This window comes from Eleutherodactylus coqui, chromosome 13 (genome assembly GCF_035609145.1).
Source record: "Eleutherodactylus coqui strain aEleCoq1 chromosome 13, aEleCoq1.hap1, whole genome shotgun sequence".
Classification (NCBI taxonomy): Eukaryota; Metazoa; Chordata; class Amphibia; order Anura; family Eleutherodactylidae; genus Eleutherodactylus; species Eleutherodactylus coqui.
This window is the reverse complement of record NC_089849.1, coordinates 124,327,586-124,399,674: the sequence shown is the minus strand read 5'-3', so window position 1 is coordinate 124,399,674 and position 72,089 is coordinate 124,327,586. Positions and strand designations below refer to the sequence as shown.

The following is a 72,089-nucleotide window of genomic DNA, read 5'->3' as shown; positions in this document are numbered from 1 at the left end:
TACCAAGGGCCCAACTAGATCCATAGCGATCCGCTCAAACAGCACCTCTATGATGGGCAAGGGCACTAAGGGGCTTCGGTAATGGGGCATAGCAGCTGTAATTTGACACTCCGGGCACGATTCACAGTAACGTTTTACATCACCATGTACCCCAGGCCAAAAAAAGCGCTGAAGGATGCGTTCCCTAGTCTTTTCGCTCCTGAGATGACCTCCCAGCACATGCTTGTGTGCCAGGTCTAGAACCATCCTACGATAGGACTGAGGTACCACCAGCTGTTCCACAACCTCCCCACGGACCTTGTCAACCTGATACAACAATTCTTGGTTGACTGCCAGGTGTGGAAACACTGTATCAGCCCCTGGAAATTGAGGCTCCCCATTTAGTACTTTAACATTTTCCCTGGCTTTTACTAATGTGGGGTCTCGGAGCTGCTCAGTTCCGAAATTGGCACGGGAAACCTCTAAGTCAGGCATAGCAACCACTTCGTCCTGTACCTCTGTCTCACCCGCCAGTACTGTTAAGGGAAAGTTATCCCCATTCTCTTGGGTCACCCCTACTGCCGGAACCGTACCCTCAGGGTCAAACGGTTCTGGACACACATCATACACATTTGCATCATCATGAACCTTATTTGCAGATGACCCACGGTGTCACCACAAGTCCAAAAATAGGGGAAAGTCTCCCCCGAGGATCACGGTGTGCATTAAGGATTTTACGACGCCCACCTCATGGGTGGCAAGTCCACACGGAGTCTCAAGTCTTACAAGGGCAATAGGATACTCCTTGGTGTTCCCATGCACGCACACAACCCCCATGCGACGGCCGGTGACGGTTGTGGGATCGACCAAGCTGGAATGCACCAGCGTAACCAAGCTCCCTGAGTCCAGTAGAGCTGTCACCGCAAAGTCATTCACCTTTATGTGACATAATGGTCGATCAGTCTCTGACGCAGTCTCTGCAGAACATACTGGCCGTGCGAACATCGACCTCCGCCGGGCAGAGTCACAGTCCATTGGTTCCACGGTAAGTGGACAGTTGGCAGCAATATGCCCGGGCTCATGACAGCGCCAAAACAGTATGGGGCCCCGGTCCCCTTGGGGTTCTACCCGGGACCGGACTGTCCAGTTGGGACTCCTCTTCTATCCCAAACGATCCCCCTCTGAGCCGCCTCCCTTTGGGACACTTGACACCCCTTACATACGGAACAGTCTTACCAGGTGCTCCGGCCGACTTGCTGTTCCCGGGGTTGGAACGTCCAGGAGGCACGGCTTGCAATAAGTCCTCCATAGTATTATACCTCTCGACGAGGCTCACGAGTTGGTCCACGTCCTGGGGACCCCCTTGTCCCAGCCAGCACTGAATTGTGGGGGGCAACGAGCGAATGAACTTGTCCAGAACCACTTTTTGTACGATCTCCGCCGGGGACGACTCCTCTGGTTGCAGCCACTTTCTCACCAAGTGGAACAGGTCGTACATCTGGGATCGAGCTGGCAGGTCGTCAACGAAAGTCCAGGCGTGTACGCGTCGGGCCCGCACATTGGTGTCCACGCCCAAGCGTGCCAGGATCTCACCTTTCAGCTTAGTATAGTCCTTGGCATCCTGCTCACCAAGGTCAAAATAGGCCTTTTGGGGTTCTCCCGTCAGGAACGGCGCTACTACCTCAGCCTACTGAGGTGCCGGTAGTTTCTCCCTTTCTGCCACTCTTTCAAAGACCGCGAGATAGGCCTCAATGTTATCGGTGGGTGTCATCTTTTGTAAGGCCGCCTGCACCACGGTACGGGTGGTGGGGAGCGCACCAGCCGATCTCTGCACACTTTGCGCCACCGCCAGGAGTTGCTCTTGCAGCTGCTGGTTAACCCGCTGTTGCTCCTGGAAGGCTAAACGATTGGCTTCCACCAGTAGAGCATTAGTCTCGGCCTGAGCTCTCATGGCCTCCTCATGGACCTTTTGCTGGGTCGCCGTCATTAGCGTCAGCTGTTTCATCAGATCCTCCATCTTGGCCGTATCGGGTTGCCGCGCTGTTGCGGCCTTCACCCAGGACATAGGGATCACAGCACTCTCCAGTCAATCTCTCTTGGGCGATTGCCCTTAGCAACTGTTCTCCAGCTGCTGCAGCAAAATGTCCATTAATTGGTGTATGTCTCTAAGACCGCTGCCCGCATCTAAACACCATATGTGAGGGATTAGCGTTTAGGATGGGTAGCAACCTGGGCATAAGCAGTCAGAGACAGTGACACATGGGATAAAGTCTTTAGACCAGGCTTCGCCTGGGTTTATTTCCGTGCAAACAAAGCAAAATACAGGCCTTAACTTCAGGCCAACATAAAGTAAATCCTGCTCGTCTGAGCACTTACTAAACATGGAGCGTCCCTGTCTACACACTTGTAAACAAATGATATCTGTGCACAGCCAGCAAGGCTCTTAGACCTGCAAAGGTCTCAGCTCTCTTCCAGGCCCTGTAGGCCCAGGCTTTATAAGGCCTGGTACCAGCCTCACCTGGTACGTGGGAGTGGCCATCCCACCCTTCGCTTTGACCACTCCAGGAAAAGCCGGCCCGGATTATGTGGCTTGGAGCCACTTACACACTACAACGTGTCAGTAACTTAGTGTTACTGACACCATACTGCCGGCTTCCTCCACCCAGGCTGCTCAGTGGCACGTATCTGCCCAAGTGCTCCCTAAAGCCGCATAAGGTAATCTCTAAAACGTAACCTTTATTCAAAGTCCAGAATAAAAAAGGATTTGTTATCTCAAAATCCTAGCTTATAGACACACGAACAGAAAAAAAGTATAAAATCTAACCCCTATCAACTGATGGGGAAAGAACAACCAATGAGCCGCCTTTGAAAAAGTGTCTGGTAACAGTGGTACCGGGATATCAAAATTCCCAATTCTTTTCAAGTTCTAGTCTCAAAGAAACTTGAGATTGAGAATATAATAAAGTTTGGCTCAATGGAACTAAAAGTAATGTTCCCACCTTTGTGAACAAATACTACAGCTATTCAATATGTAGGTAATCAATCACGAGCTCCAGCACAGAGCGGGTGCATCATTCCTACTATTGATGAATGCTGTCTATTTCATCAACAGGCCGTGGCTGTGTATCAAGATTGTATATTGGCACGCTTTTTACGGCTAGTCGAAGAAAAAAATAATAAATATAGAGCTGACAATAGTCAATCACTATGGCTCAACACAGAGTCTTTATGAGCCTATGGCGAACAAAAGGCCAAAAAGTGCAGTAATTATTCTGGACTTTGAATAAAGGTTACGTTTTAGAGATTACCCTAGCACCCTCACTGTGACGAAATAATTATACATCCAGGTGTTCTTCCTGCTACTGTGAAACCTGTGTTACATTTGATTATGGCAGGCTTCCTCTCCACAGACAGAGATCATACAAATTGGCTGGCAGAGGCTAACTCAGTCTTCCCAGATAGGGAATTTAATCCGCAACACTCTTATACTAACCTAAGGATGTGTTTCAAACACCTTAATACGGTGTATAAAGAGTATACACGTAACTGGTGGGAGGTTCAGGGATTATCTAAATATTTGGAACACCAGATTGTGCCACGAGGTCTTCGATCCCCTCTGCTCCCGCCCCCCAAATGTCGCAATACTGAATTTATGCAGAAATGTGATAAGGCTAATACAGAATCATCTCTTAGGCTAATCCAAATTCTGCTAGAGGAAGAAAAAGTGAGCCTAGAAAAGAACTCCAAGATACTTAATGACGCCATCGACACGGCTAAAACATTTGCCAATGATCCTGAGTTCCCGACAAAAGAGAAACAACTGCAGGACAGTATTGATAAATACGTGACGTATCTCAAAGAGAAGAAACATAGATACTTTATGAGGGACCTTCAGGACTTTAGAGAAAATAGGATATATAGGGGCCCTGACTTGAAATCCGGTACGGACATCAGTTCATCGGAGGCGGAAGTATCAGAAGGTGAAAACAATTCATCACACTTCAACTGGAGTCATTTTGTAGGCGTAGGCAGAGGCCGTTCAAGGGGTCGGGTCCGAGGCAGAGGAAGGCAACCAGTAACAAGAAATACAAGCATTTTAGCACAACCAATAGGTCAATACTTCATGAGGGAAAGGAGGGATCCAAACAGCAATTGAATAATCCCGCTAATAATCATGAAGTATCTGACCCCTCATCCGACACATATGCTAATAAACCTGTCTTAAAAACAAATGAGTTCCTCCCCGTAGCTGAGTATCCGGTCCCCAGAATCACACAAGATACTGGGAATACAAACCCAGTGTCCCAAGGTGACCGAACAAATGAGATCAATCCATTGATACAAGTGGCTCTCCCGGCTCTCACCACTAAAGGGATCATAAGGGATGCGGGTTCCAGTTTCCCAGGTGACAAAACAAACATCAACAATCAGGCCCCCAGTGCACCTATGGTTGCGACAGTGACAGAAGATAAAATGAAGGTCATTAACCTCTCCACACATACTCTGACCACGAACCAGATTTCAGTGTTAGAAAGAGGCCTGTCCTTCGTCCCGGCAAGCCGATTTGATCGGTTTGCCTGGTCGAAGGACATAGCTCTCTTCCTTCGCAAGCTAAGGTGGCGAAAATTCTTTGCGGTACAGAACCAAGTAAAAGCCAATGAGCTGGGTCTAGAAGCTCAGGACCTTCTGGGTCATGATGCCCTGGTGGCTCTAGAAAGAGATCAAGATAAAGCTGAAGGAATAGGTCCATTTACTGAATTAAAGAAAAAAAGTGTCGAGAATCCACCCCCTAATACTTCTACATACATTGATATATTTGAAAAAATCATCCTCAATGAAATTAAAGAGATTCCTGTCCCAGAACGCATACGCAATAACCTCACAACTGAGGAACTAAGAGCTCTGGAGGCATTAGAAAAAAACGAGGACCTGATAATAAAACCCTCCGACAAAGGGGGAAACATTGTCGTATTAGATAGGGAACAGTATATCACTATGTGCGAAAACATTCTAAACGATAGGGCGACATACAGAAAACTAACATCAGACCCTACAGACCTTTTCTGCAAGGACCTTATTAAAATTCTGCAAACAGCTAAAACCTGGGGCTGTATCGACTCCACTGAATACGAATACTTGGCACCCATCCACCCTAAGATCTCCACCTTTTACAGCCTGCCTAAGGCTCACAAAGGCTTTCCTCCCCTTAAAGGCAGGCCTATTGTTTCTGGTCTAGAGAATATGACCCAGAATAGCGGGATCTACATTGACCGGATCTTACGTCCTTTTGTCACCGCATTACCCTCATACGTACGTGACACAACGGACGTTCTGAGACTGATTGACGGGATACACATCGAACCCGATACCCTACTTGCAAGTTTAGACGTAGAAGGCCTCTATAGTTCTATCCCTCATGAAATCGGGATTGAGGCAGTGGGCTATTTCCTGAAACAAAGAGGCACGGCCTTTAATCGCCATAATCAATTTGTGATTGATCTGTTGACATTTGTTCTTACAAAAAATTATTTTCTATTTAACAACCATCTCTTCCACCAGCTCAGGGGCACCGCGATGGGGAGCCCATGCGCCCCATCTTACGCAAATTTGTTCCTGGGCTGGTGGGAGGCTCACATGGTGTTCACAGATCAATTTTCACAATGGACCGAGAAAGCCATTATGTGGCTTAGATATATAGATGACATCCTCGTCCTGTGGTCTGGCACTAAGGATTCTTTTACCGAATTTGTTGATGCATTAAATCAGAACTCCATAAATTTGAAACTTACTATGGAAGTGCAATCTGAATCAATTACGTTTCTAGATATTCGGATAGTTAAGACCCCCAATGGATCCTTACAATCCACTCTATTCAGGAAGCCCACTGCCTCAAATAGCTTACTTGCATGGGAAAGCGCCCACCCCTACTCTTTAAGAAGTGCAATCCCTAAGGGCCAGTTCTTGAGACTTAGACGGAATTGTTCCGAAGAGAAAGATTTCCAATATCAAAGCAACGATCTAAAGAAAAGATTCGCGGACAGAGGTTATCCGAGTAACCCCATTGAGAGGGCATATCAGTTCTCGACTAAACAGAACAGATCATCCCTGTTGATACCGAAAAACAAAAAAACGGAAGATCAAATACGCATAATTTCCACGTTTGACACAGGAGTCCCGTATATGCGAGAACTACTTATGGAACATTGGGGTATTCTCCAGGATGATCCGGACCTAAAGGCTATCTTACCTGGTACACCCCAGTTAACATTCAGGAGGGGTAGAAACATTAGGGACAGGGTAGTGAAAAGTCACCTAAGAACTCCTCAACCCGAAACGTGGTTAAATGGTTTCAAACCCAAAGGAACCTTTCCGTGTTCCCATTGTCATGCTTGCTTAAATATTCAAAAAGGAGATAAAATTACCAGCGCGAGTACCAACAGATCCTACAATCTTAGAGAATTTTTCAACTGTCGAACTTCCTATCTAGTCTATATGGCGACATGTCCGTGTAAAAAGAACTATATCGGCAAAACAAAACAGGAGTTTAGACGTCGGATACTGGCCCATGTGGGAAACATCAGACGGGGGGAAAAAACCCCCGTCGCCATCCACATGAGGGATTTTCACCATGGAAATCCCGATTTATTAAAATTCCAGGGAGTTGAATCCATAAAGAGCTTTGGACGTCGCGGCGACTTAGATAAAAGATTATTACAAAAAGAGGCACAATGGACATTTCGTATAGATTGCGTACAGCCCAAAGGTCTCAATGAAATGCTATCTTTCTCCAGTTTCATTCAGTTAAAAAATTAACTCTAGTACCATCTTCTACCCTTTTGGGATTCCGTCATCCTTGATAGGAACAATCCCCTGCTAGCCCTCTAACATTTAGCCATTCGAATCTCTGTCTATCTCAAAATCTTTCTTTCCCCCTCCCCTTTTTCCATGCAGCCATTGCCTATATAATTGATGTATACTGAATATATACTTATATACGGACACAACAACCCCCTTTTTTGATGTCATTTATCTATTTGACATCATATACAGAAGATGTGGCGCTTACCACCATTGATCTTTATTTAAGCATCCAGTCCTAGAGACACGTCCTGCCATCATATCATCAATTACATTATCTACTATTCAATGGTATAAATTAGTTTTTTTATTTTGCCCTTTAAATCGTTGCATATTGAATGACGCGAATATTTGCGTTAGAGGCACCGAGTAGCTTAAGAGGATCAATGATTAATATATATGTTTAAGCACCCGGCTCAATATTGACAGCACGATCCTGCCCCTAGGCTCTACGTCATTGGAGGAGGGAACCTCTGTGGTGGAAAACGGTGCCCGATCATATGATTTGATACTCCAACACCGTTAGTCCTTGGAGCCGTAATAAGACATAAAAACTACAACAGTGCGTCCTGCACTGACGTCATCACGTATGGCAGTGACCTCCCATGGCTACCGGACAGAGGACGGCATCTTTGGATACCGCACCTCCCACTTTTCGGAGGATCGCACTGGCTCTTAGAATACAACTCAATAGGCAAAGAGATCACTCCTTTACCTTAGGGATCCTCTATTTGAGCACACAGACTTATTTCTGTGGCTCAGCCCTGCCGCCCGGGGAGACAGGACCTGGCACTACGTCATCACTGGGTCACATGACCGGGATGAGTCATGTGACCTCCAAGATACCTACAGAAACAGCGTTTAACACTCCGGGGGACATCGGAGGGAGCTTTAAAGGCTTCTAGGATATGCTTGGAGGAGCTTAATACGATTGAAAATAAAGATACGCCATAAATTCTTCATTAATGGCTCTATTAGATTGCTTTGCTCAGTCAGCGGTTTCTCCGCCCCAACTTGACCTCATTGGCTGTAAGGCTACATACCCCTAATTAAGGGAGGGTTTACACCACTATATGAACCCAACTTGACACAGAGCTCATTCATAGCTACCTGCCTACCACTGAGGCTGGTTGCTGCCATTTTTTATTTTGTTCCTGCAACTTTCTTCTGGGGGAAACTGGGCTTATTTGTCTTTACCTAGTGATAGGATCGTCTATCTCCTCCTAGTGGATGAAGGGTATCTCCCTACCTTGGGACTTACCTCTTCATCTTATTCCTGCAACTCTAGGTAATTTGGGGGAAACTGGGCTTATTTGTCCCTACCTAGTGATAGTATCGTCTATCTCCTCCTATTTAAAGAAGGGTACCTCCCGACTTTGGGATTTACCGGTGACTTTGTAGCTGACCTATTGAATTACAACTCTGGTGGTTCCTGATGAGGCTACGTTATCCGTAGCAGAAACGCGTTGAACCCAATTTAGAACCCATTTAGCAGCTTGATATACTGCACTTTTTGGCCTTTTGTTCGCCATAGGCTCACAAAGACTCTGTGTTGAGCCGTAGTGATTGACTATTGTCAGCTCTATATTTATTATTTTTTTCTTCGACTAGCCGTAAAAAGCGTGCCAATATACAATCTTGATACACAGCCACGGCCTGTTGATGAAATAGACAGCATTCATCAATAGTAGGAATGATGCACCCGCTCTGTGCTGGAGCTCGTGATTGATTACCTACATATTGAATAGCTGTAGTATTAGTTCACGAAGGTGGGAACATTACTTTTAGTTCCATTGAGCCAAACTTTATTATATTCTCAATCTCAAGTTTCTTTGAGACTAGAACTTGAAAAGAATTGGGAATTTTGATATCCCGGTACCACTGTTACCAGACACTTTTTCAAAGGCGGCTCATTGGTTGTTCTTTCCCCATCAGTTGATAGGGGTTAGATTTTATACTTTTTTTCTGTTCGTGTGTCTATAAGCTAGGATTTTGAGATAACAAATCCTTTTTTATTCTGGACTTTGAATAAAGGTTACGTTTTAGAGATTACCCTAGAACCCTCACTGTGACGAAATAATTATACATCCAGGTGTTCTTCCTGCTACTGTGAAACCTAAAGCCGCATAGGAGAGCATCCTAGGCGAAATGTAGCGGCCCTCCAGCACTTTTCCGGTCACTGTCTCACAACACTAAATGGGGTACTGCTAGGGAAAAGCGATATGGAAAAAGACCTGGAGGTACTAGTGGATTGTAGACTTAACTGGAGCAACCAATGCCAGTCAGCTGCTGCAAAAGCTAATAAAGTCTTGGGGTGCATTAAAAGAGGTATAGGGACGAGAACATTATCCTCCCACTATATAAGGCACTTGTCAGGCCTCACATGGAATACTGCGCACAGTTCTGGACACTGGTGCGCAAGAAAGATGTTGCAGTTCTTGAGGGGGTTCAAAGAAGGGCAACTAAATTAATAAATGGAATGAGAGGACTGGAATACCCAGAGAGGCTAACAAAATTGGGATTATTTACCCTGGAAAAAAGATGGCTAAGGGGCGATCAAATAACCATGATCTGTTTATACCCAGGACTGCGTCGGTAACAAGAGGGCATTCGCTACGTCTAGAAGAAAGCAGGTTTCATCACCAACACAGAAGGGGGTTCTTTAATGAAAGAGCATTGAGACTGTGGAACTCTCTGCCTGAGGACGTGGTGATGGCAAAATCGACAGAAGAGTTTAAGAGGGACTAGATGTCTTTTTAGAGTGCTACGCTATTACAGGATATAGACATTAGGTGACCAATGGGGTTGTTGATCCGGGTCTTGGAGTTGGGTAGGAACTCAAATGTTGATCCACTGATTATTCTGACTGCCATATGGAGTCCGGAAGGATTTTTTTTCCTCCAAATGAGCTAAATTGGCTTGTTGTTTTTTTTTTGCCTTCCTCTGGACCAACAAGGAAGGGGGGTGGGGATTGAAATAGGCTGAACTAGATTGATATTGTCTTTATTCAGCCTAGCATACTATGTTACCTCCTGTGGTCACCTGTTCCACTCATTTATCACCCTAACTGTCAGAAAGTTTTTTCTAATATCTATTCTGTGTCTCCTCCCTTTCAGTTTCATCCCATTGCGTCTAGTCTTTCCTTGCGCCTCATTTTCGGTTCTATATGACCTTATTTTTTAGAAACATATTAAATAAAAAAGTTTAATGTTTTAAAATAATTTTGCCCTGTGTGAGCTCGACTTCCTTTTCTTTTTTTTCAATCTTTGCAACGTCTGGTCAAGAGTATCCGTGCTTTCTTCCTTTGGCGAGATTGGTTGGTGAGCCCCCCCTTATGTCCCCACTCTCCTCCTCACCTCTCCACTTGGCATCACAAGCAACAGTCATAGAAGGTGCCCCATGCCCCCCACCTTAGTAGCTGCTGCCCTTTCCTCTCTAGTATTAAAAATTGTGCCCTCACGTCTCTAGCAGTTGCAGCAACTCTCCACCATTTCCCCAGTAGAGTGTCTTATCTATCAAGGAGGTAGACGTTGTTATATAATTTTATTTTTCTTTGCTTCATTGAATACAAAAAACCCTATTCCACATAAACTGTATATATATGTTTTTTTTAACATGGCAGCCCATGGATGACATTTGCCAGTCACAAAGCCTAAGAGCATTCTCATGCAAAATATTTAGCCCTCACCTCTCCAGTAAGCAGGTAGATAATTTCCAAGGTAAGTTTTAATATCTTGTTGGTCATTTTTTTCCTGTCCTTATCCATCCTTGGCATCAGTCAAACATAGGTCAATAATCTTATGCTGCTACCGTAGGATATCAGCTGGTAGGCACCTGAGCTGTAAGAACCTGAATGGCAAAAAGAGGTCATTCAAAAATCATGTACAGTTGTGGGCAACATTATTGGCTCCTTTGAATATTAAGTCCATCATATAAAATATCTGCTGAAATTAAGTGTTTAGTGGAACTGCTTGGATATATGAGTGATTCAAGACTCAGGGCCACCCAGAATGACTTCTAAACAAAGAGATGCATGTATGAAGCTATAGATGAGATCATCCTGATGGGCAGTAGCAGACGTTCACGTGAGCTAGCCGAGTCTTCCAATCAAGAACACCCTGGATGACGCCAGTGAGTTCACGAACTGTCAGAAAACTGATTCAGAGGTTCAGGGAAACTGATAATGTCAGAGCAACTGAGAACTGAGAACAGCTGTGCTAGTTGTTTTCACAAAAAGTCCACCGAAAAACACCAGGACGCTGGCATTGGGGCATGGTGCAAGTCAACCAACTGTCATAAGCATCCTTAAGACAAACAAATTGCACTCATACAAACTGCAATTGGTTGACAACTTTATTAATACTCAACACTTTCTATAACCCGAAAACAGTTGCAGGTATTGAAAAGTTACTTCACCTATCAGTTTCTGATGCAATTCTACCCTTACATTATGTATCCCATGACCCTCTTTCCATTGAAGTTTCTTAGGGTGAATGGCTGCCACCAAGATGATGGCAGACAGATACCACCATGTTAAAACGTTTTACTCCACCCATCGAAATGTTTTACAAAGTTTACTTCTGAATTCTGTCTTAATTTAGAAAATATTCAGGGTGGCCCTGACTTTTGAATCAAGCTGTATATATAAACTCGTATTTTTGATACAAAAAAACACAAGACACAAAAAGAATTAAATCTTTGCAAGGAAAAAGATACAATATTGAAAACAATGCCAGTACATGATTAATGTCACAAAGACCAAAATCAGATTAATCTGTGATTAAACAGAAACTAAACTAGTAAAATTCCGGCGCGGCCGTGGATAGGCGGCCTTATCCTCCAAGTTTCCCCTTTCTTAAGCCTCCCCCTCAGGTGCCTTGGACGCGTCTCTGGCTACCCTCCGGGTAGGAGACAGTAGCGCCTCCGTGACAAGGCCTGCAGCTCATCCCCGCTATCACCTAAAGCTAGAGCCCGCTCCTCGGTCGCTGCACAAGTACCATATATACTCGAGTATAAGCCTAGTTTTTCAGCACATTTTTTATGCTGAAAAATCCCCCCTCGGCTTATACTCGAGTGAGGTAAAAAAAACAACAACAAAAGACCTGCAATCCTCACCTCCCAGTCTGCGTCTGTGTACCCGGCACGATGGTCTCCCCGACAGTGCGGCAAGCTGCTTGAGAATTCTCCCCACTGTCATCTCCCTGCTCAGCTTTGAATTCCCCCGCCATCAGCGCTGTGTAGGTAAGCATTGTGATTGGATCGAGTGCCAGCCAATCACAGCCGGCGCTCGATCCTTCACAGCCGTTCGGTGGATGATATCGCTGAATGGCTGTGATTGGTTTATCGAACGTCGGCTGTGAATGGCTGGTGCTTGATCTAATCACAGCGCTTACTTACACAGCGCTGATGGCGGGGGAATTCAAAGCCGAGAAAGGAGATGACAGCGGGGAGAATTCTCAAGCAGCTTGCCGCACCGCCGGGGACACAGACGCCGGCTGGGAGGGGAGTATTGCATTTTTTCTTTACCTAGTATATACTTGAGTATAGCTAGGCTTATACTCGAGTTAATACGTTTTACCAGTTTCTTGTGGTAAAACTTATTGACTCGGCTTATACTCGGGTCAGCTAATACTCCAGTATATACAGTATATACATTGTTTATGTGAGATTTATAGTTGGCATAATGTATTTTAGAATGAACTATGATTGATCAACCTTTGGGCATAGCCTCATTTTTCTCTATGGCCCTGTGAGTCTTCATGGAGGCGTGTGGGCGGGTTGTCATGCCAGGGTGCCTGAGGTGAGGGCGGTGTGGGATGAGGTCGTCGCTGAGTACATGTTATCACATGCATCTTGATGTATGGAGTGCAGGTTAGACATTCTAAGTTGAAACGCAACTATGACATTATGAAGTCATTGGAGGGAGAAATCTCCGACCACCAGTGACGCCTGGCTCAAGGTGCATTCTCCGGAGACCTAGAATGAAGCGCTCACGCCCTGGGTATGAGTGGAACGCAGCACCACTGATGTGGTGACGTTGTGATGTCACCAAGAGGAGGAGACTATGAGAAAGTTTTTAAGCTATTTAAGAAACATCTGTACAGCATGGATAAGCTTGATAAAGGGGTGTCAGGACCCTGAAACGGGTCACACCCGTCTTTTGCATGCACTAACTTCCCCTATGCATGTTTGTAGTCTTGTTTTTTTGTGTTGAAATAACTAACGTTTATCCCACCCATATCCACGGTCTGGATCTCATTTGGACACCAACTGGAGTTATTAAGGCTTTTATCTGTGATCTGGGGGGTCTCCAGGGAGGGGACCTCATACACAAGTAAGTTACTTGCATTGAGACCTTTTGAAGTATTCATCTTTGCTCCTATAAGAAGTGCAGGACTCCCTTGTTTTTATGCATGTTTTTTCTATGCATGTTTCTCTATTGTCATCCCGGGAACCCATTTGGTTTCTGGTGAAAGGTCCAGCAGCTCACCACCACGTTGGTTTGAAGGACGCAAGGAAATTACATTTCTATTTGGCAGCAGGGGCATTGTTTGGGTGCAATGGTCGACCCATAACCTTGGGCTAAACCGTCTGCACCAGTTAAGTCCCTGTTTTTTAATTGGTATATGCACACACATATTGTTGCACCTAAAAGGTCCACCTGAGCGCTGTTCTTACAATATATTTCTGTTGGATACAAGATGTGATACCGGTGGGCATGGAGGCTCTAGTACCCTGTTGTACCGCCTCTAGCTTGGATACAAGATGTGATACAGGCAGGCATGGAGGCTCTAGTACCCTGTTGTACCGCCTCTAGCTTGGATACAAGATGTGATACAGGCAGGCATGGAGGCTTAGTACCCTGTTTTACCACCTCCAGCTTGGATACAAGATGTGATACAGACAGGCATGGAGGCTCTAGTACCCTGTTTTACCGCCTCTAGCTTGGTTCTATATGGTATCCTGCAGCATATCGCTGCAAACTTCCTTTAACTGAGCCTCTGGATCAAGCAAGCTCATAGGCTGTAGAAGTTGGCAGCCCATATTGTTTCATACATGTTCTATTGGTGATAAATCTGGCATCCGGGAAGCCACAGAAGTGTGACAATGTTATGGGAACATTCTTGTAACCCCTTAGTGTGTGCGGCTGAGCATTAGCCTGCTGGAAAATGCCTCTTGGAAGCCGCCACGAGAGGCAAAACATGTGGCTGCAGGATGGCCAGAACATATCGCTGAGCTGTCATTGTCCTGGTACCACTACTAGGGGGGACCGACTGTCGTATGTGATGGCCCCCAGACCATCACCCCAGCAGGGAATAGTGTGCAAACTAAACCTGGATTTGTTACTGAAGACAACTTGGTTCCACTCCATAGAAGTCCAGTTTCATCATTCATGACACTAAACGGAGGTGGCAGTGAGATTAAAAGGCTGTACACGTAATGGGCACGTGGGACAAAATACTCTTCAGCCAAGTGCTTGGAAATGGTTTCGGCAGACACAAGGGGCCTGTAACGATGGAGCAGTTGCAGCTGCCCATGCTTGTTGGATAATCAGACAATCCTCTGTACTGGTGGTCTGTAGGGGGCGTCCTGAGCCCGGTCACCTTGTGTGCACTCACACATCCACTGGTCCCACTACCTCCTAACAGTCTGGTCATACGCTGCTCTCTACTGGTGGTCTGTAGGGGGCGTCCTGAGCCCGGTCACCTTGTGTGCACTCACACATCCACTGGTCCCACCACCTCCTAACAGTCTGGTCAGACGCTCATCTCTACTAGTAGTCTGTAGGGGGCGTCCTGAGCCCGGTCACCTTGTGTGCCCTCATTCCACGGGTCCCAACACCTTCTAACAGTCTGGACAAAACGTCTGCAGGGGGACAATTCGTCGAAATGACCATCCAGCTTCTCACATCCCAATAATGCGCCCCTCTCAGACTCTGGTAACGGGGGAAAATCTCTTGCCGTAGAGGCATCTAGTGGCCAACAAGCTCTACACAAGTGGAAGAAGAGGTTACTAGTAGAGATGAGCGAACGTACTCGGTAAAGCACTACTCGTCCGAGTAATGTGCTTTATCGGAGTACCTCCCCGCTCGTCCTGAAAGATTCGGGGAGCGCCGCGGAGCGGGGAGCTGCAGGGGAGAGCGGGGAGGAACGGAGGGGAGATCTCTCTCTCCTCTCCCGCCCGCTCTCCCCTGCTCCCCGCCGCAACTCACCTGTCAGCAGCGGCGCTCCCCGAATCTTTCAGGACGAGCGGGGAGGTACTCGGATAAAGCACATTACTCGGACGAGTAGTGCTTTACCGAATACGTTCGCTCATCTCTAGTCACTACACACAAGGAGCCTCCGAGAGCCTCTTATAGGCCGGGGGTAACTACTTTTAAAGCCTCCAATGTCAAGACCGTTCATCTAATCACCACAACTCTCATCATTTACAGATCTTCCTGAGGTGGAACTGCAGGCCAGGTTTTGCAGTAAAATGACAACTCCTAAGTGTTTGATTTTTTTCTGACAAAGTGTATGTCTATATGTGAGTGTGGGTGTCACCCTGCATTGTAATCCTGCCTGTGGTGACAGGACTGCATCTGCACCCGCTCGTCTGACACATCGGGTGCAGCTGCACTCCTGCACTGGTCCTCATCGAGAACCCCCAAGGAGAAGGCAGAGAGGGTTTTTAACCCCTTCTGCCTTCTCCTTTACACATTACATAGCGCTCAATTAGCGCTACAGAATGCAGAGAGAATGCGGAAGTAACACCACATGACCGCCGGGAGCCTCCTGACCTCAGCTGTCACTCACATCCTAGGTCGGGAGGATGAAGAGAGAATGCGGAAGTGTTACTTCTGCATTCCGCCCGGCGATCCTCCTGATCTCGGCTGTCAAAGATCAGGAGGGTGAAGGGAGAATGCCGAATGGACATTCAAATAAATTGGAGCTGGGAAGAATTTAGGGGGGAAAAAAGGATTGGAAAGGGTTAAGGCCCATTTAGACACAAAGATTATCGCTCAAAGTTCGCTCAAAAGCCGTCTTTTAAGCGATAATCGTTGCGTGTAAATGTGCCATCTTTCAGTTTTCTGCCAAACAACAGATTTCAGTTCGGCTTGAAGTCCGTTGTTCAGCGGAACAGCTGATAAGCAGGACTGTAGGCTGTGTTCTGCCCGGGGACTGCTGAGAACAGCTGATTGCATTGTCTCAGCTGCTAGCCCCGCCGGCAAAACAAAAGGAATTTATTCAGAGAACAGCGGGCAGTCCGCTGAATAAATTCAGCTCCCGGTGGTTCACACACTACAAATTATTACTAATAGGCATTAGTACCAATTAGTAGTTTATGCAAAATGATTGCTCAAATGCCATCTTTTGAACGATCATCTTTCTGTCTAAACGCACCTTTAGACTTGCAGAGTTTGTACCAGAATTAAAGGGGTTGTCCCGCGGCAGCAAGTGGGTCTATACACTTCTGTATGGCCATATTAATGCACTTTGTAATATACATTGTGCATTAATTATGAGCCATACAGAAGTTATCAAAAGTTTTATACTTACCTGCTCCGTTGCTAGCGTCCTCGTCTCCATGGTGCCGACTAATTTTCGCCCTCCGATGGCCAAATTAGCCGCGCTTGCGCAGTCCAGGTCTTCTCCTGTTCTCTATGGGGCTCCGTGTAGCTCCGTGTAGCTCCGCCCCGTCACGTGCCGATTCCAGCCAATCAGGAGGCTGGAATCGGCAATGGACTGCACAGAAGAGCTGCGGTCCACGGAGGCAGAGGATCCCGGCGGCCATCTTCACAGGTAAGTATAGAAGTCACCGGAGCGCGGGGATTAAGGTAAGCGCTCCGGTGAGCTTTCTGTACGTCCCTGCATCGGGGTTGTCTCGCGCCGAACGGGGGGGGGGGGGTTGAAAAAAAAAAAAACCCGTTTCGGCGCGGGACAACCCCTTTAACTTTTATTACCTATCCATAGTATGGGTGATAAAAGTCTTATCAGTGCAGGTCTCACCCACCAATCCTGAGAATAAGGGTCCCAATTTTCCTCGTCCTCCTCACTGTAGGCATGCTGTAACCCTGCAGCAAGAAGATTGGATGGAGCAGCGGTCGGGCATGTACGACACTGCTCCATTCATTTCAATTAGACTGCTGGAGATAGCCCAGTAAAAGCTCTCGGCTACTTCCGTCAGCCCCGATGAAATGAATGGATTGACCGCCGCTTGCACATGGCACTGGAGGTGTGAGAAGCAATGGCATAGTGACAAGAAGAGGGGGACACGGGTCCCCCATTCTCAGATAGGTGGGGGTCTCAGTTGTCAGATTCCCACAGATCAGACTTTTATCACCTATCTATACAGGTGATAAAAGTTAATTCTGCTACAAACCCTTTAATGGTCAGAGAGAATGGTCACAGCCCTTGTCTCATCATTGTTCAGTGTTCCTCCTCTGCAGCGTCCACCAGTGATGAGGCAGGAGGTGTGCCTCCTCTGCAGCGTCCACCAGTGATGAGACCGGAGGTGTGCCTCCTCTGCAGCCTCCACCAGTGATGAGACCGGAGGTGTGCCTCCTCTGCAGCCTCCACCAGTGATGAGACCGGAGGTGTGCCTCCTCTGCAGCCTCCACCAGTGATGAGACCGGAGGTGTGCCTCCTCTGCAGCCTCCACCAGTGATGAGGCAGGAGGTGTGGCCCAGACTACTTCACATTAGGCACTATGGCTAAAGTATAGTGACACATGACAGCTAAAAGACCTGAGCAATAGTAACTAGCAGGTAATGTTCCCCTGCAGTAGTGACTTACATATCAGCTGCAAGCTCCTGGTGAGGGGTTGCTTCAACGGATCCTCCGCCCCCACAGTGACTGTACGAGAAGTGTTTTGGGGCTCTTCAGGATGGAAAAGGGTTTCCAGGAATTCTTGATTCTAAAAATCAGGGGAATCAATGGAATCACTGTGCACATTATACTTATTTATACAGAGACCATACATATAGCAGCCACAACATCAAACACATTGGCAGGTGCTGTGAAAAACAGAGCCAAGGGGTAGTGTGTGTGTGTGTGTGTATATATATATATATATATGACGCTGACGTGTTGGAAGCAGGGCAAATTAGCAATTACAAGAATCGGAGTGATTGACAATTCTGATAACTAGATGACTGGGTCAGAGCATCTCCAACACAGCAGGTCTTGTGGGGTGCTCCCATTATGCACCTACCAAAAGGGGTACAAAGAGACAACCAATTAACAGTAAGAAGGGGCATGGGTGATTGAAGGAGCACTAACTTATCAGACAACTTCTGCTCACCTACTAATCTGTGTTAGTCTCATCATTCCTGTAATATACTTGCATTCAAAATTGTGTTTATCCCTGTAAATCAAGTTTATAGTTGCTGCCACTAAGGGTCTCTTTTGCAGCTTCCCTCAATCCACACTCTGTCCTTAGGTACAGAGCTTCTGTAGTAACAAGGGCAGAGGGATATTTCCTTAACAGGAGGAAGAGCTAACTTCACAGGCAGCTCCCCTGCACTCGGGAGCTGCACACTGACAGATCTGCAGACACTGTGATAATGATCTCCACAATTGCTGCCTCTCCTGCTGTTACAGAATCTGTGTGTGTCTGTACACACATAACATACACACATTATAATGAGTTTACCATTTGGCCAAAATGTGTCTGCATGCCTGAATCATCCTGGGAAAGCAGAGGGGTGAGTTTTTTAGATACTGCCTCTCTGCTGAGTGGAACAGAGGCAGTACAATACAGCATGAGAAGTATGGGCAAGGAAGTGCAGTACAGTGCACTACTGGCAAAATGCTAGGCCTGCAAACAGCGGGACAGTAGAAAAATAGTGAAGACAACCAGAAAATCTGAATTTACAGGCATGAAACAAAGTGCAAAGCAGCAGCAAATGAGGGCAAGGAGAACTGAGTGTATTTTAGACTTGTTGAAAACTCAGACACGCTTTAAAGAGACTCTGTCCCATCTTTTTGCAGCCCTCACTGAGAGAACCACAAGGTAGCGTCTGTCACACTGATTACACGGATATTTCTGCTGTGTGGATCTGTGTTGCAGCTTTGGAGAATCTTGCACTTTATTAGTAGGACACAGTGTTGCATATTCACTAGTAGGAACTAGTCTTCATCCGGCGGTGCTCTGGGTGCGCTGACCGGCTGTGGAGAAAATCGAAGCAGCCCACAGACTTCCTCCACTTTAAATTCATGCTTAAGGCCTCCTTCACAGGGACGACAAAGTTGTGTGATTTTCTCGTGATGCGACAATGCTACAAATCCCCTGTATGTGAAACATATGCTTTCCTGTGGGTTCCTTCACAGTTGCGATGTTTTGTAGCATGCGACATTGCGAGTCAAAAACCTCACTGGTTTCGCGATATGCACGTGACAAGCGAGGTTTTGTAGCCCATGTTTTCCTATGGAGCCTTCCTCTCTGTTGCATCACATCACACAAAAGCATGATTTTTGTTCGATGTCATGACAGTAGGAAATCCTATTGTCAAGGCCATAACCTAAGCCCTGGCTGCAGGGGAAAAAATATATATACAGATAGTCGCCGACTTGTGAACGTTCGATTTACGAACTTTACAAGATGCGAACAATCTGTCCTGCACAGTATGATGTCAGGATATGGCATTACATCATACTGTGCAGGCAGTGGACAGGCTTCTATCAAGGCCCCAGGCTGCCTAGCAACCGCACAGCATCCCGCGATCTTATTGCGGGACACTGTACGGGCCCCCTGAATGTCAGGTGCCGACTGTTTCTTACAGCCGGCACCCGGCAGCAGCAGTTCCGACGAGCGGCGCGGCTCTTCCGAACTGCAGCCGTAAGAACAGCCTGCACCCGAGGTTCTATGGAGCGGGATCCACCCACGATCGGGCTCCATACAAACATTTGTTCGGACTTGCGAACAGTTTCCTGGAACAGAACCTGACCGCAAGTAGGGGAGCATCTCTATACATCACCTTAGAAACGCTGTCCGGCGCCGCTGCAGCCTCTTGCATATTCATGAGCTGCAGCCTTGCCACACCCTCCTCGCTCTTCAGCCAATGATTGACAGGTCTCCCTCTATGCAAAGTAATAAACAGAGTGCTTCCAATCATTGGCTGAAGGACAGGGTAGGTGGAGCTAGTCTGCAGCTAATGAATATCCAGGACTACTTTAAGTAGTCCTCTGTGTATGTGCTGCTACTAATAATATAGAAGTTTCTCCAAACTACTGCACAGATCCAGACAGCAGACATATTGCTGTGATCAGGGCGCCCGTCACTACCTGGTGGGGTGCAGAGAAATGGTCTCTTTAAGACTCATTGATGTACGTGGGAGATGAAGGCAGCCAACTGCTCTGATCCCACAGAATTACTGCTACCCGAGCTGCTGAAGACATTACTTCTGGCGATGGTAGGTGCCCGGACACACGGGGCATCGCAGGGTGCTGTATACAGGACTGTGCAGTCGCTCACCGCTGAGCGTTTCAACACCGTCCTCTCTGAAGGGCACATGCCCATCAGAATGGGAGCATGGAGCAGTGGAAGAAGACGATGGGGTCTGATAAATCACATCTTCTTATACATCATGAGGATGGCCAGGTGCGTCATTCACCTGGGGAACAGGTAGCGCCGGGATGCATTACAGGCAGCGGACCAGCCAGCGGAGGCGCTGTAGGGCCCCAAGTCCTGGCATAAGGATGCTTCTTCTACTGCAAACCCAGCTGTAATGGACCATAATGCATCCTGCCACACAGCAAACAGTGTTCAAGGAACATAACAGACCACTCCGGCCGCTCACCATGCATGACAGACCGCTCCTGCCCCTCGACACACGCATCAGACCGTTCCCTCCCCTCGACGCACACGACAGACCGCTCCCTGCCCCTGCCGCACACGACAGACTGCTCCCTCCCCCAGCTGCACACGACAGACCGCTCCCTCCCCCTGCCGCACACGACAGACTGCTCCCTCCCCTAGCTGCACACGACAGACCGCTCCCTCCCCCTGCCGCACACGACAGACCGCTCCCTCCCCCTGCCGCACACGACAGACCGCTCCCTCCCCCTGCCACACACGACAGACCGCTCCCTCCCCCTGCCGCACACGACAGACCGCTCCCTCCCCCTGCCGCACACGACAGACCGCTCCCTCCCCCTGCCGCACATGACAGACCGCTCTCTCCCCTACCCGCGCACGACAGACTATTCCTGCCCCCCGTTGTGCACAACAGACTGCTCGCTCCCCTTGCCAAACACGACACGTTGCTCCTGTCTCTTGCTGCACACAACAGACTGCTCCCTCCCCTCGATGCACATGACAGACAGCTCCCTCCCCCCACTGCACATAACAAACCGCTCCATCCGCCTGCCGCACACGACATACCGCTCCCTTCCCTCCCTGCACACTACAGACCGTTCACGCCCCCCGCTGTGCACAACAGACCGCTCGCTTCCCTCGCCGCACACGACAGGTTGCTCCTGTCCCTCGCTGCACACGACATACCGCTCCCTCCCCTCCCTGCACACTATAGACCGTTCACGCCCCCCGCTGTGCACAACAGACCGCTCGCTTCCCTCGCCGCACACGACAGACCGCTTCCGCCCTTGCCCCACTGCTCCCTCCCCCTGCCGCACATGACAGACCGCTCCCTCCCCTCCCTGCGCAAGGCAGACCCCCCCCCCCACTGTGCACGACAGACTGCTCGCTCCCCTCGCCGCACACGACAAGTCACTCCCTCCCCCCGCCACACATGACAGACTGCTCCCTCCCTGTGCATGACAGACCCTTCCCGCCCCCCCAGGCTGTGCACAACAGACCGATCCCTCCCCACGCATGACAGACCATTTCCGCCCCCCGCTGTGCACGACAGACTGCTCCCTTCTCTCCCTGCATATGACAGACTGTTCTCACTCCCCGCTGTGCACGACAGACTGCTCCCTTCTCTCCCTGCACATGACAGACTGTTCTCACTCCCCGCTGTGCACGACAGACCACTCCAGCCCCCCGCTGTGCACGACAGACTGCTCCCTTCTCTCCCTGCACATGACAGACTGTTCTCACTCCCCGCTGTGCACGACAGACTGCTTGCTCCCCTCACTGCACACCACAGGACAATTCAACAAGTCTGCGCTGTTTGGGGTTTTAATGTTATGGCTATATGTATACATGTACCTGGGATAGACACACCCATTATATATATTATATACACACTGACATCTGTGATACCAAAGAAATACAAATCATGCTAACTTATCTGCAGCCGCTCTATCCTACTGACTGCAGGACCTGGGATGTTGTCATGGTCATGTGATCAATCACATGAGGGGCGGAGTAAAGCAGGGGATGTGACCGCACTGACGGTCCAGTCTGTCATGTTGTTGTTAGCCGGTTAGTCATTCCCGACCCTCGGCCACCCTACAGGCGAGCTCCCTCATTTTGCTTCTGGGTCATTCCGTGTCCGTTCAACCAACGCTCCCGGTCGACCATCTCAGATTTCTATGAAACTTTGCACAAAGATAGACCCTGACCCTAAACTAAGATAGCCAGAATATTAGGCTTCAAAGTGCTTTGGTTCACGAGCTACAGGTCTTAATCTAGGGGGTTGTCATGTGATTACAGCCTACAGGTCTTAATCTAGGGGGTTGTCATGTGATTACAGCCTACAGGTCTTAATCTAGGGGGTTGTCATGTGATTACAGCCTACAGGTCTTAATCTAGGGGGTTGTCATGTGATTACAGCCTACAGGTCTTAATCTAGGAGGTTGTCATGTGATTACAGCCTACAGGTCTTAATCTAGGGGGTTGTCTTGTGGTTACAGCCTACAGGTCTTAATCTAGGAGGTTGTCTTGTGGTTACAGCCTACAGGTCTTAATCTAGGAGGTTGTCATGTGATTACAGCCTACAGGTCTTAATCTAGGGGGTTGTCATGTGATTACAGCCTACAGGTCTTAATCTAGGGGGTTGTCTTGTGGTTACAGCCTACAGGTCTTAATCTAGGGGGTTGTCATGTGATTACAGCCTACAGGTCTTAATCTAGGGGGTTGTCATGTGATTACAGCCTACAGGTCTTAATCTAGGGGGTTGTCATGTGATTACAGCCTACAGGTCTTAATCTAGGGGGTTGTCATGTGATTACAGCCTACAGGTCTTAATCTAGGGGGTTGTCTTGTGGTTACAGCCTACAGGTCTTAATCTAGGGGGTTGTCATGTGATTACAGCCTACAGGTCTTAATCTAGGGGGTTGTCATGTGATTACAGCCTACAGGTCTTAATCTAGGGGGTTGTCATGTGATTACAGCCTACAGGTCTTAATCTAGGGGGTTGTCATGTGATTACAGCGCGCAACCTGAAAAACGTGGCGATTTCAATCCATTGCCAAGCCAGTTCCAATGACTCTAGAGCAATGAAACTTCACACACTAGTAGACCTTTTGGTGCTGAATCCAGCTAAGCTACTCAGACTGCCCCTCTTATCATCATTCTGCCCCTCTTATCATCATTCTGCCACCATTGCATGTCAAAGGAGCTGAAAAATTCTATCGCGCAAAATAAAACTCATATTTTAAGCAGTAATAACTCAATCAATGCAATCCAATTCAGCTATGAATTTATCAATGTGTACTCCATAGAAATGGTCCTCATTATTCACATTATGGACCCAAAAGGATGCAGAGCTCTTAAGATACAATGTGTCAAAAATGGCAAAAAACACTTTTTTGCTAATTTTTCCCTTTTTCAAAGGCGAAAATCGGAATGTACTCCATTTTTTTTTTTCATTTTTGTTCTATTTGGAAGAGAATTTTTTGCTCTACAAGATTCGATGTTTTTCATTTTGTTCCCAGACCTTCTAGATGGGAAAATATCAATGTCAGTGAAAGTCCTATGCACTCGCGGAGGTCAAATAATAAAAGAAGTGTAAGTTTTGCATGGATGTATAATTAGTTTAGAAATCATGAGAAGGTAAATTATTTTTGGAATGAGACAACTTTTTGTGCTCAAGAAACTTATGTGATCAAAAATTGCCTGGCGAGTTCAGGTGAGCCACAAGCTTTGGCCTAAGATGGTCAGAATATCATTGAGTGTTGCATAATGATTGTGGTATATTACAGTGATCACTGGGCTTATTTAGCACTCTATCCATATTGGATACTAAGATTATCTAAGGCTAGCATTTGTGGAATAAATAACTAGTTATGTGATCAAAAATTGCCTGGCGAGTTCAGGTGAGCCACAAGCTTTGGCCTAAGATGGACAGAATATCATTGAGTGTTGCATAATGATTGTGGTATATTACAGTGTTACTAGTTATTTATTACACAAATGCTAGCCTTAGATAATCTTAGTATCCAATATGGATAGAGTGCTAAATAAGCCCAGTGATCACTGTAATATACCACAATCATTATGCAACACTCAATGATATTCTGACCATCTTAGGCCAAAGCTTGTGGCTCACCTGAACTCGCCAGGCAATTTTTGATCACATAAGTTTCTTGAGCACAAAAAGTTGTCTCATTCCAAAAATAATTTACCTTCTCATGATTTCTAAACTAATTATACATCCATGCAAAACTTACACTTATTTTATTATTTTACCTCCGCGAGTGCATAGGACCTTCACAGGCATTGATATTTTCCCATCTAGAAGGTCTGGGAACAAAATGAAAAACATCGAATCTTGTAGAGCAAAAAATTCTCTTCCAAATAGAACAAAAATGAAAAAAAATAAAAATGGAGTACATTCCGATTTTCGCCCTTGAAAAAGGGAAAAATTAGCGAAAAAGTGTTTTTTGCCATTTTTGACTCATTGTATCTTAAGAGCTATGCATCCTTTTGGGTCCATAATGGGAATAATGAGAAACATTTCTATGGAGTACACATTGATACATTCAGAGCTGAGTTGGATTGCATTGATTATGAGTTATTACTGCTTAAAATATGAGTTTTATTTTGCGCGATAAAATTTTTCAGCTACTTTGACATGCAATGGTGGCAGAATGATGATAAGAGGGGCAGTCTGAGGAGCTTAGCTGGATTCAGCACCAAAAGGTCTACTAGTGTGTGAAGTTTCATTGCTCTAGAGTCATTGGAACTGGCTTGGCAATGGATTGAAATCGCCACTTTTTTCAGGTTGCGCGCTGTAATCACATGACAACCTCCTAGATTAAGACCTGTAGCTCATGAACCAAAGCACTTTGAAGTCTAATATTCTGGCTATCTTAGTTTAGGGTCAGGGTCTATCTTTGTGCAAAGTTTCATAGAAATCTGAGATGGTCGACCGGGAGCGTTGGTTGAACTGACACGGAATGACCCTTCTTTCAGTTGTGTGATATCCATGCCAGTATCCTCTCTGACAGTATCGGCCATCATGTTCTTCTGCAGCCGGGTCTTCTTTTGCTGCTGATTTGTCCAAGCATTGTAGATTTTTCTAGCGACTCTTCTTGCATTACATGGCCAACATCCATGAGCCTGAGCCGGCCACCTTGTCCTCCGTGAGCCTCAGCTAGTTCACCTTGTCCTCCGTGAGCCTGAGCCGGCCACCTTGGCCCCCGTGAGCCTGAGCCGGCCACCTTGGCCTCCGTGAGCCTGAGCCGGCCACCTTGGCCTCCGTGAGCCTAAGCCGGCCACCTTGGCCTCCGTGAGCCTGAGCCGGCCACCTTGGCCTCCGTGAGCCTGAGCCGGCCACCTTGGCCTCCGTGAGCCTGAGCCGGCCACCTTGGCCTCCGTGAGCCTGAGCCGGCCACCTTGGCCTCCGTGAGCCTGAGCCGGCCACCTTGGCCTCCGTGAGCCTGAGCCGGCCACCTTGGCCCCCGTGAGCCTGAGCCGGCCACCTTGGCCCCCGTGAGCCTGAGCCGGCCACCTTGGCCTCCGTGAGCCTGAGCCGGCCACCTTGGCCCCCGTGAGCCTGAGCCGGCCACCTTGGCCCCCGTGAGCCTGAGCCGGCCACCTTGGCCCCCGTGAGCCTGAGTCGGCCACCTTGGCCTCCGTGAGCCTGAGCCGGCCACCTTGGCCTCCGTGAGTCTGAGCTGGCCACCTTGGCCTCCAAGAGCCTGAGCCGGTCACCTTCCCCTCCAGTGATATATCGGGTCTTATACGATTCAGGACTTCTGTTTGTTCCTCTCGCTGTCCAGGGCATACACAGCAGCCTTCACCAGCAGCTCAAACGCATCAATCCCCCTCCCATCGGCTTCCCTCGCAGTCCAGCTCTCACATCCATAAATGGCTCTGGGGTAAATGGTGGTTTGCACCATCCTGCGTTTAGTTGCCATGCCGATATCCCTACTTCTCCAGATTTCATCCACGTTTAGCTTCGCCGCAGTGCTCTCCTATGTTTTATCTCTGGCTTAGATTCTCCATCCTGGTCCATTTTTGAGCCAAGGAAGATAATTAGAAATAAATAATAACTTGCAAAAAAGGGTTTTTATTGCGGAAAAATGGAAAAACCTTTTTAAAAAAAAAGGCTTTTGGTCTTGTTGTAATCGTACCGGCCCGCAGAAAAAATGTATTGTGTCATTTATGCGGCATGATTAACGCTGTAAAAACAAACCACCAAAATCTATGGCAGAATTGATGCGTTTAACATAAAAAAATTAATACAAGTTCTGCAATATAGTCCACGTACCCAATCCGCGATTTGCTGCGATGAACTTATCATTAAGGCTGCCTGTCCGCGGGCGTTGCAGTATCCCGCGGCGGATCTCTACCGCAGGAGCCGCCACCCAGGAGCAGGAGCCGGCAGACGGATCTCCGCGGTCAGCCTGACAGATACAAGCAAAAAGAGAAAAAGTTCCTCACCTCTGCATCAGGTTGTGCTCGCTCCCGTCTTATGTTCCGTCCGTATCCTCTCTTTCAGCAGGGATTCTTTCCATCCTCTACCGCTCGATCGCAGCGGCTCTTTACATTGTAGACAAATACACGATAGGAGCTTGGATGTATGAAAGTGAAAAACTCTTCTGCTTTTATTTAGATTGTGCTCATTACAACAAAGTCACTATGTACGCCCGGACAGATAGGCATGCTGCGAATTGCTATGATTCTCCGATCGTGGACAGGTGGGCTGCGCTTTCCATAGCAACGTTCGCGATATTCCGTCCCGTCCATGGACAATCAGCCCAAGGTGTTAAATTCAGGTAGAGGCCCATTTTTTCACTTGCAGTTTTAGTCTTCTAGATCAGGGGTCCCCAACTCCAGTCCTCAGAGACCACCAACAGGTCATGTTTTCAGGATCTCCTATAGTAAGAACACCTGTGGCAATGTCTGAGGACCGACAATAATTACATCACCTGTGCAATACTAAGGAAATCCTGCGTCACTCTGCGCTCAGTAACCCATAATAACAAAGTTATTTCTTTTTTTAATGACAAAGATTTCTGACATTTTGTATTGACACAAATAGCCCTACTTTTTGGTATGACACTTGAAATGTAGCTCTGGCAGCCTCCCATTTCTCTTGATCATCTCTGAGATCTTTCCACACCTTAATTGGAGTCACTGATGGTAAATTTAATTCATTGGACATTATTTTAAGGTATGTTACCAAAAAGCACATAAAAGGACCCTCAGACTATAAGAAACAAAGAGTCTCTGGTCTGATGAAACTAAGATTGAACTTTTTGACCTCAGTTCTGTCTGGAGGAAAGCAGGCGCCGCTCATCACCTGCCCGATATCATCCGTACAGTGAAGCCTGGTGGTGACAGCATCAGGAGACTAGCCATAGTTGATGGTAAACTGAATGGAGCAAAGCCCAGAGATATTCTTAATGAAAACCTGATCCAGAGAGCACAACGGACCTCAGACTGAGCAGAAGGGTCACCTTCCAACAAGACTTTGACCCTACACACAGCTAAGACAACCCAGGAGTGGCTTAGGGACAACTCTGCAAATGTCTTAGAGTTGCCCTGCCAGAGCCCTGAACCCAATCCAACAGATTCAGAGAAAAACATGGGTGAAGCAAACCCAAGATACTAAACCCCGAAGTGTTATAGAGGTGCTGCCAATCAGATGAATGATCCACTATGTGGGTGTGGTCAAACCCAATGTATAAAGTGACAAAAATTTTGGTAATACAGTACCACCTTCTAAGATCAAACAAGTAGCGGGTTGAAATAAAATGTAACTTTTTTATTTATTAACACACAAGTAGTAAAAACACATTTCGGGGTTTAACCCCTTCAGTTACACTGGGATAGGTACTACAGTAGTCAAGGTGGACAAATAGAATATGGAGAGGGAAAGCGGAAAATAAAGGGATGAATGACAAAAAAGTGAAAAAACAAATAATGGAACATAAGCATAAATTTTGTAACATAGTATTTTGGGCTGAATGTACACAATGTCCATCTAGTTCAGCCTATTTCCACCCTCTAGTTGATCCAGAGGAAGGCAAGAACCCCAAGAGGCAAAAGCCAATTAGCCCATTTGGAGGAAAATTCCTTCCCGGCTCCATAATGGCAATCAGAATAATCCCTGGATCAAATGCATATAAAAGGATACAAGATCGAGAGACTAAGAAATCACAAGGTCAGGAGATTGTGAAAAATGTTGGAAATGTAATAAACAAGAGTGGGGTGCAGATAATCGGCATTAATAAAAATGTTTCAAACGGCATTCAATATAATAAGGTGAAATAAAATTAAATTACAATTAAAATAAAGGCTTGTACATAATGAAATAGCATGCGGGCAGGGCTCATGAGATAATGCCAATAAAAAGGGCATAAATACATCACATGGACACCAACGATGATGGTAGCATGTGGAAAGGGGGTGATGAGGGGACCATGTCTGCTCAAAGGAGAATCATATCATAAAATTAAAAGGAACTCAAAATTAAAAAGCAAAAAACTAAACCTCAAAGTATAAAAGGCCTACTGGAATGCCCCAGGGAACCAGGGTATATAAAGGACTGGATGACAGGAACATGACTCACAAGTAAAGCAGAGAAAACTTATGGCTCAGGAGGCTGAAAGGGAAGAGTTAAGGTTTAGGGGTTCATAATCAGCATATAAAATAAGGGCAAAATCTGGATGCAGATAAAACACACATGTGAACATATACACACATGCACATATGCAAATACACACACACATACAGAAAACACATAGATTGCATGCATGAGTTTATAGCTAGTTAAATAAAGTGATTTCTTCTATCCTTAATTTTGCCCTGGATAGCCCCCTCTATTTTCTGTAGGGATTTCTAGACCGCTAAAAGCTCTTCTGAGGCCAGATCCCTTGAAGGAAGAGATCCCCTATGTGTGCTCCCCAGCCCCTTGTGCTGGCACCTGTCATGATGCATAGTACTGAATCCTGTGACCAATGAATGCCTCTTGAGAGATTTTGGGTCAAAAGCCACCAGACCAGAGAGGCTTTCAATGTATTGCTTATATGCATCTTCTTGTCCAGGTATGATTGTTTTTTGTCCCATGTGGCTAAAATTGCTCCCTGTAAGATTCTTGCCCGAGCCTGGGTCCATGCTACTGCAGGGATACACCATGTGAGTTTCCCCAATAGTGCCATCACTGCCCTGATAGTACACATTTTGCGTTTTAGGAACTTCTTGAATAGGAGATGTAATTCTTGCATCTTTGTTGAGGGCAGGAAGGAACACTGGTTTTCTGAATCTAGCAAGACTCCTAGAAAGACTTTCTTCTGGCTGGGTGTCGTGTTTTTTTCGAATTGATTACCCTCCCTCCCCAGGTATCGGAGAAATTGGATTACTGTTGCTAGATGTTCTTCTAGACGTTCCTTGGAGTCTTCCACTACTTGTATATTGTCTAGATATGGTATGATCTGAATTGATTTCTGTCTCAGATGGGCCGCTAGTTCCCCCATAATTTTGGTAAAAATACAGGGGGGTGGGGGCGGAGGATATCCCAAACGGGAGACAGGTGAACTGGAATTGGCTTATACTTCCTTCCATACATAGCGCAAACCTCAAATACTTTTGAGAGTCCCCATAAATCATCACGTGAAAATATGCGTCTTTTAAGTCTATTGACACCATGAATTACCCCCTTCTTTATTAATGTTATTGACAAATTTATCGATTCCATCTTAAATTTTCTGTATTTTGTGTAGGTATTTAGAGGCTTTAAATTTATTATCATTTGTAATTTCCCATTTTTTTTAAATTAATAACAACCAAGAATAGTGGCCTTCTGGTCTTTGTTTTCGAGAAACCGGGATTACTGTCCTCATCTGCAGTAACTCCCTCACTGCCTGCTGGAGCTGTTCCATCTGGTTGACTGAGCCGGTCATTGTTAATAGATTCTGCTTTGGGCGAGACATTAACTATTTGATAACCCTGTTCTAGTATCTTGGGAATCCAAGTGCTCCCGCAGACATGGACCCACTGGCTCGCTCCTACAGGGGTGGCGTTAAGGCATGGGTCTACAGGCCTCCCCCTGGTGGGGGTTAAAGAGGATGCCTCTTCCTTTGCCCCTTTGGGGTAGCTCCAGTGACCCGTCTTTTTTTTGCCCCTGTAAGGCTCCCCCTATTGCACTACTGCACGAAAAAAAGGGTCTCTTTCTTGGTTGTTTCTCTTCAGGAAACTCCCTCTTTTTATCACCTGCTTTTTACAATATTTTGTCTAAATCTGGCCCAAGTAGGAATTGGCCATTGAAGGCCAGAGAACACAACTTGTTTTCAGATGCCAAGTTCCCTGTCCGTAACTTGAGCCATAATACTCTCCTTGTGGAATTGGAGAACGCCGCCATATGCGCAGATAACCTGACTCTTTCATCCGAAGAATCAACTAAAAAGCTATTTGCCATCTTTAGGACCGGGAGGGATTCCAAGATTTGATCCCTCAGGGCTTTAGTTGACTAAGTGTCCTGGCAACACACGTAGCTGCTACTCCTGGCCAGGGTAAATTGGAGCCTGCCTCCCAGGTCTTTTTTAGGAGACCTTCCGCCTTCTTATCCATCAGATCTCTTAATTGTGTGGCATCCTCAAAGGGCAGAGTTGTGCGTTTGGCTACTTTGGCTACTCCCTTGTTGTGGAGACGATAAAGGTAGATTAGACTTACCGGTAATCCTTTTTTTGGGGGAAGTCTCCACGACAACACCAGCAGAAAGTATCTTGCCCTGATATGACAGGAAGCACACCGAGAAGTTTAAAGCTCCCCCTCCCCCATCCTCAGTATTTATAACAAAAGCCTGTCAGGAGGTAGGAAACCAACTCAAAAAAATGAGCTTTTCTTAATTAATCATTGGTCTCTGACAACCGCCAGCGGAGTTAATTTTTCACCGTGCTTGTTATTACTGCTTTTTTTGTCCAAAGAGGTTTCTCTTTTGTCCCACATGGCCAGCACAAACCTTTGGAGCATTCTTGAATGGGGTTGGGCCCAGCCACTGCTGAAAAACAGTTGTCAGTTTTCCTAACAGTGACATGGCCGTCTTCAGAAACTGCGAGACTCACAGGATGAGTTCCTGTCTCTGTACTATGGGGAGAAATGAACGCGGTCATACTGAATCCAGTATGATGCCTAGGAACCTTTCCTGCTAACTGGGTTCTGTGTCAGACTTCTCCCAATTTATTGACCAGCCTAGACGGTGTAGCGGTTGGATAGTAATAATGACATGGGATAATAGTAGGTCCCTATTGTCGGCTACCATGCAGGATGTGGTCTAAATAAGGGAAGATTGAATAGACCTTTCTCTTAGCATAGCAACCAGCTCTGCCATCACTTTTGTGAGAAACCCAAGAAACCAGAGATATCTCGAAAGAAAAGGCACCTGCATTGAAAGCGCTTTACCTTTTTCTCCCCTAACGACCATGAATCTGAGACTCTTCTGGGTAAATAGGAACATGCAAGTATGCATCCTTCAGGTCTATGGTTGTTATGAAGGCACCCCCTTGATCAACCTCACCCTCTTTGCTGATCCCGGGTACTGGTATTATTGTACTGAGCTTTATTAAATTCCTAAGTCCCTTATGTAGACGGGACATCTGAGAAGGAGTGCCTGTAGTGGTCCGAAAAAACGGTGGGGTTCGAGACATCCGCACTATGTGGCATCTCTCTCTTACGATTCTTAAGATGTAGGCATTTTCCGCACAAGCCCCCATTCTGTGAAATGCCTGTAACCTCACCCACCAGATTGCATACTTCTGTACGCTCCTGGAAATCAGACCAACTGGGGAAAAAGGAGATAAAACTTTTTTTGGGGAGGGAAATCCTCTTTTTCAATCTGACGCTTTCTCCAGGATTTTGTCTAGGTCAGGGCCGAAGAGAAATGGATAATCTGCCCCTAGAGACCATGTCTTTAGGCAGGAGTACCCTCCTGGCCAAATTAGATAAAGCTGTAGATTTTGCTGACCACCAAAAAAAAACTAGCTTCCATTTTCAGAATCTAAAATGTTTACTTGGCGTCCTGTTTTGGACATGCATCTCCACTGAGCCAACCAAACACGCAGAGTTCTAGCTACACATGTGGCTACAACACTGGGTCTAAGCAGACCTGAAGCCGCTTGCCCCTGGACGGGGGCTTCAGACACGGGAGCACTCATCCCAGGTAAGGTAGTACTGCAGGCTTAAATAAAAACCAGCTGCAAGCCTTACGATCCACAGATCTTTTTAGATAAGCAGCATCATCAATAGAAAGCAGGCATGCTCAGCCACGTTTGCAGCCTGCAAAAAAATCTTTTGAAACGGCATCCCAATCTGTACATAAGTCATGTAGAGGAGGGAGTCACCCCTAATGAAAGGCAGGGCAGAGCGGACCTCATCCCTCACCAGCATCTTAACCCCTTAGTGACAGCCCTACAGTGTTTTTACGTCCTGCCGTTGCAGGACGTGTATGGAGGGAGATAGCGCCACTATCTCCCTCTATAAAGTGCGGGCTTCAGCTGTTTATTACAGCTGACACCCACGGCCAATAGCTGCAATCGGCTGCGCGGTCGATCGCGGCTATTAACCCTGTAAATGCTGCTGTCAAATCTGACAGCAGCATTTAAATCCCCCGACCAATGTTCGGGGGTCCCGCACGCCCCCCCATGGTGAGATCGGGGGAGCCGTGGAGGTGTCATGGCATTCAGGGGCCTTCTGAAAGGCCCCATGGCTGTCTTGACAGACTGCCCATCAAGCCATCCCTGTGGGGTGGCTTGGTAGGCTGCCTGTCAAAATGCAGTATGATGTAATGCTATGGCATTACATCATGCTGCAGGAGCGATCAAAGCATCGCTGGTTGTGGTCCCCCAGGGGGACTAAAAGAAAGAGTAAAAATAATAAAGTTTTACTAATTTTTAAAAAAAGTAATAAAAGTTAAAAAAACTTTCACTATATTTGCAATAAAAATCTAAATAATAAAGCAAAACTATGTATTGGGTATTGTTGTGTCCATAAAAGTCTGATCTATCAAAGTAATGCATTATTTACCCTGCATGGTGAACGTCGTCCGAAAAAAAACCCCCTAAAGAACGCCAGAAATACACTTTTTTGGTAAACTATGTCGACAGAAAAATAAAAGTTATTGTGCGCAGAAAATGGAGACAGAAAATAATTTTTAAAAATTAAATATCCTTATAAAAAAATACAAGTAGTACAGCAAAAAAAAAAAAAAACTATACAAGTTTGGTATCATAGTAATCAAACTGACCGATAGAATAAAGTTATCAGGTCATTTTTGTTGCAGTTTGTGTGCCGTAGAAACAGGACGCACCGAAAGATGGCGGAATGTTGTTTTTTTTCCATTTCTCTCCACTTTTAATTTTTTAAACGTTTTTCAGTACATTTTATGCAACAATAAATTGCACCATTGAAAAATACAACTCATCCTGCAAAAAACAACAACAAGCCCTCATACAGCGACGGCAATGGATAAAAAAAGGAGTTATGGTTTTTTAAAAGGTAGGGGGAAAAAAAGAAAAAAAAGCTCCGTCACTAAGGGGTTAATATGATCCATAACGCCCGTACCCAGCTGGGCTATACAGATCTTGTACAGTATCTTAGTATACTCCTGCAGTAAAAGCCTTCTACACCTTAAAGGATCCCGCTGTAGATTTATCCGCCTGGCATAAGGCAGTAAATCCATGCTGTATGTGTGGTGCCCCACTGGCTACTTACAACACCGCAGGTACTAGCCGGTACGGGGGGGTTTCTGACACTGGAGCACCCATCCTCTGTCAGGTAGCGCTGCTGGCTTACTTGTACAGACAGAAAATACTGCCCCAACCAGCTTCTGTACTTCTCTCGCGTTCCTTTTGAATCTGCCGCCAAATGGCGGCCCCCACACTTAGTCCCACATGGCTATGGACCGCGGTAGGAGGAAACCGGCCTAGGAGGGCTGCCCTACTGCATACAGCCGACCAAAAGAGACGTCAGGAAGGGGGGGATGATTCTCATTCCGTCCCTCCGATCCCCAGGAACCCTTCACCTGAGCTCCCAGCACCTCTCGGTTGTCCTTCCTCTGACAGGACAGGAAGAATACTGAGGGGGGGGAGCCTTTAAACCTCTTGGAGTGCTTCCTGTCCTATCAGGGGAAGATCATCTCAGCTGGTGCAGTCATGGAGACGAGAGGGGAAAAGAAAATGTCATATTTTTGCAAATATGTAATTTTAAAGACAGTTTCTTTTTCTATATTGCACATGAAAATGAGGATTTGCACCCCAAAGTGGATCCCCCTGTTTGTCCTGTATTCAGAAACATACCCATTGTGGCCCTAATCTTATGTCTGTATACGGGGCCCAAACCAAGAGGAGCAGGCGGTGGCTTTCAGAACAGACATTTTGCTTGAAGGTGATTTAGGCCCCATTGCCCACTTGTAGAGCCCTGGAGCGGCCAAAACAACAGAGAACCCCCACAAGTGACCTTATTTTGAAAATTAGACCCCTTAACGAGTTCATCTAGGGGTGTACTGCATAGCTTGACCCCACAGGTTTTAAATGAATCTAAACAAAGCAGAAGGAAAAAAATTACGATTTCATTTTTTGGCAATTGTGTCATTTTAAAGACAGTTTTTTTTTGTACAGCACACATAAGAATGAAGACTTTTACCCCAAAATGGATCCCACCGTTTGTCCCGTGTTCAGAAACATACTTATTGTGGCCCTGATAATGCTTACTGCACACATGGCAAGGCCTATAATGGAGGGAACAGCCGTTGGATTTCAGGGCACAACGGGATAAATTCCAGGCCCCATTGCTCACTTGTGCAGAAAAAAAGAATGACTCCCTAAAATTAATGCTCCCCCCCTCCCCACACACCCCCTTTTAGGCATTCACTAAATTTTAGATAAAAGTAATCTAAAGACGGGTAATTATGGAGGCCTGGTTGGGATCGGCACATGGGGCAATAAAACTGGGTATCCTTCCTCCTCAGTTGCACTTTTTGGGGTGTATTTCTTGACCTCAGCGGCAGGAATGGGGTGTAAAGTAACGCTCTGTGAGGCTTTGTAATCTTGCTGCGGTGCGGCGGTCTCGCACAGAAGGCGGTCAACAAGCTGCTCCTGGAACTGCAGGAAGGCGAGCGTTCCCGGGGCTTCTTGTAAATTATGTATTATAGGTAGCGGTCTGAATAACGCCGGGCTTACATGGCCGGATGTGGAATCTGCTTCCGGAGGCCCGTAGCGGCCGTGGCCCTGCGTACGGCCGCGTAATGTACTCACACATCATGCGCAGTACACCTTTTTTTGCTTATATTTCTCGCAGAGCCCTGCACAGAAACATCATTCACCCGCCGCCAGCTCCGGTCTGCGCATGTGCTGGCTGCCCGGTAGCCGGCACATGAAAGAGCCGGAGCTGCGGGGTGCAGGTGAGTATGCGCTGGTCCCTGCAGGCGCTCGGGTCAGGTCCCGCAGTGAGAATTCTCGTCGCTGGATCCGACCCGCCCGTCTGCAGGCAGCCTAACACCGATCATCTCATTGAGGGAAGATTAGACTTCAACTTGTTTAACTTTTACATGATCCCCATTATCCATTGGATAACAGCAATCACATGACTGGGGACCGCTCACTGGAGCCCACGGTCACTGCTCCAGACTCTCAGCTACCTTTAGTGCCAGAGATTTTAAATTTCCCAGGCCTTCCCCAGCTTCTGCGCTGGTGTCCGCTATCCTGCAGAGGTGCGCATGTGCAGAAGCTGGAGAAAGGTCGGGGAACATCGGCGGAGGCCTTAGGTAAGTAATTTCACCTCCACTTACAGATCTCATCTTTTACATTATCACTGTTATCCATTGGATAACGGCAATCACGTGACCAAGGACCGCATACCGCAGCCCCTCATAAAATCTCTAGGCTCTCGACTACGTTTGGTAATTCTCAGCTTTTGCGCATGCATCCGCTATTTTGCCGACGGGTGCATGCACAGAAGCCGGGGTAAGGTCCATGGATAAATACGGGGGCCTTAGATACGTAATTTCACCTCCCCTCACACATATGATCGGTGGGGGGAGATAAAACGTAAAACTTTACTTTACATGATGTATAATGGCGATCATGTGACCGGGGACCGCATACTGCGGCCCCCAGTGACATCTCCCTGCTCTTGGCTACTCATGCTAGCCGGTAGCAGGGAGATTTTAAATCTCCAAGGCTCCCCAACCTTCCGGCATCAGATCTTTCACCAGGAGATCTTTCTCCCTTGTTTGAAGAAATGAAATCCTCTGTGAAAATAGTAAATTAATATGCTATGGATTTAAAATCCCAAACCACGAGTTAATTTAGAATTTTTCTGTAGCCTTTGGATGAGATCCCCGTACCTGAATTATAAAATGCTGATTATGCTCAGCCAACAAATCGCACCTTTTTAAAAACTTATTCCAGCAAAATCTGTGCTCCAAAAGCCAAATAGTGCTCCGTCCTTCTGGGCCCTGCCATATGTGCAAACTGCAGATTGCCTCTACATCTGAGGCATCTGTACGCTGGAGAACAAAAAGAAGTTGTGCCTCTCAGGAATAGCTTCGGAGCTCCTGACAGTACTCTGTATCCGAAGTGGCAGGCCACACCCACTACAGGTACTAACAGTATACGATATGCTAATGTGATATTTGAGGTGCTAGGCCTGTTAGAGAGGATTTAGTTAGAGGCCAGACGGCCAGGCTTTGTTTTGGTTCTGGAGCACTGTTAATGTCAAGAGCTATGAACTTGCTCCACCTCCATTCTCCGACAGTCGTCCTGTGTAAAGGTACCTTTTAGTGACTCGCTTATACAACATGCAGAAGCGGAGGCTGAAAAATTCCACACCTATTGCTTCAAAAAATTGGATGTGATCAGACAGAATTCATAAGGGGATGCAAACAATATCTGGAACAAGCCAACTTTAAAGTCTGGTAGAATAGGATTAATGGTCTTGAGTGGGGTCTCAATTTTTCTGCTAGGCGCTTTAATTCTGTTAAATAGACCTTAGGCTGGGTTCACACAGGGCGGTTTGCCGATGCATATCCGCACTGCGGCAAAACTGCTGCGTATGCAGTGCAACGCAGACAAATAAGATTTGGCAAATAGCTGTTCTCACAGGGCGGATTTTTTCCGCAGAGCCGCAGTGTGGAAATGCAACTGCGGCGCGGTTTTTCAAGACGTAGCATGTCTATTCTTCTGTCTTTTCCGCGGCGCTTTTTTGTCCATAGACCTGTATTGACGCAGCAAAATCCGCACTAAAAAACGCTGTAAAAAGTAAAAAAGCGCGGCGGAAAAAAACTCTTGCAGATTTTTCCACAAGAAAATCTGCAAGCCAAAATTAACCTTTGAAGCGGTTTTGCCGCAGAAGCAGTTCTTCTGCGGCAAAACCGCAGCAAATCCGCCCTGTGTGAACCCAGCCTTACATTTGCATACGGTTCTTGTAAATCTGCACCAAACAAAACAAGCAGAACCTTAATGAACCTTTCGGCATGCTGACAATATTCATTCACCCTAACGGCTCATGTCCACGGGCAAAATAAGAATTAAAATCCGCAGTGGATTTTAACTCTTCTCCCGCCCGCGGATCCGCACCCCATAGGGATGCAATGACCACCCGCGGGGCAGATAAATACCCGCGGATGGTCAATAAAAGTGATTTTAAAAAAAATGGAGCATGAAAAAATCTGGACCATGCTCCATTTTCGTGCGGGTCTCCCGCGGGCTTCTATTGAAGCCTATGGAAGCCGTCCGGATCCGCGGGACACAAAAATCAGATTTTACTCACATGCTCCGGTTCTTCTCTTCGCAGCGGCGCCATCTTCTCTCAGTCGCGGCCGGATCATTTTGCTTCGGCCCGGCGCATGCGCGGGGCACGTCACCGACGTCATCATGCACATCCGCCGAGCCGAAGAAAGAAGATCCGGCCGCGACGAGAGAAGATGACGCCGCAGCGAAGGAAGTATCCGGAGCGTGTGGGAGGTAAGTTAATTCTGATTTATTCCTATTTTCAGCGCTCATGTCCGCGGGGCAGGAGGGACCCGCTGCAGATTCTACATGGAGAATCCGTAGCGGGCCTGATTTTCCCCGTGGACATGAGGCCTAAGGCTGCCTGTCCACGGGCGTTGCGATATCCCGCGGCAGATCTCCACTGCGGGAGCCGCTGCCGGGGAACAGGAGCCTGCAGATGGATCTCCGCGGTGAGCCTATTTGACAGATAGGCTGACTGTGGAGAATTGCGGCAATTCACAGCATGCTGCGATTTGCCGTCCGCGAGCGGAGAATCGCTATGATTCTGCGCTCGTGGATGGGGGGAGGGCTTCGCTTTCCATAGCAACATTATGGAAAGCATTCACTGCGTTCCCCCGCGGCCGGTTTATCGCCGCGGTGGAAAGCAATGCAAAAAATAGGCAGCCTTATATTATGGTAAGAGCAGGAATATGGAAGTGAACAAGAGGTTCTCACAAAACTCTAGAACTCCACCGGAAAAATCTCTTGACCGACAAGAAAAACCATTAGGAGGATCATTAATAAAGGTAATAATTTATTACACTTCTGCATATTCACACTACTAGATTAAATGAAACTCAGCCGCTCCCATGGCCCTCTACGTGGCCCCTGGGTTTTATGGGTAAGCAAGTGGGTTACTACTTTGTGTGTCTCCCAAGACCAACTCTGGTATTAGTGGCCAGTTTGCCATCTTTCTTTAGCAATCATGTTCTATATGGGATAGAAAGGAAGTAAAGGGTTATTACTGGCTCTACCTACTGAAATTCTAGAACTTTACTATAGTTACTTACTTTGCAATTAGTAGACTCCTCTGGATTAATTTGGTTAATAAAACACCGATTTTGAGTGGGGTTCAATATGTCAACTCTGCTACACAGCTTCTAAAGACAATGAGGCTTAATCCAGTTCTTCCTCTTCCCCTGGACTCCACAACCACCGGGGACACTCCATGCAGCTCCTTCCACATCTAATAGGACCCTCTTATGAATCAGATACTGTTCCAAGTGTGCCCACAACCGTCAATAGCCACAACTGTAACCCCACTAGAAAAAACAAGAAGTTGTGGCACAAAAGGAGACAAACAGCTTATATAGAGAAATCTATAGATATCGATGTCTAAACATAAAGCTCCGACATCTGTAGTGCTATATCCAATTCTAAAGATTTGGTCAGATTTAGGTGTAAATATTGTTTTCACATCCCACTGGGAGCCTATACACCATTCTGGTGGTTTCACATATGATCATGGAGGATAACAAGGCACTTCCTACTGCTCTTCCTCAACGACTCCTAAAGAAGAGATGTGGGATGCAGGTCTCTACGCCTTGTTGGAGGAAGATTACAAGAGTGTCTTAACTGATCTGCAAGCATTTAGTCAATGACCGTGATGAGGCCCACCTACAATCATACCTTTAAGGGGCTGTGTACAGACTGAACACCTATGATAAACTCTGCTTGATCCCCAGCTTTGGGCCAGTCTCACAAGACCAGATGTGAATTGCAAATTCTGAGATTGGGATCCACGGTAAACTGCTGGTATTGAAAGGCATGTATTTTCAAATTCCCCTTCACACACGCGGGTACGAATCACATATTCCGGGTGCAAAAAGGAAAAAAAAATTAATTAAAAAAAACAAAAAAAAAACAAAACACAGTATGCTTAATTTTACTGCGGAATCCGTGCGGACGGGCTCCATTGATGTCAATGGAGACGTCCGATCCGCAGCCCATGCACAATTAAAATTGCATATGGGCTGCCAGTACCTACGTCATCACTAAGCAATGGCGCGGGAAATACGAAAAAAAAAGACCTGTACTGTGCATGACCGCCTGCGAGCCTCCTCAGTCATATGCAATACAGTAAAGTGCAGTACGCAGGGTCACAGGCCGGCCTCACAGCTGGAATCCCACCCGCTCATCTGAGCCTGGCCTTAGTCTAATCTGCAACTACTAGTACCCAGCCCAGGAATATATACTGAAAAGCAAGCAAGGACGTATTGACACAGATATCTACATCGGATATGCTACAGGCTTTCTAGTAACAGATGAGAGAACATCTTCACGTGGCTCATTTGGCGCTGCAGTGCCATCTCCTCCTTTCTGTACGGTAAAACATTTCCTACAATTTGATCATCATGAAGAAGTCTGAACACAACGATGCTCAACAAGACCCGATTCCTGAATGAAACACTCTCCACGTTCAATACAATAAAATGCCCCCCCCCTAGGGTCCAGTCCCTGGTGGTTTTCGAGAGGACCTTTAATTGCACAAACCTTTCCAGATTCCAGCACTACAGACAGCTTCTCTCCTGTGTGGATTCTCAAATGTTCCACAAGATTTGATTTCCGAGTAAAACATCTCCTGCATTCTGAACATGAAAATGGTCTCTGTCCCGTGTGAATTTTTTGATGTTCAACTAGATTTGATCTTTGGGTGAAACATTTTGCACATTCTGAACATGAATATGGCTTTTTGCCCGTGTGAATTCTCTCATGTTTTACAAGATCCGATTTCCGGGTAAAGCATTTCCCACATTCTGAACATGAAAACGGCTTCTCTCCAGTGTGAATTCTTTGATGCTTAACCAGATCCGATTTCCAGGTAAAACATTTGCCACATTCCAAGCATGAAAATGGTTTCTCCCCTGTGTGAATTCTCTCATGTTTAACAAGATCTGATTTCGTGGTAAAACATTTCCCACATTCTGAACACACAAATTTTCTCTCATCTCTGTGAATTCTTTTATGAATAGAAAGATTAGATTTTTTTTTAAACCACTTCCCACATTCTGGACATGAAAATGGATTCTCGTCTCTGTGAATTCTTTCATGCTTAGAAAGATTAGATTTCTTTTTATAATATTTCTCACATTTATTACTCGGAAACAGTTTTCCCTTCTTATTTCCTTTACTTTGTTTAATCTGTGATTGATTAACAGAAGGTTCCTTGGGATCAGCAGACAGATCTCCGCAGTGAAGGACGGAGGGTATAGGTGAAGTAATGGAGTATTCTCCAGTATTATCTTGTCCGATGTTACTATATGCTAGGTCATATTCTGGAGATAAGCCAAAATCTGCCTTTGCTCCACCGGCCCAGTCATCTGTGGGAAGAAAGACAAAGATTTTGTTATTTTTCTTTCAATAACGCACAGTGGATATTTAGGATGCTTGTATGTAGACCTTCCAATAATCTTTATATTCCACAACGTTTCATATATCAGAGGGTAAAATCAGACATTACATACGGTATTAAACTAATAATGTGAACCGTAAGTGTGAAGGCCAGAGCTCACAGTCTATGAGGAATAGGGTTGACACAACAGGTACAAGTGCTCGTTCTGTACGATAGTCCACCTTCTTTGGGATACTATAGATAAAGCTGCATGCGCCGCTCACCAGCTAGTATCTGTGTATATACCAATAAGAAGTACATTGGGGTGCATGGAGTATGGGGGATACTGCTGGATGAAAAGATCAGGTCTTGAGGGAGAAAGTAGACTGAAGGAGAATACGAAAAAGTGTTACCTTAGGGAAAGTGATAAGCGTCCCAAAAGAAATGTGTTTTTACGACACACCTAAAACTGTGTGCATTGGTAATTAGCCTAGGGGTAGCGCATTCCAGAGAACTGGTGCAGCTTGGGAACTCTCGGCAACAGGTGTGGGAGGTTCCAATTATGGAGAACACTGGTGGGGTAGTAGATAGAGATAGATTGGAGACAGGAGAGTTTAGTGAGAAGACTGACTGATTAGTAATGCATCAATATATGGAGTGAAGGAAAAGATCGGGGTCAAATATTAACTCCAGAACAGCAGGCATGCTGCCTAGGAGGGTCTGCGGTACAACACACTGAGATGGAAACATCAGATCTAGGTAGGCTAGTAAGGCAGTTTTTGAACATTTTTTTTTTTTTAAACCTGTTTTATTGAAAACTCTGTTTTGTACAATAAATGAATAAAGAACTTTGGTTACATCATAGGCTCATTACAATCATATTATCAGTACTTTAGTATGTTACATCTACATATACAGTTGTTGTACACTTTATGACAATGCAGTTTCTCGTAGTGCCAGTGAGGGGTAGGGTTCTTGGTTGGTTTTACCGGGCATTTCCGGGCATAGATGTCCTCAGCAGGTTTTAGAACCGGTCCTGTGTGAACACTGTACTCGTCGACCCACACCACCTCTCCCATACCTTGTTAAATTTTTCAGGGCATTTTCTATTTTTGTAGACTATTTTTTCATATGGTAGCATGGCATTGATAATATTCTGCCATTTTGAGAGTGTCGGGGGGCGTCTGTCCATCCAGCGCAGGGCTATTGCTTTGTGGGCAAAAAATAATACTTTAGTAAGGAATATTCTGTCATGGTATTGCCATTGTTCTTCATCCAGAATACCCAGCAGGCATACTGCGGGGTCGTGCGGTACCGGTATCCCTAGTATTTGTGTTAAGAACTCTATGACCTCTCCCCAGTATGCTTGAATGTCTGCACAATTCCATATTAGGTGATTAAAGTTTGCATTGGGTGTTCTGCACCGGTGACAATGGTTAGTGGCTATCCTATTCATTTTGTGGAGTCTAGTTGGTGTTAGGTAGCACTGGTGTAGGATGTATGGTTGTGTTAGTTTGTTATTTGCCGCCGGTGATACTGTGGTGTATGTGGACATCGCGGTTTCCCAGTCCTCATTAGTGAGGGTGGGAATGAGTTCTCTCCATCTCTGCATTACTGTCATTGGTGTATCAGGGATTTTAGCTTGCAGTAGATGGGTGAACAGCACCGATATCAGGCCTTTAGGCCCTTGGGTTCGTAGTATGCCTATTAGTGGGTACTGGGAGAATGTTTGTCTAGGTCCTGGGAATTCGTGGTCCTGGGAATATCTTAAAAAGCCCGCTCTTGGGATTTGGTATAGTTGCTGTAGCTGCTCAAAGGAGACCAGTGTTTGGTCGGCATATACGTGCTCTAGTGTGGTGATTCCTAGGTTTATCCAGAATTGCTTATCCGGTAGGTTCATCAAGTGCGGTAATGCTCTGTTGTCCCATAAAGGAGTTTCCAGAGGGGTGTCATCCTGCCCAATTAGTGATTTGCATGTCTGCCACACATTTACTGCGAGTCTGTGGATAGGTAGCATTTGTTTAGTCATTAATCCTGGTTTTTCCAGGAGGATCCAGAGCGATGTTTCCATGAGAAAATACATCAGGTGGTGCTCGGAGTTAGGGAGAGGTGCGCCCGATAACCAATGGCGGAGATATCTCACCTGTCCCGCCAGGTAATAGAGTTTAAAATCTGGTAGCGCCATTCCCGCCATCTCCTTAGGGCGCTGTAGGGTGTCTAAGCGGAGCTTGGCTCTAGAGTTTCCCCATATGAATGATGTTATTAAGGAGTTAGTTTTTTTAAATAATTTCTGTGGTATAGTTATTTCTGCGTGTTCTAGACAGTATAGATACTTGGGGAGTATTATCATTTTTATGAGGTTTATCCTGCCCGTTACAGATAGTGGCAGGGAGCTCCAACTTTTTAATTTTTGCTGCAGAGTCGCCAGCAAGGGAGTAATGTTTAACTCGAAGCTCTGGGTATGGTCCCTGGTGATATGTATGCCAAGGTATTTAAATCCGGGGGTGATTTGTAGGTTACAGAATACTTCTCCCATCCGCCATCCCTCTGGTCTTAGAGGCATGAAAGCGGATTTCTGCCAATTGATGCATAGGCCTGAAAAATTCCCAAATTTGTCTATGAGAGAAATGGCTAACGGTAGGGTATTTTTAGGGTCTGACATATATAATATTATGTCATCTGCGTATAGTCCTATTCTGTCCTCTCTAGGTCCTATCTGGACGCCTTTGTATGAGGTCTGTTGTCGGATTCTCAAGGCTAGGGGTTCAATTGCAATTGCAAATAGGAGGGGGGGAAAGTGGGCACCCTTGTCGGGTCCCCCTGTGGAGTGGAAAGGAGGTAGAGGCCAGACCATTTACTACTACCCTAGCAGTCGGTGCTTTATATAGAATAGAGATTCATTTTATGAATGTGTCTCCGAATCCGAATTTCCGTAGAACTTCTATCAGATATAGCCACTCGACTGAGTCGAATGCCTTAGCTGCATCTAATGAGGCCAGGGCCCAGTCTGACCTCCACCTCCACCCCACCTGTGTGATTACCTGCGTCCTTCTGATATTGTCTGATGTTGATTTTCCAGGGATAAAGCCAGATTGGTCAGGGTGTATGATCTCCTTTACGATTTGGTTTAGGCGGAAGGCCAGTATTTTTGTAAGGATTTTGTAGTCTGTATTTAATAAGGAAATAGGCCTGTATGAGCCGCATTCCTCTGGATTTTTGTCCGGCTTTAGGGTTTTTGAAATATTTAGTTTCAGACGGAGGGCATGATGTTAGAGACAGCAGATACACAATCGTTGGTGCTTTGCAGTAGTGAAGGGATGTTTGTTGGAGAAACGAGACAAAAACTGAAAGCGACGATGAGGTCTCATCGCCACACAATTAAAGAGAGAAAGACAGAATTACCTGCGGCCGAGCACTTTCCTAGTCACAGACATAACATAGAACGCATGAAAGTCACCATATTAAAATGCAATTTCAAGTCACAAAGCCATAGAATTCGAGTGTACAAATTTATAACAATTTTTGACACTCAACAAAGGGTTAAATTCTTCAAGAGGATTCATGCATGACTGGGAAATATGAGAAATCTATAGCACAGATAACACGCTTGCCTGGTGACCCCCCAACACTAATTCAGAGACCATAAAACTTTGCCTCATCAGTGGACTAATTATTTATTTATTTCTCTACTCTACAAGATTACTTGGTTTCTCTTGCAGAAAACAATCACATTTTGAAACGAAATTGGTGTGTAATTGTGTGTTATCAATGTAGAGATGGTACTAAAAGCCAAATCTACTGATAGTTTGGCCAACAGAGGCGATGTAGAGAAAAAAAAAAAGAGGAAAGGACCTAGCACCAAATCCTGAGTAACCCCAACAGCAAAGGGAAGAAGAGAAGAAGCAGAAGCAAAAGAAACACCAAGTGGAGTCTACGGAGAGGAACCTGATGATATCTGGTGTCAAATGCTGCTGAGATATGGAGAATGTAGGAGTACGAAAACTAGATTGTAGGAAGTCAAGAGGAGAAGTAGAGAGCATTTTAGACTTATCAACCAACAGATGCGACAGAACAATAGTGGTTAAGGGTTGGGGCACCTGGGAAATAGTAACCATGATATAATACATTTCCACTTTTCCTTCAAATAGGGTGTTTTGCCAGGAAGTCACAAAAACAAACTAAATTAGATCAGCCTAGAGATGCCCTTAATTGTATTGACTAGGACAATGTCCTCACAAATAAAAGAACAGAAATGTTTAAAATAAAATGGGAAATGTTTAAAAGTATCTCAAAAGGGGTTTTCCAGAAAAATTCTATTGATGAATCAGCCTCCGGATAGGTCATCAACAGCTGATCTCTGAGGTTCACCACTAGGATCCTAGCCAGTCAACTGATTGGGCGCCTACTGTCAGTGCCACAACACACAGCGATACGGAGCAAAAGCTGTTAGCTCCGACCCGTGAAGTGACCGCTGCCATCATTGATTTAATAGAATAGGATTATGGGGTGCATCAGAAAAGCTCTGGTGTGTGTGTGTGTGTGTGGGGGGGGGGTGGGGGGGGGCATTTTTCCGTTTAATTTAAAAAAATGAACTCATATAAAAATTGTTGGCAGCAACGCATCTAACAAAATGTGTTCTAGGGCCACGTCTAACATTGTCTAACAACAGTCTACAAATGTGGGGGAAGAAAGAAGACTAACTGCTGGAGCTTGAATGATCCTGGGAACAGCGAGGACTCGGACACCTTTCTGGTGTATGTCTGTTACTAGATCCCTCTGTGGAGAACACAGACTGAATAGATTGTGATATGGAATCATCAGATAACAGGCATTTCTAGGTGACCCTCAATACTGATCTCTCCTTTACAGTCAATGAGTCTTTTCTTTTGGGAGAGGAATGTTGTCCCCCTCTTCTCTGATGGAGGAGCCTAGCTGCTCCGCAGTCCTCGGTCAGCTTTACCAGATTTTTTTATTTCATAATGCGCTAAATGTTTTCTATTGGTGGAAGGTCCAGACTTCAGGCAGTCGGTTCACCCCGGACTCTTCTTCTGTGAAACCATGCTGTTGTGGTGGATGAAGGATGCAGTTTAGCATTGTCTTACTGAAATATACAAGGCCTTCCCCGACAGAGACGTCGTCTGAATGGGGCATATGTTGTTCTACAACCTCTATATATTGCTAATAAGGCATTGCCAGTGTAAGCTGCTCATGCCATAGAAGGTCCTGGCGGCCTGAGACGGGAGTACCCATTTTAGTCTTGCCAAGTTAGTGGATCCCCGGGCCAGAATGTTTTAGCAGCATTTTCCAATGAGTTAAATCAGGTCAATATTCAAGGTCTGCTCATATTATGGCAGGCTCTCCGGCTATAGGCTGCCTTCTGTGGTCATTACTTACCTGAACAGATAGCTGTAAGTGTCATCTCATCCTTACCTTGTTCATCCCCCAGCATACATGCCTCTTCTCCTAGTAGAACTTCAATTTTAATGTCATTAAGATCTTCATTCTAATTCAAAATGTGAAACAATGTATAATTCAGCACGGAGCTGGAAAAGTCCATTTATGGTAACGACAACTAGACAGAGGTATTCCCAATGCTGTCCAACATTTCCTCATTACAGAGAGATAAAAACTATACTGTAGCTGGTAGCAAAAAGGGACAAAGAACAAAAAGATTGTCGCAGCTGGTTTGGCCGAAGCATGTGCTCCATCTACCTGATCATCGTGTACAACACTGTGGCTTTCTCTGGAACGATCCTGGGAACAGAGAGGACTCGGACACCTTGCTGCTGCATTTCTGTTACTAGATCCATCTGTAGAAAACACAGACTGAATAGATTGTTGATCTGGAATGATCAGATGACAGGCGTCTATAGCTAACCCTCAATACTGCACAAGGAGAGTCTATTCTCACCTGATGATTTGAGGGGCTGGTGGTCCATCACGATGTCCTCATACAGATCCTTGTGTCCTTCTAAATACTCCCACTCCTCCATGGAGAAGTAGATGGTGACATCCTGATATCTTATAGGAACCTGATACACATGATAGCATCACCATCTAAACACATCCAGGTGCTACTCACATCCCATCCTCCCCGGCGGCGCTCACCTCTCCGGTCAGCAGCTCAATGATCTTGTTGGCGAGCTCTAGGATCTGCTGCTCATTGATCTCCTCATGTAACAGGGAGTTGGATGAAGGCTCCATGATTGGGCTCAAGGTTCTTCCCGACCCTTCGGACACAGGGGCCTGACGGCATTTACGAGAAGTCTTCTTCACTACTGTGTAATCCTGTTTATGGAGAGACACATTAGTACTTATCACTACGTAAATTTCCTTCACCTCTGCAGTCATGTCCATCTGTTACCAACATAGACATGAATTATAATCTGGCTCCATTGAGATACTGAGGCAATGTATATATTTTGGACATTTCAGAATATACAACATTGGATATGCTGAAATTCCCTCAACTCTCCAGTGAGTCCAAGTTTTATCTACGGTGTTGGAACAACCTATGAGCTCCTCACCTGATTTCTTCTGTTGTTGCTAATTAGTCGCATATAAAGGTTTCAGATCATCCAACTAACTTTAATATAAAATAAACAGCAGAAGTAAAACACACAATGCAGCTTTCAAATGAGAATTCTATTTACTGACGATAAAGATTTATTCACAGCCTATATCACCATGTGGAAAAGTAACTGCCCCCCTAAATCTAATAACTGGTCATGCCGCCCTTGGCAGTAACGACTGCAATCAAATGTTTGCAATAACTTCCAACGAGTCTTTTAGATCGCGGTTGATTAATTATTTCCCAGCCTCCTTTGCAGATTTGTTTTAACTCAGCTGCACTGGTTTTTATTGCATGAAGGGCCCGCTACCACAGCATCTGAATGGGGGTCAAATCAGGACTCTGCCTCAGCTACTCCAAAACCCTAGAGGAATATCAGTTAGGAGCTAGTGATGGACTATCCTCCGGTTAGGCCAACAGTAGCAGATCAGTGGGAGTCCACTGCTCAGGACCACTGCTCTTCTGCTATTCAGAGCCATATGATAGGCCATCTCCACAGCTCATACTTAGAGAACCCCTTTAACTTTGTTTCTTTTGAACCAGAGTCATGTGGACTTGCTTGTATGCTTAGGAATATTGTCCAGCTGTATAACCCAACTGCACTTGAGCTGATGGGCAGAGATCTCTTCAGCAATAGGTCATTTGACATTCGGTCACATGGCAGTCATGTGACACTGACCCAGAAGTGAAGTGGCTATAATTTGGATTTCAAAGTACCAGGGAATAGCCCATAGTGGGCAGTTACAGCTAAAGGCAAAACCGTAAAAGGCCAGCAGGCTACAGGCAGGGTCATAAGGCTATAGGCAAAGCCGTAAAAGGCCAGCAGGCTACAGGCAGGGTCATAAGGCTATAGGCTGCAGATCCTTGGGTGCACATTCATGAAGGGTTGAGGCAAAGGCAGGGTAATTCCACTCTGGACTGGCTGGAGACCCTCAGAAAGTGCTCATTTCTTCCCCCCTATTATTCCTCCTGTGGGTTGCACTTCAACAAGCAGCGGGGCCAGCCACCGGGTAGAGCTTACCCACACCAGAGCCGTTCTTGGAGAGACAGACGTGGCTGGACTCTGAGTCAATCCCAGTTGTTTTAAGACTTGCAACGCGGCCCCACAAGTCCCAGCACAGCATGGAAGCCGGGACCAAAAGGAGACCTGTCCATCCACTGTTTGGCTTTGCTCAGATTTAAACCTGCAACTCCAGGAGGAGCAGCAGCTTTACAACTGGGCTAACACACCTGTATACCTAAACAATGGGTGAGTGAATGTAGCAGTTTGATGCACCACAACCTCAAAGATCAGTACTTGCTGTCAGTGAATGGAGATCTATCCTGATCTTGACACGCATGCAGGGTTTAATACACAGTCTATCATAACTCTCTAATATGACAAATGACAAATACAAGATACTGTGCAGCAATCATCACCATCTGGATTGGGGGAGCTGTAGGTGAGTAGAAGCAGGTACGTACAGAAAAGGGTCCCTGAGAGCCCGAGGAGCTCTTCACCCTGAGAAAAGGTAAGTGTAACTTGCTCCCCATTCAGTCTGTCTATGTGTACTAATGGGGATGAGAAGAACAGAACAGGACTCTCACCAATCTGGGATACTTACCCTAGCGATCTGTGAGTGAAACATACTCGGCTATCGCAACAAATCCAGGCATCCATTGGCAGCGTGCTCCATGATTCATAGTCATGTTCCCCCTACCCTTCCGCTAGCCTGCCTTTAGAAAGGAAGTGCTCCGGTGGGAAGTGAACCCAGGCGTCCACCAGCGGTGTGCTCCATGACTCCAGCAGTGTTCCTCCCTGGCGCTCACCTGCCTTTAAGCAAGAGCTCCAGTAGACAAAAAGGGGTGATACTATGGCTGGCGGGTCCTAGAATGGTAGAGTTGGAAGAGGCCTCCGGGGTCATCGGGTCCAACTCCCCTGCTCAGTGCAGGATTCACTAAATCATCCCAGACAGATATTTGTCCAGCCTTTGAAGACTTCCACTGTAGGAGAACTCACCACCTCCCGTGGCAACCTGTTCCACTCATTGATCCCCTCACTGTCTAATATCTAATCTGTGTCTCCTCCCTTTCAGTTTCATCCCATTGCTTCTAGTCTCTCCTTGTGCAGATGAGAATAGGGCTGATCTCTCTGCACTGTGACAACCCTTCAGATATTTGTAGAGTGCTATTAAGTCTCCTCTCAGCCTTCTCTTCTGCTAAACATTCCCAGATCCTTTTTCCGTTCTTCATAGGAAATGATTAGTTTGGTGCCTGCATGAGTGATATAGCTGATAGGAGGGGCTAACAGTTTTTCTCTACTCAAGTGTCTGCCTCCTAGTAGCAGCAGCTATACCCAGGGTCAAAGCTGTGTCGCCCAATGATACAGATGAGAAAATACAGTTACTGGAAGATGATACAATATAGAAAAAGGGACTCAGAAGTGAAGGGTTAAAACTAGTTTGATGATTTAAAACATTGAAATGGGACAAATAAGTAAAAAGAGAAGAAATTGGGAAAGACTTTTTAGCAATCATAGCAAAAGTGACGTGATGACAGTATAACAACTTTCTCCAAATCCCTCACCTCTCTGGTCAGCTGATGAATGATCTCCAGGGTGAGACCTAATATCCTCCCGGTCTTCTTACTCATCTTGGCCAGCTCAGATGGAGACATTAACTTGTGGAGGAGACATCTGGGAGGGTCCTCGACCTCGGGAACCTAAAGTCAGAAAAAGTTCAATGATTTTACTCTATGAGACGTTGTCACCGGTGAAATTACCAAATCACTAATTGGAAGGAATAAGCAAAGACAACTGAGCAAGTATTCCAGTCCAGATGCTACAACACCTCCAAGAGGCGAGAGCCCAACCTGCATCTACAAGGCTCAACCGTCTGAGTACTTTGAGGTCAACGAGCAGCTGAAAAGAAGACGATTCCAGATAAATATTTCTCCAGGGAATGTTTTGTTCAAAAACCTCTTCAGTAGTAGAACAGAGCTCATCCTCTCGCTTCTCCCCTACCATTTCAACCGTCCACACTGAACTTCCCTTCCTGAATCAACACGGGTTCGCCGCTGGTCCACTCCACCATCATCCCACATGACCTCTAGTCGCATCCAACTGCAGACTGGACGGGACGGCCTCGGGTTCGGGTCATTCCTCAGACACTGCAGATCCCATAGGAATAACACAGCAAACGCTAAGTGATCGAACTAATCGCAGTGGAGGAACCGGAACGAGACGCTAGTTCATCAATATAGCAATTGGTATTATTGTCCCCTAGTAGATACTAGATGGCAAGAGCCGCCTGGAGAGGGGAGAACAGTTTCCTGGAAGCGGTCCAGCAAGGTCACATATATAGCAGCACTGAGGACTATCACATGGCCCTTGTAAGGTCAAACACCTCGTGGGCTTCAGGGCCCGATGCGATGTATATATAACACTGCACTCATCTGGAATATGGATGCTTTTAGAAGCCGTAGCTTCTTTCATGGCATTTGCCCTTATAGCGGTGGGCAGCTGCCATTGCGAGGGGTTTATAGTGACTGCGGCATCACAAACCCGCCTATTGTATAAATCATAGTAAACATATTTTTAAATAATTTTTGGGGCGATTTTTTTCATTTCAATGTCACAATCTATATTAAAAAACAAATCCTGGAAGTCCTGCAGTTCTCATACTGATCACTGAGCCTCAGGGCTCCCGGCCACAGACGGATATATGCTGCGGAATCCGTGGTGGGCGGCCACACCGCGGAGCCACAGCAAATAGTGCCCATGGCATGCAATAGGAAATCGATTCTTCCTGCATTCTTGCGGAAACCAAGTACTGATCAAAAGAGAAGACAGCAGGTAAGTGCGGACGCCCCTGCGGGAATCCGCTCTGCCGTGTGTAGGGGGCTTAAAGGCTCATTTACACGCAAAGACAATCTTTCAAACGATTGCAAGATCGACAGTTCCAGCGATCATTTTGCATAAAGTACTGCAGTGTCTTCACAAGGGCTGCAGCGGGCTGTCAGCTGAATACAATGTAATCAGCTGCTCCCACGAAGAACACAACGTGGGGTCCCTGCTATCTCTCTCCAGCTGAACCATGGATTTTATGCTCAACTAAAAAATCATTGTTTAGAAAAAGAGTGAAAGATGGAAGAGTTTGCACGCAACGATTAGCACTCAAAAGCCATTGCTTGTAAGGCTTGAGGGACAGTTAGGAGGGAAAGCCTCATGGGATCTGGGAGCTTTATGTACATGATAGATGGATGGATATGTCACCCTCTATGGAGCCTCATGGGATCTGGGAGCTTTATATACATGATGGATGGATGATATGTCACCCTCTATGGAGCCTCATGGGATCTGGGAGCTTTATGTACATGATGGATGGATGATATGTCACCTTCTATGAAGCCTCATGGCATCTGGGAGCTTTATGTACATGATGGATGATATGTCACCTTCTATGGAGCCTCATGGGATCTGGGAGCTTTATGTGCATGATGGATGGATGATATGTCCCCCTGTATGGAGCCTGATGGGATCTGGGAGCTTTATGTACATGATGGATGGATGATATGTCACCTTCTATGGAGCCTCATGGGATCTGGGAGCTTTATGTACATGATGGATGGATGATATGTCACCTTCTATGGAGCCTCATGGGATCTGGGAGCTTTATGTACATGATGGATGGATGATCTGTCACCTTCTATGGAGCCTCATGGGATCTGGGAGATTTATGTACATGATGGATGGATGATATGTCACCCTCTATGGAGCCTCATGGGATCTGGGAGCTTTATATACATGATGGATGGATGATATGACACCTTCTATGGAGCCTCATGGGATCTGGGAGCTTTATGTACATGATGGATGGATGTCACCCTCTATGGAGAAGGTTTTATGGTTAACCAAGATATGTTACAAAGGTCATTACTGGGTCAGGTGAGATGGCAGAGAGTGAGTTCTGCCCAGTGATGGACTGGTTGGCAGCAGCAGATGATTGGCTGAAGAAAAATAGCGGGAAATGCCTGTGGTTGTCAGGCAGAATCTGGTGGCCTGACAGAGGCTGGTGATTGGTCCAGAGGAACAAGCTGAGAGGAGCAGCAGTGAGATATGGAGGTGCAGAGATGTGGGCCATCATCATCTAGAGAGAAAGCAGCATGCAGCGTCCAGGTGACAGCTCCCTGTTCCTGTCAGCTCCCCTCACCATTCCTGTCAGCTCCCCTCACAATTCCTGTACAGCTTCAGACCCTCTGTGCTGGAGGACTTTCTCCAGCGGCTGATCGTCAGCGAGGATGAAGTGGTCAGTGAGGAACAGTTTCACAGACTTCTGGAATCCCCTGCGCTTCAGCTTAGGACTTGTCAGCAGCGCCGGCCAGGAGGAGCTGCAGAGGACATTGTGTGAACGCTTGTATCTGAGGAGGACTTGTCAGTAGAGAACCACCAGCGAAGCGAACACAGGGGCTGCCTTTACCTTCATCTGATCGGAGGCGACTAAAACCTGGCAGCGGGAGCAGTGCCAGCAGATGCCAACACCAGCAGGAACAGTGCCACCACATGCAACACCAGCAGGAACAGTGCCACCAGATGCCAACACCAAGTCCTGTACTGCTGTGCGTGCTGGGTACGGGTGAAGCTCGACAAGATGGCGACGGCCCCTCTGCCAAGTCCTGTGCTGCTGTAATGGCAGCGTACAGGTGAAGCTCTACAAGTGGTGAGACCCCCGGTAACCAGGTGGTACCCCTGGTTACTGGCACCTGTGTGTAGAAGGATTTAGCTTGTGTAGCAGTTGGGAGCGATTTCGCACGGCGGTTTTTGTGTTCGGTCTTGGCAGGCCGGAGCCAGGAGCGGGTCTATTATAAGGAAGACATGTGAATCTTTCCATCATACTTTCTCTCTGCTCCTGGCTTGGCTCACAAGGTGCTGGGCATGGGGGCCGTCGTGTGAGCGCCCCCTAAGGTAGATTTGTCAGTTTTAGATTCAATTAAATTTTATTGATTTTACATGTTAAACCAAAATGATGCATTACAATAGACAGTAATCTTTCGCTGGGTCCATCTTAACATTTTGTCTTTGCTTCGCATCTTCTTGTGCAGTGGGGATAATTAGACCGACTTTCTCTGCATCACATATAAATACTACAAAACAAATAAGTGTATTTCAAACTATAACTAACTAACGGGGTGGGGGGAGGGGAACGGGTAAGGCTAGGAGTGGGGGGGTAGGGGAAGGTGGGTTTTAGGGGGTATTAAATCACCTCGCCTGTTTGTATCGGTATTCTTCACCCTTCGAGTTGACCTGATTCCAGCCAGGTTTTGAACGTGTCCGAGGCTCTCATCGATATCCACGGGCTCCATAGATTATGTATCCCAATTCGTTCTTTTTCGCTTTCAGCTCCTTCCTCCTCATATCTCATTACCATATTAAGTTTCTCTGACCACATTATTCGTGTGGGTGGAGATCCTGATTTCCATAATTCAGGTACCGACATTCTTACAGCTAGGATAACCAGCCTCAACAAGTCAGCTCTAATTCTAGCCATAGATCCGGGCAGTATCAGGAGCAGGGCCATCTCCGCTGTTATGGACACTTTAGACCTGGTCATGTCATTATATAATAATTCCACGTTACTCCACAAGGTCCTGATTGGGGGGCAGTCCCACCATATGTGGGTCATTGTCCCTGGACCGTTTTGACACCTCCAACATATCTATGTAGGTATTCTATTGTCAATTTGGTGTAGTCTTAACGGTATCTGATACCATCGTGGGAGGATCTTAAAATTCTGCTCCTGTAATCTGCCGTACCTGGTGCTTTTGTGGCATATGAGGAAGGCCCTCTGCCAGTCTGATGCAGAGCGGTTGCCACCTAACTCATTCTCCCACTGACCCGTGTAATTTGGAAGGGAGTCCCCCGTCTCACCGTCCAGCAACAGTTCATATATTACTGATATACCGTGCTCCGTAGGCTCCGTAGGCCCCGGCGACATGCCCATCTCTTCGAATGGCGTCAGCTGTCTATTAACACACTCCCCGGGCGTCAGGGACCCCACAAAGCCCCTCACCTGAAGGTAGCTCAACCAGGCTCCTGGGGGGGGAAGCGAGTTGCCATAAAACTCTCTCAGGGGTTTCATCCCGTCTTTACTACGTTTACAATTCTAGGGATTGGAGTGTCTGGTATGGCCAGGATTGTGTTCTTGTCTCTCGCTGGTGGGAACTGTGGGTTGGCTACCAGTGGTGTAAGCGGGCCTGGTATTGATATCAGTCTCGCTCTTGTGGCCCATGCCACCCATTTCTTGAGGACCTTTATGAGGTATGGTGGGAGGCTCTCTACCTCCTTGAGGTACTGTCTAGGGATCCAGGGGGCCCCCTGGACTATCCTGGAGTCGGCTGCATGTTCCATTTCTACCCATAGTTTAGTTGCTTTCGCTTGTAACAGCGAGAGGACGAAGTTAGCAATACAAGCCTTGTAGTAGAGTGAAAAGTCTGGGAGCCCCAGTCCCCCTTCTTCTTTGGTTCTTGTTAGTAGCCTGTGACTAAGTCTAGATTTGCGGTTCATTCATACAAACTTAATGATTAAAGACCGAATATTTAAAAGGTATTGCCGGTTCAGGGCCACCGGGAGGGTCTGGCATAAGTACAAAAACTTTGGGAGGGAGTCCATCTTGACTGCATCTATCCGCCCTGTCCACGATACATAGAGCGGGCTCCATTTGCTCAATTCCGCCCTCAGTCCCTCCAGGTATGGGAGGAAGTTTAGTTCGAATATCTGTGAAGGGTCTGCTGGAATCTGTACTCCCAGATACTTATTGGCCGAAAGTCTCCACTTGAAGGGGAAAGACTCCGAAAGGGCCTCTACCTCCGTCTGGGCCAGTGTTACGTTTAGGATTTCCGATTTTTGTAAATTGACTTTAAAATTACTTACTCTCCCATATCTATCGAACTCCTTCATTACCACTGGCAGCCCTACTCTCGGGTTCGACAGGAACAGGAGGAGGTCGTCCGCAAAAAGCGCCAACTTATGTTCAAAGGGGCCCTCCGTCTGTCTTCTGACTGACCCGTTTTTTCTAATGGCGTTGGCCAGAGATTCCATGGACAGGACGTACAGCAGGGGTGACAGGGGACACGCCTGCCGAGTTCCATTGTTAATCGAGATGGAATCTGAAAGGGCACCATTCACCCGAATTCTGGCTGATGGTCCCTTGTATAGGGCCATGATCCATTCCCTCATTCTCTGGCCGAGGCCTATCTGACGGAGGGTCCCCTCCAAGAACCTCCACCGGACCCTGTCGAACGCCTTTTCTGCATCCACTGTCAGCAAGCACAATGGTTTGTTTGCTGCTCTTGCCCTGGATATTAATGAGATCGTTTTAATCGTATTGTCTCTGGCTTCCCTCCCAGAGACAAATCCCACCTGCTCTCTATGTATCAAGTCAGGGATGTGCTTGCTGAATCTGTTTGCTATAAGTTTGGCTAGCATCTTAACGTCTAAGTTTATCAGGGATATCGGTCTATAGTTTGCGCAGGAGGTAGTGTCTTTCCCCGGTTTCGGGATTACTACTATATGCGCCTGGAGGGCCTGAGGTGGAATGGGGCTCCCCTGAGAAATCTCATTAAACATCTGAGTTAACATGGGGGATAATTCCTCTCCAAAGAGTTTGTAAAATCTGGCCGAGAACCCATCCGGGCCTGGCGCTTTACCTGTCTTTAGGTTTTTGACTATTTCCCCGACCTCTTCACATGTGAAGTCCTCCTCCAAGGCTGCTGCCTCCTCTATCTTTAACGGGCCCGGGCCATGTTCTTCTAGATATGTCCTTTCCTCCTCCCCTTCTCTATCTCCTGCCCGTGAGGGTTGCTCTATATTATACAGTCTTTCATAATATAGGCAGAATTCCTCCAGGATATCCCTTGTGGAAATCTCTGGTGTCTTCCCCGCTCTCTGTATTTTGGGTACGAATGTCACCGGGGTTCTAGGGTGTAGCACTCGTGCCAACTTTCTTCCACATTTGTCCCCTGCCTCATAAGCTTCCCTACGGATCTTGTCTCTCAGAGCCAGCGTCCTCTGATCTAATATTGACAAGATCTTCTGGCGTAGTGTTGATATTTCTGCCCGGATGACATTATTTGGGGTTTTTTTGTTGGCTGTCTCTTTTTCTTGTAATGTCGTCAGCAGGACTCCCAGTTCCCTTGCTCGCTCTTTTTTCTTTTTCTTTTTTTAAATTCTTTATTTTTCAGATTATAACTTGGTTACAGTCTACAAAGTATGTTCATTGCACACCGTCATATCAACTTTACAAACATTACAATGTTAAAGAATTAGAACAGTTTTTCTTAGTTATGAATAAAAGGAAAAACGTAACTTATTGCAACATTCACGACTCGTTGTGCTCGCTCTTTTTTCAATCTTGCCCCCTGGGAGATCATGTACCTCTCAGCACACATTTTAGTGCTTCCCATTTAACAGGGGCCCGCGTGCTATCGTTTTGATGGTCGTTTACAAAATTGGCTATGGTCATTTTAATCTCTTGGACACATTGGGGGTCTTTTAGTATGTTGTCATTAAGTTTCCATGTTCTAACTCGTAGATCTTTTTGAAATCCGTCAAAGTCAGCGTATACCGGGGCGTGATCAGACCAAATAAATGGTCGGAATTCGCATACGGGCCTGTAATCTAGGAGGGCGTGTGAGACCCATAAGTAATCTAATCTGCCATAGCTATTATGGGGGATTGAGTGGAACGTGTAGTCCCTGACGCCCGGGTGTAGCAGACGCCATATGTCCACTAAGTGCATGTCCCCTAGTTCCCTCAACAGGGTTCTTGTTGCTGCCCGTGAGACAGAGGACTTACCTGACGATGTATCTTGTTCCGGATCTATGGCCAGGTTAAAGTCGCCTCCCAGGGCAATGGTAGAGCTGTCCGCGAACTTTGCCAACTCTCTCAGGGTGGCCACACCAAAGGATATCTATCGCTGGTTCGGGAAATATAAATTTGCGAAAGTGATCACCCTTCCAAAAACTTCTGTTTTGACAAATAGATATCTACCTTCTGGGTCCTGTAGAACGCCAAGGGGTTGCATCTGTAACGAGTTATGGAATGCAATAGAAACCCCTCCCGCCTTCCGGTTCGGGTTATGGAACCAGGTAGGGAATGATTTTGTGGAGCATGAGGGAATCTCGTCTGTTTTAAAGTGGGGCTCCTGGAGGAGAAGCACCTTCCTACCTTTTTTTTGCATGTGGTACAGGATCTGACCCCTCTTGGAGGGAATATTCAACCCCTTGGCGTTGTACGAGGCAATCGTCAGGTTAGCCATGAACCATACTGGTTAGGACGCTTATCGCATTCTTCAGGCGAGGTTTAGGGTGGGTGGGGTCAGGGATAGTGGGGAAAGGATAACACATGGGGTTAGGGGGACGGGGGGGGGGGGGGGGGGTAAAAAACATAAAGCATCTACAGGCCTCTCACTAGGCCTCACTCTTTGGCACTGATCACTATTAGTCACTATAGACTAGCTTCAAGCGCAGCTTAAAAGCTGCCTACTCTAGGTGGGGGAGGGGAGACCACCAATGGAGGCCTGCCCCCGCCTTCGCCGTCGCTTGGTGAAGAAAAGAGAAGGAAAATTGAAACCGAACAGATAAAGAGATTAATTTGCAAAGCTGATGGCACTGATCTCGCCCGCCGCCGGGTCTGTCATCACAGCATATAACAGGAGAAATGAGAGAAAAACAGGTATGTGAGGATATGGAAAGCAACAGGTTTTCGTTAGGAGTTGGTCTTGACACATGAAGGGACTGAAATGGGTTGGTCTGGTCAGTTCGTTACACCGGTCTTCATGTGGGAAGGTCCTCGGGGTTTCTGTGTCTCCTCTTTCAGCCTTTGTCTTGGTTTCTTGGGGATTTATTCCTCGGTTCCCTTCGCGGATTTCCAGCTTTCTGCCACTCCATTCTGGGTGGGGGAACCGGGGCCAGTCCGGTATTTCAATCTGTGGTAGCTCCAGGGTCCCAAGGAATTTGGGTAGGTCTTCCAGGTGTCTAAATACAGCCGATTTCCCTCCTTTTCTCGCGTGGAGCTGTAGGGGGAACCCCCATCTATATGGAATGTCTCTTTCTCTCAGAGCATTTAGGAGGGGCCTCAGGGTCCTGCGTAGCTGTAATGTACGTTTGGATAAGTCCGGGTATACACTAACCGAGCGGCCCCTGAACTGCAGAGTATCCAGTGTGCGTGTTCGCTGTAATATTTGCTCCTTTTCTCTGTAAAAATGGACTCTGCAGAGAATGTCCCTGGGTCTGGTGGGATCTGTTGGCTTCGGGCCCAAGGCTCGGTGGACTCTGTCCAGTTCTAGGGCGGAATCCGTGGGTCTCTGCAGCAGGTGGTTGAAAAACTCGGTGATCCAGTCTTCCAGCTGGTCGTTATTTATCTCTTCGGACAGACCTCTAACCCTAAGGTTGTTCCGTCTGTGACGATTTTCCAAGTCGTCGATATGATTGGTCAATTCTTCTATCTGGTGCGCTTGTGCTTCCAGGATGTGCGCGTGTTCTACTATAGTGTTTTGGAACTCGTCTTGCACTTCTTCAACTTCTGCCACTCTCTGTCCCACTTCTTTGATATCTTTCTGTAGGACCGCTATATCTTGCTTGTGGGCTGCATCCAGTTTCTGTAGAAGTTCATTCATCTCCCCTTTTGTGGGGATTGCCTTCAGGTGGGCTCTCCAGTCCCATTCTTCGTCGTTTGTTTGTGGGGTGGGCTTTGGGGTTGCCTGGGGCCCGTGGTATTGCGGATCTTTTGTTTGACTGTGCAGCGGGGCTTTCAGGTGCTTTGTCCTTGTTTGTTTTTTTCCCCCCTCTCTGTCTCCCAGGACTTATTGTGGGTCGATGTTCCCTTCACCCCTTGTGTGGGGCTTTGCTGGGGGGGGGGGCAGCGTCAGGGTCTGGTGCTTGATGGCTTCCTGACTCCCCCTTGTCTTTCCCCTTGTCTTCATTCCCCCTTCCCCCTCTCCTTGTTTGGGGCCCTTGGTCTTTTGGGCTTCTAGGGGGTACTTGTGGGGTTATAATTCGCCCTGCAGGGCTTATTGTCTGGGGAGTGCTGGCTTTGTGCATGCCTGGGGAGTTTATTACAGGGGAGTCTTCCTCTGCTGTGTCCGGAGCGCTGGCTCCCCCTCCCCCCCCCCCCCCTCCACCAGGCCATCTGCTCCTCCATCTTCTGCCCGGGGCCATACCTCCTCCTCACTGCTGTCTCCCGCTGTCTCCTCCAGTCGGGCTTCCTCCTCAGTTGTTTGTAGTCCTCCGGCCCGGGACTCCTCTTCTTCCTGCGCCCGTGGCTGCTCCTCTTCATTTCTGGCGGCTTCCCGCGCCGGCCGGCGCGGCACCATCTTTGTTCTGCCGCTCTGTGTCGGGGCTCCTGGAGAGCGGAGGAAACGCTCCATGCTCGGGACCGGGGACTTCAGCGGCTGCTTGGGGGCTTCAGATGTCCTCTTCTTCCCCATAGAGGCTGTTTCTTTCGGCGGCGGATCGGCTTGCTGAAGCGACGGGTCAGGCAGGAGCTCCGGCAGGAACGACTTACTCCATCGAGCGGTAAGCCACGCCCCCCAGATTTGTCAGTTTTAATGTGTTAGTGTTCACCCTTACTAGGCTGTAAAGAAAGGGAGAGTCAGGGTGATGATGGGGAATGTATGTCTGCTAAACAATTGTGTTTTATTAATGGTATCATGTCTGAGCTGAGGTAACTGAGCTCTGAGGTAACTGAGCGCAGCACTGAGGTGGCTGAGCTCTGGGGTGGCTGAGCTCTGGGGTGGCCGAGCTCTGGGGTGGCCGAGCTCTGGGGTGGCCGAGCTCTGGGGTGGCCGAGCTCTGGGGTGGCCGAGCTCTGGGGTGGCCGAGCTCTGGGGTGGCTGAGCTCTGGGGTGACTGGGCGCTGCGCTGAGGTGGCTGAGCTCTGGGGTGACTGGGTGCTGCGCTGAGGTGGCTGAGCTCTGGGGTGACTGGGCGCTGCGCTGAGGTGGCTGAGCTCTGGGGTGACTGGGCGCTGCGCTGAGGTGGCTGAGCTCTGGGGTGACTGGATGCTGCAGGAGACTGTTCTGAGGTAACCACTGTATGCAGATTGTCAGCTCTAATCACTGCTTGGTATCTGTCAGCTGTGAGATAACTGGTCACCTATCAGCTGTGAGGTAACTACTTATGCAGACTGTCAGCTGTGAGGTAACCACTGTATGCAGACAGTCAGCTGTGAGGTAACCACTGTATGCAGACTGTCAGCTGTGAGGTAACCACTGTATGCAGACTGTCAGCTGTGAGGTAACCACTGCATGCAGACTGTCAGCTGTGAGGTAACCACTGCATGCAGACTGTCAGCTGTGAGGTAACCACTGCATGCAGACTGTCAGCTGTGAGGTAACCACTGCATGCAGACTGTCAGCTGTGAGGTAACCACTGCATGCAGACTGTCAGCTGTGAGGTAACCACTGCATGCAGACTGTCAGCTGTGAGGTAACCACTGCATGCAGACTGTCAGCTGTGAGGTAACCACTGCATGCAGACTGTCAGCTGTGAGGTAACCACTGCATGCAGACTGTCAGCTGTGAGGTAACCACTGCATGCAGACTGTCAGCTGTGAGGTAACCACTGTATGCAGACTGTCAGCTGTGAGGTAACCACTGCATGCAGACTGTCAGCTCTGAGGTAACCACTGTATGCAGACTGTCAGCTGTGAGGTAACCACTGCATGCAGACTGTGGTTGAGGCGGCTGCTGCTGTTAATCAGATTCGGTTTATAATTACTTGTTATTTTATATCTGTTACTTTCATATAAAAAGAATCAGAATCTAATGATGACCGGAGGAACAGAGATGGTTAATAATGGTTACCGGGGTGTTGGTGCTACCTCGGTGTAACTAGTTAGGTGGTTGTTAGACATCCTTGGGGCTCCTCACTACCTTGGTGTAACTAGTTAGGTCATTGTTAGACATCCTTGGGGCGCCTCACTACCTCGGTGTAACTAGTTAGGTGGTTGTTAGACATCCTTGGGGCTCCTCACTACCTCAGTGTGTGGTTACACTTATGGGATCGAGGTAATGGAGCGGTGTGGGTACTGCCATGAGGGCTCATATTGTGCTGCTTTCCTACAATGGGGCAAGACTCCAGTGAGGCTCTCATATTGGGAGTAGGCCCGGCTCATTAAAGAAGGCTCCCAGTACGGCCTATATGTGCATGACTTAAAGGGACTCAGCTGTGAAGGGGTTAATAAGTTAATTTCAGTTGTTTATGATCCTGAGGTAGTTAAATTGCTAAGCACACAGATGAGGGCAGAGTTGCCGGTCATTTTGATATCCCCTTTTTTCAATTTGAGGTTGTCCCCTTTAAGGGTGATACCACAGAAGGAGTCTATCTCCTGGTTATTTATCATCTATCTTACCCCAAGCAGTGGTCTCTGAATGCTGAGGCTCCTGAGCTGCTGGCATTAAGATATGCATCATGTGACTACATTGGCTTTATTATGGCCCTTCGGTCATGTGATGCAGTATTCGGATAACTTCTTATTGGTTGGGGTGTTAATTCTTTGGGTTTCCGGTTTGGCGTTACCGATGGGATCTAAGGCATCCTACTATTATTTAGGACTAGCCTTATTTTTAGAGGAGGTGGGAGGAAGCAATCTCCTGATGTTGGTGTAATACACTACTTAGATGATTTTGTTTATGGGGCATCAGGGTAATGAGGGGGGCACAAGTTTTAGAGGGCATGTGGTCAGGATGGAGGATTTTGAGCTGCCGCTGGCTAACGGGAAAAACAGTATGGCCATGTACTCGGGTGGAGTTTTTAGGTATTCAATTGATAGCATTGTGATGGTTGTTCTAATTGCCAATGTCAGGGGTGTGTAGTTTATGGGTTAATTAGTCAGACATTACGTATGAAGGCAGATTACATGGAGGAAGGTGCAGCGGTTAGCAGGTCTGTCCTGTTCGGCTTCACAGGTGATTATTATTGGTCGCAGGTATTCCCGCAGGTTATGTGTGGTGATGTGCGGTTGGAAGGCCCATACATCGCATGTGCAGATGTCAAGGGAGCTAAAGCAGGATCTAGTGGTATGGTTGGTATCTTTGACTGAAATGGTCAGTCAGCTTGGTGATGGGAGCTTGTGGAAGCGGAGGAGTTATCATGAGGTGCTGACATCAGTGGGTAATGATTATGGAGTGATGGTTGGTAAGAGCCGGTCGGCAGGAGTTAGTCCGTAGTCAGATGATGTCTAACATATAACCTCTTATTGATGTCAGAGATGGTCGGTGTGAGATTAATGCGGCTGCTATCTTATAGTCTTGTTTGCTGATGCAGCAATTCAGGGAAGAAGAGGCCAACATTCAGGATGCGGCTCATATAGCTCAGTGTGGAAGGTATTGTTGGGTATTGCTTTCTTTCAAAGATGGTATAATCTGGTACCTATTAATTGTTTTTCAGGTAGAGCGATTGATCAGGGGCTGTAAGGCAGTAGTGTATGCCGCTGATCAGGGGCTGTAAGGCAGTAGTGTATGCCGCTGATCAGGGGCTGTAAGGCAGTAGTGTACGCAGCTGATCAGGGGCTGTAAGGCAGTAGTGTACGCCGCTGATCAGGGGCTGTAAGGCAGTAGTGTATGCCGCTGATCAGGGGCTGTAAGGCAGTAGTGTACGCCACTGATCAGGGGCTGTAAGGCAGTAGTGTATGCCGCTGATCAGGGGCTGTGAGGCAGTAGTGTACGCCGCTGATCAGGGGCTGTGAGGCAGTAGTGTACGCCGCTGATCAGGGGCTGTGAGGCAGTAGTGTACGCCGCTGATCAGGGGCTGTAAGGCAGTAGTGTACGCCGCTGATCAGGGGCTGTAAGGCAGTAGTGTACGCCGCTGATCAGGGGCTGTAAGGCAGTAGTGTACGCCGCTGATCAGGGGCTGTAAGGCAGTAGTGTACGCCGCTGATCAGGGGCTGTAAGGCAGTAGTGTACGCCGCTGATCAGGGGCTGTAAGGCAGTAGTGTACGCCGCTGATCAGGGGCTGTAAGGCAGTAGTGTACGCCGCTGATCAGGGGCTGTAAGGCAGTAGTGTACGCCGCTGATCAGGGGCTGTAAGGCAGTAGTGTACGCCGCTGATCAGGGGCTGTAAGGCAGTAGTGTACGCCGCTGATCAGGGGCTGTAAGGCAGTAGTGTACGCCGCTGATCAGGGGCTGTAAGGCAGTAGTGTACGCCGCTGATCAGGGGCTGTAAGGCAGTAGTGTACGCCGCTGATCAGGGGCTGTAAGGCAGTAGTGTACGCCGCTGATCAGGGGCTGTAAGGCAGTAGTGTATGCCGCTGATCAGGGGCTGTAAGGCAGTAGTGTATGCTGCTGATCAGGGGCTGTAAGGCAGTAGTGTACGCCGCTGATCAGGGGCTGTAAGGCAGTAGTGTACGCCGCTGATCAGGGGCTGTAAGGCAGTAGTGTATGCCGCTGATCAGGGGCTGTAAGGCAGTAGTGTACGCCGCTGATCAGGGGCTGTAAGGCAGTAGTGTACACCGCTGATCAGGGGCTGTAAGGCAGTAGTGTACGCCGCTGATCAGGGGCTGTAAGGCAGTAGTGTATGCCGCTGATCAGGGGCTGTAAGGCAGTAGCTGATGCTGCTGATCAACGCTCTGCTATCACATTGAGCTTACAAGGGAAGATGGTGAAAGTATTGCCTGAAGTGTGTAGATCAGCAGATGAGGTCCAGCTGTTTAGATGTGACTTTGGGGCCTTAAGGATGTGTCAAACCATGGGAGCTTTATAATAATTGGAGACATAATGGGTAAAGGGGCGTGGCTTCGCTTGTTTGCTCATTTTCATGAGACTATATGCCTGGTTAGGAATTTGCAGGAGTTTATGTGTCTGTGCCCGCAAGCACCAGGTTCTTTGTTGATCCATGTACCCTGTTTCTCCGGTGATAAAACCTACCCAGAAATAAACCCTCGCAGGATTTTTCAGGATGCTTGAACTCTAAGCCCTATTCCAAAATTAAGCCCTAGTTGCAGTTAATTTAAAAAAAAAAGGCAATGTAAATATGGTCAGGCAGTTATACATGGCAAAAGTAAGATCGGGGAGACAGGGATGATGGACAGTCATTATCTCGCTTTTAATGTATAATGGTGCTTAATAGTTTACAGGTGTTGTTTTATTGAAGCAAAAAGTAGACAGATGGGGATCATCTCAGTTTAAGTTGTACATGCACCTGAATAATATGGGGTACTAATTCTTTTTTCATTTTAGGAATTAAGAAAAGTATTCTGTGGATTGTTGGACCCTCCTAGGTGTACCGGGCTTGGAGAAGGGCAGCAGATCGCTGTTATTCTGAAAATTTGGGATTGTACAGATCACAGTTTGAAATTTTTTTGGCGCGGTAATAGATGTATGAGGTGGGAAGGGGTTAATGGCTGAACTGATCTATAAAGAGTCATGTGGGCATAGGGGGTCACGTAGGCCTAGAGGGTCACGTGGGCCTAGAGAGTCACGTGGGCATAGGGGGTCATATGGGTTCTGTCCAGATGTTTTGATTTTACACTTAGGGGTTAATGACATAGAAGAGAACACATTGATATGTCATGGGACATTGAAAGGGAGAAGTGGAACATTAAACAAGGTTCCAGATACAGTGGTAGTTTTTTCATATATTGTTCCTCGATTATTATGGTCCTTGCCGAGGTCTGTATATAGCGTGAGAATTCGGAGAAGGGTTACCCCGGTGGTAGAGCTCATGCCAGGGGTGGATGTTTTCTTTTTAGACATGCTGATTTGGAAGGTCTTGTTCCAGGCTTCCATAGGAATGATCTAGTAGACTTGTCAGAGGTTGCGTTTGGTATCTTTAATATGGATTTGCAGGCTGCGGGTGTTGGGGGGGCCATGTCATTAGTGGATGCCATGGCCTGGTGGGGGATTGTCGCCCACATTAGGCGGGTGGGCAGGTAAACTTGGGGAGAGTTTGGTGGGGGTAAAGACAGAGTTTACATGAACTGTTCTGGTTATTATTGGTTACATTTCTCCCCAATGATTGTAACCCCGTTAATAAACACCGCGGGCTTTTTTATCCAATATTGGTGTCTGTGTCGGTTATTTATAAGAGTTTGGTAAGGTTTTAATAAAGCGTGAGATCCCATGAATGAATTATGAACGATAATCGTTGCGTCTAAATGGGGCTTAAAAAACATTTCCTGTTCTGTAGAGAATACTTCAGCAGTCACCTAATTAGGCAGGAATATAATGAATAGAGTTGAGCGAACATACTCTGCCGAGCTGATGCTCGTACTCGATGGCGAGCATCAAATCGTGTTCGACCCCGCCCCAGCTTTTGGCCCCTCCCTGCCGCAGCGCACGTCATTGGCAAATTTTTTGTCTGGGAAAGAGGGAGAAGGGGAGGAGAGAGGCAGGGGGAGAGAGAGAGAACACAAACCAAGAAAGTAAAAAAAAAAAGCTCGGCACTCGGCGTCACACATACAAAAATGCTCGAGTCTCCCATTGTAGTCAATGGGGTTTGTTACTCGAGTAGAGCTCTCGAATTTTACGAAAAGCTCGACTCGAATAACACGGACCCGGCATGTGGGTGCTCGCTCATCTCTAATAATGAAAGATAAAACCTCTATAGATAGCAAAGGATTCACAATAGGTGAAAGACACAGCTCACCTCCTCCCCCTCCAACCTCCCTTAGAAGTCAATGGGACCCCTCCTGATGACTGGATGAAGTCCTGCAGTAAAGCATCACCCTACATGCTGCAAACTGAACTTCAGGCAGGACAGCAGAGAGATGATGAACTTTTATCCCAGCAGTGATCCTCCACCCTGAAGTGCCCTCAGCTCTCTGAGGGGAGAAGCTCCACAGCTCTGACGGACGGCTGCCATGTCCAACCAGGAGGACACTACAGAGCAGAGGGGAGGGACTCCAACGCATGTTTAACCCCTTAGTTAACGGCCCAGATTGTGTCTTAACCCCATAGTGACTGCCCTGATCTCGCTCCATATATCATGGGTGTCAGCTGTTTCTTACAGCTGACACCCCTTGGCAGCAGCTCCGACGAGCCGCGGGTCTCATCAGGCTGTTAACACTTTAAGTAAAAAAAAAGCATAAAGTTTTACAAAATTATTTTTTTTTTAAAGTAATAAAAGTTTAGAAAAAAAAACAAAACCCTTTTTCCATATTTATAACGAAATAATATAAATAAGACACAAATACGTATTTGGTATCGCCGCGTCCGTTAAAGTCTGATCAAATTATTTACCGCGCGCGGTGAACGTCGCCCCATAAAGATAAACAACACCAGAAATGCACTTTTTTTGGTCACTCTGAAAGCCCCCAGAAGTTCCGCCATTGATTTGGAGCTTTCGGTTTCTACAGCATCCACCATGAGAGCGTTCTCGTTTAGGCTGCATCGCTGCCATCTGAGAGCGCCAACATCCTTCTATCCCCGGCAGCGGAGCGCAGGGGGCGCTGCTCACTATTCACCAAGGAGATAAAGAACTAAAGATTTCCATTGTTTGGGCCGTTAGAACACCGATTAATTGTTACTTTCCAAAAAAAAAAAAAATTCTTGTCATTTTATCCATTTAAAATGGGGTTTTGTACGACAAAAAATGTGTATTCCTTTTAAAACTATATATTTTTTCTTTAAAGTTACCCTTTATTGGAGGTTTTTGCCCCGAGGCTCCGTCACACCGGGGGGCGCCATTCTGCTGCGAAAAAATCGTGAAAAAAAATGGCAGTTGTGTCCCGGTAAATGCTGAGCGCCAGCGGGACTTTTTCCCGTGATAGACAGCAGGGCTTTCCTAATGTGAAGGCGCATCACACAAACGACACAGGTTCAGGCGACGCCATAACAGGAAGGCTCCACAGGGAAGCATGGAGCACAACGACCGGACGCGCCACCAGGACATCGCAGAAGTGAAAACATGGCAGATGTGAAGGGCACCTCTGCGAGGGCGGGGTCTTATCTTGCCAAGTCCCTGAAAAAGTACTTCCCGGAGAACCCAGAGACACTTACAGTCCGTCCATACAGGAAGAGCAGGACAGGAGGCATATATCCCTATTCAACTCCACCTCAACTCAAACCAACCTAAACAACCAATCACCGTGCCGCAGCTAACTCAAACAACCAATCACCGTGAATCGGCCAAACCAAATAACCAATCACCGTGCATCAGCTAACTCAAATAACCAATCACCGTGAATCGGCCAAACCAACCGCTACGACAGGCAAAATACTAGTGAAGTAGAGGACCTGTGATGACATCATCCCATGTGACTGTGTGGGAGGAGTTGGAGTTCCATGGCAGCGCCCATGTGACCAGCCTTGTAATTCCTGTGTGGGCGGACCTGGAGATCATAAGAAAAATCCTCTGTGGGTTCTCAGAGCTGCAGCTGAGAAGCATTAGGCAGAAGAGATGGTTGGTTGTTACAACTACATAGTATACAGCGCCACCCTGAGGGAGACACATGTACTACACTGTAGACAACTATACCATACACAGCGCCACCCTGAGGGGAGACACATGTACTACACTGCAGACAACTACACCTTATACAGTGCCACCCTGAGGGAGACACATGTACTACACTGTAGACAATTATATCATACACAGCGCCACCCTGAGAGGAGACACATGTACTACACTGCAGACAACTACACCTTATACAGCGCCACCCTGAGGGAGACACATGTACTACACTGTAGACAACTATATCATACACAGCGCCACCCTGAGAGGAGACACATGTACTACACTGCAGACAACTACACCTTATACAGCACCACCCTGAGGAGAGACACATGTACTACACTGCAAACAACTACATGGTATACAGCGCCACCTTGAGGAGAGACACATGTACTACACTGCAGACAACTACACTGTATACAGCACCACCCTGAGGGGAGACACATGTACTACACTGCAGACAACTACATAGTATACAGCGCCACCCTGAGGGGAGACACATGTACTACACTGCAGACAACTACATAGTATACAGTGCCACCCTGAGGGGAGACACATGTACTGCACTGCAGACAACTACACCGTATACAGCACCACCCTGAGGGGCGACACATGTACTATACTGCAGACAACTACATAGTATACAGTGCCACCCTGAGGGGAGACACATGTACTACACTGCAGACAACTACATAGTATACAGCACCACCCTGAGGGGAGACACATGTACTACACTGCAGACAACTACACCATATACAGCGCCACCCTGAGGGGCGACACATGTACTACACTGCAGACAACTACATAGTATACAGCACCACCCTGAGGAGAGACACATGTACTACACTGCAGACAACTACATAGTATACAGCACCACCCTGAGGGGAGACACATGTACTACACTGCAGACAACTACACCGTATACAGCACCACCCTGAGGAGAGACATGTACTACACTGCAGACAACTACATAGTATACAGCACCCCCCTGAGGGGAGACACATGTACTACACTGCAGACAACTACACCATATACAGCACCACCCTGAGGGGAGACACATGTACTACACTGCAGACAACTACATAGTATACAGCACCACCCTGAGGGGAGACACCTGTACTACACTGCAGACAACTACATAGTATACAGCACCACCCTGAGGGGAGACACATGTACTACACTGCAGACAACTACATAGTATACAGCACCACCCTGAGGGGAGACACCTGTACTACACTGCAGACAACTACATAGTATACAGCACCACCCTGAGGGGAGACACATGTACTACACTGCAGACAACTACATAGTATACAGCACCACCCTGAGGGGAGACACATGTACTACACTGCAAACAACTACACTGTATACAGCACCACCCTGAAGGGAGACACATGTACTACACTGCAGACAACTACATAGTATACAGCGCCACCCTGAGGGGAGACACATGTACTACACTGCAGACAACTACACCGTATACAGCGCCACCCTGAGGGGAGACACATGTACTAGACTGCAGAAAACTTACACTGTATAAAGCACCACCCTGAGGGGAGACACATTTTCTACACTGCAGACAACTACACCGTATACAGCGCCACCCTGAGGGGAGACACATGTACTACACTGCAGACAACCCCACCCTGAGGAGAGACACATGTACTACACTGCAGACAACTACACCAGTCCAGTGCCACCCTGAGGGGAGACACATGTACTGCACTGCAGACAACTACACCGTATACAGCACCACCCTGAGGGGAGACACATGTACTACACTGCAAACAACTACATAGTATACAGCACCACCCTGAGGGGAGACACATGTACTACACTGCAGACAACTACAACAGACACAGCACCACCCTGAGGGGAGACACATGTACTACACTGCAGACAACTGCATAGTATACAGCGCCACCGTGAGGGGAGACACATGTACTGCACTGCAGACAACTACATAGTACATAGCGCCACCCTGAGGGGAGACACATGTACCACACTGCTGACAACTATGCCGTATACAGCACCACCCTGAGGGGAGACACATGTACTACACTGCAGACAACTACACCAGATACAGCACCACCCTGAGGGGAGACACATGTACTACACTGCAGACAACTACACCAGATACAGCACCACCCTGAGGGGAGACACATGTACTACACTGCAGACAACTACACCAGATACAGCACCACCCTGAGGGGAGACACATGTACTACACTGCAGACAACTACATAGTATACAGCGCCACCCTGAGAGGAGACACATGTACTACACTGCAGACAACTTACACTGTATACAGCACCACCCTGAGGGGAGACACATGTACTACACTGCAAACAACTACACCAGATACAGCACCACCCTGAGGGGAGACACATGTACTACACTGCAGACAACTACATAGTATACAGCGCCACCCTGAGAGGAGACACATGTACTACACTGCAGACAACTTACACTGTATACAGCACCACCCTGAGGGGAGACACATGTACTGCACTGCAGACAACTACATAGTATACAGCGCCACCCTGAGAGGAGACACATGTACTACTACACTGCAGACGACTACATAGTATACAGCACCACCCTGAGGGGAGACACATGTACTACACTGCAGACAACTACATAGTATACAGCGCCACCCTGAGGGGAGACACATGTACTGCACTGCAGACAACTACATAGTACACAGCGCCACCCTGAGGGGAGACACATGTACTACACTGCAAACAACTACATAGTATACAGCGCCACCCTGAGGGGAGACACATGTACCACACTGCAGACAGCTATGCCGTATACAGCACCACCCTGAGGGGAGACACATGTACTACACTGCAGACAACTACACCGTATACAGCACCACCCTGAGGAGAGACACATGTACTACACTGCAGACAACTACAACATATACAGCGCCACCCTGAGGGGAGACACATGTACTACACTGCAGACAACTACAACGTATACAGCGCCACCCTGAGGGGAGACACATGTACTACACTGCAAACAACTACATAGTATAGAGCGCCACCCTGAGGGGAGACATGTACTACACTGCAAACTACTACCACCCTGAGGGGAGACATGTACTACACTGCAAACAACTACATAGTATACAGCGCCACCCTGAGGGGAGACATGTACTACACTGCAGACAACTACATAGTACACAGCGCCACCCTGAGGGGGGACACATCTACTGTACTGCAGACAACTACATAGTACACAGCGCCACCCTGAGGAGAGACACATGTACTACACTGCAGACAACTACATAGTACACAGCGCCACCCTGAGGAGAGACACATGTACTACACTGCAGACAACTACATAGTATACAGCGCACCCCTGAGGGGAGACATGTACTACACTGCAGACAACTACATAGTACACAGCGCCACCCTGAGGGGAGACACATGTACTAGACTGCAGAAAACTTACACTGTATAAAGCACCACCCTGAGGGGAGACATATGTACTACACTGCAAACAACTACACCAGATACAGCACCACCCTGAGGGGAGACACATGTACTACACTGCAAACAACTACACCAGATACAGCACCACCCTGAGGGGAGACACATGTACTACACTGCAGACAACTACATAGTATACAGCGCTACCCTGAGGGGAGACACATGTACTACACTGCAGACAACTACATAGTATACAGCACCACCCTGAGGGGAGACACATGTACTACACTGCAAACAACTACATAGTATACAGTGCCACCCTGAAGGGAATTATGCAAATAAGGGAGATGGAATAAATCCTCCACAGTGCCACCTATTGAAAGGCA

At 47.1% G+C, this 72,089-nt stretch overlaps 2 protein-coding genes across 13 annotated transcripts in view; both read right to left on the bottom strand.

Moving 5' to 3' along the window:
- LOC136588127 (oocyte zinc finger protein XlCOF7.1-like) overlaps nt 1-22,118 on the bottom strand; it is a 67,132-nt gene extending 45,014 nt beyond the window's left edge. For 2 of the 7 annotated variants that reach the window (XR_010787538.1, XR_010787539.1), the window contains exons 1-2: nt 17,613-20,685; nt 10,526-10,686 (exon numbers count right to left, since the gene is read on the bottom strand). Coding sequence is in view for 5 of the 7 variants with exons in the window: in XM_066587123.1 (XP_066443220.1) it covers nt 10,526-10,612 (87 nt within the window). In the remaining 2 variants the exon portion in view is untranslated. Of the gene's footprint in view, nt 1-10,525; nt 10,687-17,612; nt 20,686-21,990 lie in introns of those variants that run through there. The other 5 variants (XM_066587123.1, XM_066587125.1, XM_066587122.1 and 2 more) reach the window with 5 other exon arrangements.
- A 17,683-nt stretch (nt 22,119-39,801) lies between these two features.
- Nucleotides 39,802-67,869, bottom strand: LOC136588094 (zinc finger protein 501-like). Of its 6 annotated transcripts, none has more exons than XM_066587047.1 (8): nt 67,813-67,869; nt 57,672-57,792; nt 50,408-50,542; nt 47,380-47,559; nt 47,183-47,303; nt 46,984-47,081; nt 46,702-46,774; nt 39,802-41,260 (listed from the first exon to the last, which is right to left on the bottom strand). In XM_066587047.1, exons 3-8 carry the CDS (start codon nt 50,495-50,497, stop codon nt 40,293-40,295), a joined length of 1,530 nt encoding a protein of 509 aa, XP_066443144.1. In that variant the 5' UTR covers nt 50,498-50,542; nt 57,672-57,792; nt 67,813-67,869; the 3' UTR covers nt 39,802-40,292. The 6 variants fall into 6 exon arrangements, with proteins under 6 accessions (XP_066443144.1, XP_066443146.1, XP_066443149.1 ...); XM_066587049.1 differs by having other exon boundaries at nt 57,672-57,786; nt 67,813-67,836; XM_066587052.1 differs by lacking the exons at nt 57,672-57,792; nt 67,813-67,869 and adding exons at nt 53,829-53,962; nt 54,082-54,534.
- Nucleotides 67,870-72,089: the final 4,220 nt, after the last annotated feature.

What these genes read in the sequence shown, in the direction of transcription:
- LOC136588094 (XM_066587046.1), bottom strand. Translation starts at nt 67,848, where the DNA reads ATGCCTCCTGTCCTGCTCTTCCTGTATGGACGGACT. An exon ending in TTCATCAGCTGACCAGAGAG is followed by an intron (nt 47,560 to 50,407) that starts GTGAGGGATTTG and finishes CTCCATAAACAG; the next exon opens with GATTACACAGTAGTGAAGAA. An exon ending in TTGAGCTGCTGACCGGAGAG is followed by an intron (nt 47,304 to 47,379) that starts GTGAGCGCCGCC and finishes CATGTGTATCAG; the next exon opens with GTTCCTATAAGATATCAGGA.